The 63,168-nt window shown below is 33.6% G+C and overlaps 4 protein-coding genes across 5 annotated transcripts; 2 read left to right on the top strand and 2 right to left on the bottom strand.

Annotated features, from left to right (window-relative positions):
- Positions 1-3,872: 3,872 nt before the first annotated feature.
- On the top strand, positions 3,873-30,814 carry Smp_129130 (putative dna helicase recq5; the record flags this gene model as incomplete). Its single annotated transcript, XM_018799283.1, has 14 exons — positions 3,873-3,993; positions 4,026-4,732; positions 4,776-4,993; positions 7,942-8,095; positions 8,134-8,216; positions 9,288-9,415; positions 12,118-12,293; positions 17,550-17,693; positions 19,919-20,140; positions 23,091-23,369; positions 25,498-26,106; positions 27,457-27,558; positions 29,074-29,143; positions 30,133-30,814. 14 exons carry the CDS (start codon positions 3,873-3,875, stop codon positions 30,258-30,260), a joined length of 3,141 nt encoding a protein of 1,046 aa, XP_018651087.1. The 3' UTR covers positions 30,261-30,814.
- On the bottom strand, positions 28,744-40,279 carry Smp_129140.1 (hypothetical protein; the record flags this gene model as incomplete). 2 transcript variants are annotated; one of them, XM_018799281.1, is made up of 5 exons in its annotated part: positions 28,744-29,283; positions 34,152-34,373; positions 37,134-37,271; positions 38,714-38,873; positions 40,092-40,279. In XM_018799281.1, the coding sequence occupies 5 exons, from the start codon at positions 40,277-40,279 to the stop codon at positions 29,191-29,193; spliced, it is 801 nt and encodes a 266-aa protein (XP_018651086.1). The 2 variants fall into 2 exon arrangements, with proteins under 2 accessions (XP_018651086.1, XP_018651085.1); XM_018799282.1 differs by lacking the exon at positions 28,744-29,283 and having other exon boundaries at positions 33,549-34,373.
- A 4,543-nt stretch (positions 40,280-44,822) lies between these two features.
- Positions 44,823-47,449, top strand: Smp_129150 (hypothetical protein; the record flags this gene model as incomplete). The annotated part of the gene is made up of 2 exons (XM_018799280.1): positions 44,823-44,945; positions 47,327-47,449. 2 exons carry the CDS (start codon positions 44,823-44,825, stop codon positions 47,447-47,449), a joined length of 246 nt encoding a protein of 81 aa, XP_018651084.1.
- A 5,015-nt stretch (positions 47,450-52,464) lies between these two features.
- Positions 52,465-52,680, bottom strand: Smp_202080 (uncharacterized protein; the record flags this gene model as incomplete). The annotated part of the gene is made up of 1 exon (XM_018799279.1): positions 52,465-52,680. The coding sequence occupies one exon, from the start codon at positions 52,678-52,680 to the stop codon at positions 52,465-52,467; it is 216 nt and encodes a 71-aa protein (XP_018651083.1).
- Between the last annotated feature and the right edge of the window lie 10,488 nt (positions 52,681-63,168).

Raw genomic sequence — 63,168 nt, 5'->3', positions numbered from 1 at the left:
CTGTGGACGGTGAGATTATAGTATTTGGACGACGTTTGAGCGACACTTAGGTGACCTTGAAAATATCCACCTACTTACTGGTGATAAATGAAGGTTATAAAGCAGTGTGGAAAAAACGTAATATGAACGACAGTTGATGGTAGTTGTTATTATTTAGATTTGTGTTTTTCAGCACGAACTGACATCAACTAAAATGCAAAAACGCTATTTAGACAAATAAGTGAATAAATTTCGCGCCAAAATCTAAGACTTGTAAATGTAAGTAAATCCCCAAAATCGATATCCTTGTAAGTGTTGGACATTGGATGCTGTCACATTAGTTTTAACGGACTCATTTAGCTGAAGGCGGTCGGTCATGCAGCCGCACCAGTTCACATTTTGGAACGGCGTGTGGAACATTTCTTGCGATCACTAGCCTGATTAGATCAGTCACTCCCGATAAATTGATGACCCATCAAATATATCTTCCAACCTCCTTGCTTCTGACTTTTGATTTCATTGGGTGAGCGCGATTCAATTATAGGAAGTGTTACTGGCAGAGGGTTGTCTAACTACAATACCTGTAGTATCTTCAACCTGTTATCCTGAATCTGATGGGCTCGCCCATAAATTATAGTTTTACCCTTCAAACATCTAGAAATGTGCAGTCGGTGTCGACTCTCTAGATTTTCTAAGGATCACTATTGATGATCGATGTATTCGCCTCCTGTGAAACAAAGTGACAGCTATTCTGAGACGCCCAGATCAAATAGTAATCTTGAAATAACTCACTTTCAACTGTGTAATAGTTTTTGTCGACGGACTGTAAATGGCGTTGAGTCGCGATGGACTATGATCACTACTACATGAAGACTACGTGCCAGGTACCGACGTGGATCCCTCGGTAGGCCAAAAACCGGAAGGCTGTCAATGGTTGCAGTAAGATATATTTATTGGCGATCTCGTGATATCGAAAGAATACCCTAGACGTGACAAAGTTTACAGGCAGAACTGTTGAGCTTACGCGATTTCGTGCAAAGCCACAGGCAACGGAAAGAAAAGTGTTAAACAGAGAAGTACAGTAAAACAATCACTGGTACAACTGGTTGTAATAATAACTGTTTCCATTATACCAATCGCGTTCTCGTCATAAATGTAAGTCACTACAGGATATGCCGAAATGGTCGTCTCTCATGAAACACTTTGCAGACTTATTACCTCTCTAAGCTCGTCTTCAAACAAACACTCTCCTCGATAATCTGGAGAACAGGACAACATTGCACAGTAAATTTGAAATGCACATCACATTTCTGGGTCAAACAATGTTGTTGAGAATGCTTTGTATCGTATAATTTCTTTGAACGTTTTCGAAAGATTCCACCTTATAAATCTGGCGAAACATGAAAATCGAAAAACTGTGACGCCTAAACAGAATGATTTTGTTGGTCTAGTATAAAAAAGACACTCTGGTGTAAGCTACCAGAAATCTGAGGTAATTTGACACAACAATTGTCCCCTAGACTCTCTCAAAACTCTTGATGATTGTTCCTACATTGTTCGCCTGAATTTGGTTGGACTTTTACCAGATTCAAATGGACACTTTCAGCTTTTAACGATTACAAGAAGCAGTACCTAACAAAAACATTATTGCCGAAATAGTGGCCCGCGCGTACGTGGAATGATGAGCAACAAACTTCGACTGACTTTCAACTATCATTACAGACCGTAGACTCCAGTTCGAATCTGGACTTTTTCGTTGTCTGTCTACACTACCAGAGTCCCGCGAATCCGAACGAATACCTACCCCCCACAAGCAAACTGGTTGGTAGAACGCTTTCACTGACAGCTAAAAGCTTCGCTATCAGCTACAAACGTTTCACAATGGACCGAAGCACTTCCACTTGTCTTACTAGGTATTCGTAATGCAGTGAAAACTGACATTGGATAAACTGCAGCTCAACTCGTTTATGGTACGACACTCTGACTTCCACGAGAATTCGTGGATCCTTCATCTTCTGCGAAGAATATGGATCTTTACTTCTACACAAGCAATATTACTCCTTGCTTTCGAGGAAACCTGTTTCCACTCAACCGCGTTCTAGAAAACGTAAGGTTGTTGGGACATTTAAACGATTAATACCCGTAGAAAACTGCACAAAAATTTGTTGCAACTGGTGACTATCGGCGTTTGAATGCAAAAGCCATTCTTGATCGTTACCCGTTGCCTCACATTCATGATTTCACAGCTACCTTGAAAGGTACAACTGTCTTTTCGAAAATCGACTTGGTTAAAGCGTATAACCGAATCCCTATGGCTGATGATGATATTCCAAAAAACGGCTATCATCACTTCCTTCGGACTCTACGAAATTTCGCGAATGCATTTTGGCCTATGAAATGCTGCCCAAACCTTCCAAAAATTCATCGATGACGTTTTCCGAGGTTTCAACTTCGTACATGCGTATGTTGATGACTGCTTGTTAGCAATTACGGACAGAGAATCCCATCTGGACATTGTGTTCGAACGACTGCACAAGCATGGCATTACTGTAAACACTCAAAAAAAGCGAAATCGGAACCAAGTCCTTAGATTTCCTAGGACACACTATTGATGCTCAAGGCATCCGACCTCTTAGAAGCTAAGTGGTGGCCATTCTGGATTACTCAAAACCGACCACGATCAAGCGATTGCGCACATTTAAAGGTCTTGTAAGTTTCTAAAGACGGTTCATACCAAAATGCGCATCCATCATGAAACTGCTAACCGATCAACTCTGTGAAAATGCGAAATCAATTGATATAGACGACACCGCGCGAAAAGCATTCTTCACAATTAAGGAACTTATTGCAAAGGCAACCATGCTGGCACATCAGGAAAACCAAGTGCTCATTAGTATAGCTGTAGATATTTGAATGCTGACCATAATAGTTTTAATGGACTCATTTAGCCGAAGGCGCTCGGTCATGCATCCGCACTAGATCACATTTTGGTACGGCGTGCGGAACATCTCTTGAGATTAATAGCCAGATTAGATTTAACACTTCTCAATATATTGATAACCCATCAAATATATCTTCCAACCTCCTTGCTTCTTACTTCCTACTTCAACTGGGTGAGCGCGATTCAATCATAGGTGTTATCGGTAAAGTGTTTTCAAACTACAATACTGGTAGTATCTTCAAACTAAATGACCACAAATAGACGTATTATATTTGGAATTCGTAATTAGCGTGTAATCAAGTACAAAGAAACTACCAGCATAAAAACCACAAACATTCTTGATGAGTGCTTTCAGTCACGCATCTGCACTAGATCACATTTGGGTACGTCGTGCAACGCATCCATTGCAACTACTATGTAGTTTAGATAAAGCGCTTTTCGATGTATCAGTAGCTTAATTTCTGACTTCTGGCTTGAAAAAGTTGGCATTCTTCGATTATAAAAAGTGTTACGTGAATAAATGTTCGTAAACTTCAAATACCCGTGGCGTTTTCGGGATGATAAGCTGACTCGTCGTGCAAAACGATATCTACCTAGTATTTAAATTTCGAATAAGCTCAAAAGCTGAAAAACTAGGAAAACGTTCATTACAAATTCAGATTCACAAGTTATTTTAACAAGAGTAATAGCAGAAGCACATGAAGAACCCAAATAACTGATCTTTAGATTTACATCTCACATCTAGCTATGAAATAAGATGATTGCTAATTTGACCATGCGATATTAGAATTTTGAAGAGTTGCTGATTCCTAATATAACACAACATAAACTGTAGATAGTAATGCAGAATAAATATTCTATTATTTTTGATAGTAAAATAGTTTAAGGGAGGACCGCCCATTCCGAAGTAGGCGTTACTCCAGCTGTTACAATTATGTTGTGAGATTGCCTCATGGTTCATGAAATGACCAGACCCAGCCAAGATGGTGTATATACTGCATTAAATGACATTTTTAAACTTGAAACTTTCAAGTCCAAGTTGCAAGAACAAGCAACGCTGTCTGTGTTCAAGGGTAAGCTGCTCAGCATAACTTGATATTTTTAGGAAAAAGCGATGTATTTATTTCAATGCCAACAGGTTCCGGAAAGTCGCTTTGCTTTCAGCTTCCATCCGTAGTGCATCCGGGCATCGCTCTCGTTGTTTCACCCCTTCTTGCCCTTATAAGTGATCAATTAACACACTTGAAAAAACTTCACATTCGGGCAGAAACCATTAACTCGAGGACAGCGGACACACAAAGACGCAAGTTATTTCATCAGCTTATGAGCACGCCACTCGGTTCAAAATCATATCCCAAACTACTTTACATAACTCCTGAGCAGCTACAAACCCCTTTTTCTTCTACCCTCATCTGTCAGTTATACGAAAAATCATGTTTAAGTTATTTTGTTGTTGACGAAGCACATTGTGTTTCGGAATGGGGACATGATTTTAGGCCTGCTTATCTTGCTTTGGGAAAGATTCGTCGTAAACTTTTTCCAACAGTACCATGCATAGCACTTACTGCTACTGCTACACCTCGCGTACGTGAGGATATCATCAAATGTTTAGGACTTGGTGAACTTTCAAATCACTCTTCTATAAGTTCACTTGGCTTTATCGGTAACTTGGAGGAATTCAAATGTAGTGTTTTCCGGCCAAATCTCTACTACGACGTCGTGTTTGGTGACTTACTAGATGACATATATGCAGACGTCTTGCAATTTGCCGCCGAAAGTATCGGTTGGGACAAGTCTCAGAAATGTGACTGGGTAAGCCTTCTGTTTAGCATTGCGTAGTAATCTATCCGAATAGACAAAACTTGGATGTGGTATCGTTTACTGTCGAACGCGTACTGATTGTGAGGGACTGGCAGAAAAGCTAACTTCCCTTGGATTATCTTCACGAGCCTACCACGCAGGGTTATCTAAATCCGAACGAGAAGACGTTCAAATGGGATGGTCCTCTGGTTTGTATCCAATAGTAGTTGCTACCATAAGTTTTGGAATGGGTGTCGATAAACCAAATGTGAGGTCAGTTGTAATCGTGATATTCATATTCCGTAGACCTTTGTTTAAAACTGCTCTACTGTTTTTTTCAACAGCTTCCGTTGGTGTAAAAATCCTGGGTTAGAGTGATGTATTAATAGACATTACGGGGAACCTATTCAAGTAAAGTCGTCTTGGCAAGGTTTAACATTTTCAGTTCGTAAGTGTAACCAGTGCGAATTCTAGTGTACACAACCTTTGACAGTAATTTGAGCGAATTCGGTTAGAATTGGCAACAAAACACAACTTATCAGCTGAAAAAATTACGTACCAACCAAAATAGCACAGAGAAAGGAAATCAATAACAAGGAAGATGAATAAAAATCATTAATCGAAAAGCAGTAAAGAACTGAAGAAAAATTATACTTCCTTGCGCTATGTTAATATTTCGAAAATCAGACTTTAATGAAATGAATGAGACCATTTCTATACTATTCTCCCTTGAATCAGCAACTACAATAAAAACACCAGTTTAGTGATTGCAGCTTATAGATGATGGCCTTAGTAGATCAGTCAAAAATACACTAAAGTTAGGGTTCATGAGCAGTCAACGCGGAACAATTTGTGATAGAAATTTATCTTTATTGACATTGATTTCCTTTATCGTATGTTATATTTAAAGACTCCACATACCCAACAGAAGAATTAAGGAATCAAATAGTATCAGTGGACAAATGATTTGCAGCAACAGATCCAAGAAACACAAAAGGAAATTTTCTTTGCTGTGATTTTGAACGCCACGTTGTAGCCCTCAAATGCCTTGGTACCACCGAGAATGGGAAGAGCCCGCTCTCTCTCCCAAAGTGCTCTCTTATGACCACGCTTTTGCAGCCACTACCGGCAAAGTCCTCACTGCCTCCTGGCGGGATTGTTTACGAACTTAAGAGGACGAAAAGCAAATATCCTGCGCTTAGACGGGGTTAATAGACACATAAGATCCACCTAGGGGAGTTGGAAAACCCTGATCCCAAACCAATGGTGCACATTGGCCCCAACATTCTGAGGGAACAAATGGAATATGAACCTATTTTTGGTGACCAGTTACCATGGGATTGTATTCCCTAACATCGCTCCACTGTCTCGTAGATTAGACCTCCGAGTCAAAGGCTAGAGGAGTAGCCCCCAAGGAAACCACTTATTTCAGTTTGAGGACCTGGACAGTGTCCCAATCCGTACAAAAATGGAATGATAACTCTCTTGTGTGGCGCATATATATTTTGATGTGTCTTTGTATCAACGTTTAAATAAAAATAGTAATTAGTCTTTAACCAGTCCCTACGGCTGTTTCTCAAATATTACTCGTAAAGTTTCCATATGTGATAGCCATTAAATTCCTGAATCGGCGTCATATGGTTGTCTTGATACTAATATTGTTTTTCAACTTATTTAAAAACCAGACAAAAAGATGTAGACAACAATCGAATATTGTGACAGTACGATTCACATTTTTATCATCATTGTTTCAAGATTTTTCACTAGGTGGCCCCACTAAAATTGAGATTTTAGAAGCGCAACCGTTAATCACAATTTTGGAAGCTTAAATTATGCCATACTTGGCACGTTTCAGTGTAAACCAAATAAGGAATTCGTGCCCACGCCGAGCTTTGACTGGCGACCCAGTCAACAGAGATAATAGAACTCTTTAAGTACGTAAAGTGGTCTAAACTAGTTTTTAATGTGACTTATTCGCCAAACATGGTTTCACGTATTTGTATTCAAATTACAACTTAAGAGGAAAGAGTAGTAATTCGGCTCAGTGGATTATACCAAAGTCAATGAAGTGGGGTTCGGGCGTCCTCCCTATCGTTTAAGACATTAGCCCTTTAACTAATAAGCTATGACCTTACTGCTAACCTCACGTCAACACTTTTTTTACTTCACTTCATATCGTTAGGTATGGCAACAATGCTAACTAATAATATCTCATTTCACATGCGAAAAATAACATGCTAATTCAGATATTACATCAATATTCAAAGCGCTCAGAAGGCTCTTCAAGTTGCCAACGACTTCATTTAACGCAGTACAACCGGTATATACTACAAATGGACTATGTCTCTCAGGAAGAGGCTAATATCTGTGGAATTAATTGATGTGATTTTGTCATAAGTCTAGATAAAAACAAAGGATGTTTATAGTCCTAATGCATACCACTCGGTGTTATGACTAACTTAGATATTGAGTGTTGAGTGACGATCGGAAATGCATTTGTTGTTCCTTTGACTTAGTTATTATTTCCTTAGCAGTCTTAGCATTCCTGATGTTTTATCCTTAGACAACAGTAACATTTTTATAGCTTTGTGGCTTTTTGTTACTGTGATAGCGTCATTTGTTAATGACCCAAATAATCGGGGCAGATATTAGCTCGTAATTAATTTGTTTCCATGCCACTTCTAAATTTTCTAAAAAGCGAAATGCACATACAGGATATACCAAAGTATTCATTGAAACTGAAAATGGCGTTTCTTCGGAAAAGTATTCCCAGTAAAGTTAATGCTTGATAAAGATAAAAACGGTAAGTAACGCCCTTTGTATATCTTCAAGCTTCGCTTATGTTGAAGGTAATACTAACAAAAGGGTCCGAAAAGGTGTGCTACGTAAAGGGGGAATGGTTTAGTTGCTTTCGGCAATTTGATTACCAATCAAATGAAGAAGTTTATACTCTGAGAAAAGTACTACCATTCCAGCCAATTAACTTTAAAGTATGGCAAGGCAACTGTTTTTTGTCGACATTAAATGTATCTGTCAGGAGTTTCACGCCTGAAGTTCTCTATAAAAGCTGTAAATAGTTTGGCATGTTTCAATCTGTAAATAGTTGTCCATGTCACGTATCGTGCTCAGCTATCTGCTTATTTTGATACATTTAATCATCAGTTGAATGTGTTATAAATAATTAACAGCTCGCTATATTCTGATATTTTTTTAAATCAAAGATTTGTTCTTCACTGGACTCTACCTAAAAGTTTGGCGGCGTACTATCAAGAATCAGGTAGAGCTGGAAGAGATGGATTACAAGCTTCTTGTCGAATTTATTACTTTAAGAAAGAACGTGATACTGTAGTTTTTCTAACAAACCAAGAGCCAAATGTAAGTAATTTGTTTATTTAATCATACATTATTTTCAGAGTGGTTCTCAAAAGTCACTTAATAACACTCAATGTCGAAAAATTGATATTAATGCTATGGTAAAATATGTTGAGACAGCAAAGTGAGTCCAGCTAATTTCCATATGTTGTTATGTTAACTGTTACACTTTGGTTCTCCTTCTGTTTATTTATGCATTTTGTGATCGTGAGTTAATGTTTATTCAAGTCGCTATCAAGAGTAGGTGACTTCATAGTCAGTTAATTTCTTCTAAAGTCATAGTTTCCACATTTTATTCACAACAAGATGACGTTTGTACTACTATTTAGTCCAATTCAGTAGCCATTGTTTTACTAAAACAAATCACCCAACCATCTTTCAGATCGTTTTACATTATAATGAAATATTCCATTGTTCCAAGGGATCTACTAATGTGACTGTCATCTTTTTTTGTCAGATGGTCGGATGCAATTGAGCAAAAACACACCGAACAGACGTTTTATACCTGTTAAGAACAGTGGTAAGGTTTATCTGGAACCTTAGTGCACCAGATATTCTTTTTTATGTTTGATTTCGCCTCATCGAGCACTAGAGTTTAAGACAGCAATACCAAAGTATTGGTGCCGCATCTTGTGTCTCTTAAGACTGAAATAAGTCCTAATCTGTCACTGGTTAGTATTCGACATAGATCTACCTTCTGGATTTTGATCAGCTAGCTGTTATAATGCCACAACTTTATATATATATATATATATATATATATATATATATAGTGGAAGGTATTGAAGCAGCTGAACTGGTGGTTCGTGCATAACATCGATCCTCAGACCTTGCAGACTAATGGATTTCAAAAGACAAAAGCGTTGACCAGCAATGCAGTTAAACAAAAACTGTTTTGAGCTAAGACAGCACGAATTCTAGTTGTTTATCAGGCAGCAGGTAATTCAGCAGAGTGACTTCAATTAAATTACAATTATAAACAAAATTTATGTGAAAATTCTCTTCATCAGTGCACTGACGATTCTCCTAATGAGATTGTATTGTGTTTAAAACATTAAAACGTCATAGTGCTGATACTGTCTCCCGTAACTGGATCTTTGTTCAACCTAGTTGTGTCCGAAGTACTGGCTACAATCTCATCCTTTCCCAATTCAATTCATCAATATTTATCTTTTTCCCCATTTACACATCAAAGCTGTAGGCACCAACAGATGGGAATTTATTTCAAAGATGAACAAGCTCCATGTGGGAATCATTGTGATGTTTGTGTCAATGCATCACGAGTGTCTACGAATCTAGCATTATTCCGTGCTCTTGAATTTAGTAAGTATTTATTGTTAATTTGTATTGAATATGGTTGGTTTATTTAAACTGTTTTCAAAATTTTAAAACTGAGTGTATACATACAACTTTATTCATTAGGAGTTGTCAAGCGTGGTAATGCCCCAGAACCTGATAAGTGTCGATAAATAAGGTAGGCTTTGCACTACATTTTTAATGACTGTCTCCTCAAAACTGTGTCGCGATTCCACCAGGTAACTGCAGACATCTACCAAATTATCATCAGTTGAATTTTCATTTAATATTAGAGCACGAAACATAGTCGTTTCGCAGAACCAATCCATAAATCTTTCATAAGACTGGACATAGAGTTCTCTAACCCTGCATTGATTCTGTGAGTTTTTAATCCAGTCAACACTATCTCAATTGAGTATCTGACGGATAAAAAAATTGCGATATTTCACACAAACTTCACAATGGTTGCTTTAATTTTGTTACTCATGTGTTGTGGAGTGTGATTATTTGTCATCCTGATTGGATGCTTTTTGCTAATCAAGAGATTCTAATAATCTGAAACCAGAGTAAGTTTTTTTCATAGCTGTTTGTCTTACTGAACTAAATACATCAATTTGTATTCATATGCGATAATTTTCTAATATTTCATTCTATATACATTATCAAACATCATAAAGAATTCCGGTATTTCTATTGTAATATGATGCTGATATCCAAATTGTTTTCATTACGTCTATTAACTAAGCGGGGAATTCAGAGCAATTCATTCTACACTCTGAAATCATGCGTTACAATCATTCTATCTTTTTTCCCACTTTGATTTGTTAGCTACTAAAATTGGTTACCAAAATAATAATAATAATGATGATGACAGTACTGGAAATTGCAATTATATTAATAAGTTTGGTGATGATAACGAAGGTGGTGATTCGGAAAATTTTTCAACTGAACAACGTGAAGAATACGATAAATTAGAAAGACGAAAGTTAATCACGAGTGAATTTAATAAACGTCGACGCAACACAGACAAACCTATACAGGTTAGTAAAAATTTAATGAATTATTTTTTATAATAAAGTGCTTGTGTTCGTTCTGCTTTTCCGGTGATTAGTTAAAACATTTTGCATTGGCATTGACTGAATTCAATATTTTATCTAAATAAGACAAGAAGAACAAGATTTATAGAATAACATGAATTCAATATATTCCGAAGCTATTTTTTATGACTTAATCTTTAATATATAAACATTAATCGTCCTTATTATTATGATAAATATGTTGTTTCCACTTTTTGTTTTTGACGCCTTTACGAATTGATTACGGTGTGTAAACGTTTCTTAGAATAATGTCATTTATGTAAATTCATGCCGTTTGCAGTTGATGTGAAACTTCGAAATATTACAAATGCCTATTATTTTACACATCTTGTTCTTCTTGCTTTTTATAAATTTATCAAAGGATTAGGATGTATGAAATATTACATTATTAACATAAAAATTAAAGATACTCTTCTCATAAACGAACAGATAAGATCATTTCAACAACGTGACATTTTATTGAGTGTTTTTATCAACTAATCTGTTGGATAAGAATATTGGGATGGAATTAAAGAGATGGTATTTTGACTAGGATCTAATCATTTTTATTGTGAAAGACTATAATTATGATCTATCATAGGAATTTGAGGTTTACGTGAACCCTATATTCTGAGATATAAACAGTGATAAAGAGCAACCAAGTATCAAGATTTCCTAGAGAACGACACCCTCAGCCTATTCCATTCAATCATAAACAATGTAGGACATAGCAAACATGTGTATCACCCCCAGTTACTACACTATTTCAACACAGCGAAATAAGATTGATAAAATGAATAACTAAGGAATCAAAAATAACAGTAGTATCAATTATAATCTTATAGAATAACGATAAAGAATATAATTTGAAAACTAAGCATTAAATAAGGACGAGTCATGTTACTCAATATCTGCAACCACTAATCGTAATTGTCGAACGACCCTAACCAGTGGTCTGTACTAAGCAATTCAATTCAAACTAACGGTCAGTGATTTCATGAACTAATGCCTTATCTTGTTTTGGCCGTCCATTAGCCTTCTTTCACCTTACCCTTGCTTCAGCTATCAATACACATTTTTGTTGGTAATGGTTAGGGACGCGTAATAGACACCTAAGACATCTTGACCAATGAAGATTCACAGCCCCACCAACTGATTTACCATGTTTCCTTAGTGACCTATCCCTAACATTCTTCATATGGTCGTCCCACGATACGTGAAGAGTGCTCCAAAGGCACCTGTAAACAAATATTTACAGTTCACCAATATCTTATACTTTTATGGACCATGTTTCACAGCCAGACAGTAGTTTATTCTGGGCTGCTGCTCAGTGTACTCGTTTCTTTTTTGGCAGACGGACAAATCCCAAACATCTTAGTTGGTAAGTGTTCTCAGTTATATCAACCTATTGAGAAAGATAAACAATGACCTCAAAATCAATGGATTGTAGACACTTCATATGATGCGCTTATGTTTCTTAGTGATGTTTGGCTTTCTGATTTATTTGTATGATCAAATCAATGGTGATCAGTGACCGAAACAGTTTCATTTGTTCTACTATAGTTTACATTATATTCTTGGCTACAATTTCTTCTTTCATTTCACATAACCTCGTTCTTGTTTATCTTTAGTCATCATGGGTTTCGGCTCCAGATACAACTGAAGTTTTAAGTCCAGACAATCGTAATGTTACCGGAATCACTGGATGGTGTCGTGACCAAACTCTTCAGTTACTTATCAGTGCAATGAAAAAAATATTCCCAGAACATGAAGCATTACTAAATAAGTTATGTGCAGATGCGGAATATGTGTTGTTTAAAGAGTCAAAAGTAAGCTGTTCTATACACAATTACATTCATATACTTTAAGTTAATTACACCATAGTTGATATGGAGTAATGTAACATGATTATTATTTAATCGAATATGTTTATTCTGAAACATTTTAATTTCGTTTTAATTGTTATCTTCAGTGAAGTTTTAAAATACTATCGTATGTTAATATCTATTACAAATATATTTTCAACAATTTGCTTCTGCTTAGTTGGTTGAAAATTTTTTCAATAATCTTGTTAATATGTGCATATATATATATATATATATATATATATATATATATATAACTCAGTTGTATAAGCTAAGACCTTGAAAAAGTGCATCATGAATTCGACTCAACTGCGTGTCTCGTCCGTCATTTCTCAAAACCACTTTAACATCCATGACATTTTGGAAATATTTCTTGTGGGATGAGTAGTGGTGGTGTGACTCTGTTATCTGAAGAAGGACTTTTCGGTCTTGAGTATGTGGATGATACTGTCTTACTGTACGATGATGTACAAGCAATAGAAATTGCACTTATTAGTTTTTGTCTTTACTTTTCATCTTCCAAGTGCAAATTACTTTCACAGGACTGGTATGACCCTATGCCGGCCCCCACCCTTAGTGGTGAGCGGTAAGTAGTTTGGCAGCTTGTGTATCTGAGCAGCTGTATGGGTGTTGGAGGTGCTGTGATTTGTAGAGCCAATCTACGTATAGTGAAAGCCAGAGCGGCTTACGTCTTTATAGGCAATCTCTAGTGCCGTCATAATGTTATTTCGTCTGTAAAAGGTGAGGTTTACAACGCGCCGTTGAGAGCAGTTTTGTTGTACTTCTGTAAAACCATATCTGTCTAAATTGAGGATGTCTATTGACTATGTTCGATCATCGTTATCTCTAAAGGGTTTCTGACATTCAATGGCGTCACCATATTAGTAATACTGAGACACACCAGTTTGTGTTCGGTCAAAGTATCCATAACTCGTTTGGTATTGTTATCTTAAAACACTGGGTTCGATGTCTTGGACAAGTGTTACTAATGTCATCCCCAGTGACTTACACGTGCTGCATTATTTACCGTCTTCAGGACTGTTTGAAAGAAAGCGGAGAGGTGGTTAGTTTATAACATGGAGCCATGGAACAAAATAAAGCTGTATAGAACCAACGTTTTTTGCTCTGTCATAACTCTCTGGTTGGAATTCGAGAAATGGTTCCATGTTCTGGCTTGAGACGTTACCAGACCTGACTCAAAGCATAAATCAATGGCGATTTTGTTGTAGTTCTCTTTTACTTTATTAAACTCCCTTAATTAAAAAAAATTATCTCTGGTCGTATTTCTAACTGAACTGTTCTCCTTTTATATATTATTCTCGTTTACTCGTTTCTTCACTTATTTGTTTTTAATTATATTAAGTTTCCTTCGTCTGTCTCTTCATAGCTTCATTTCTTATTCGTATGACGCATTTTTATCTTCGTGCTCAGTTATGCCAGTATTTGTGTATTAAATAAAGAAATAAAAATCATCAAGCAACCTATATTTTATCGTAATTGTTAGTAAAATAACTGATCATTCTTCGGGAATAAAACCTGTATTTTTCGTTACCATTAATAAACACATTTCGTTCAAGTTGGCTTATACTCTGATCTGATGATCTATATAACCTGGTTAGCTTTCGTCAATCGGATTTACCCAAATTCTATTAATCGAGAAGTATTGTGTGATCACTGCCATATATTATGGTCACTTTGTTGTATTTAAATTTCAATTAGAGTGATTTATGTTGTAGAGGATTCTGAATCCCCGGAAATCACTTGGTTCACGTCTGTTTTTTGTAATTTTATTATGGAAATTGAAGTTTTCATTTTCGCGCCAAAAGTGCACGTTTTTACCTTCAGTTTGTACTTCCCACCTAGAAGGATCCCAAATGTCATTGGTTCGTTCCCTCTTTTAGTACGCTATTTTGCGACATTTTCCAAGAACATTTTCGTACTGTATTTATACTGATGAGTTGTGTGCTTGTTCGTTCTTGCTCCTGGGTCCCCTCTAGTTAGCAGGGCTGGGGCGCGGTGGGACAGCTTGGGTCATCCTGTTGTTGTGTTGCTGACTTTCTTTTCGTTCGCCGGACCTAGGTGTAGTGAGCGAGAACACAAGTGGGGACAATCGAATGTATTTGAACACAAAATTACAGAACATCTCAGTAAAATCTGAGAACCATACAGTAAATACTTAATTTGCAAAATGTCAACCAATCGTCTCAGACTTCACTGTTCCTTCACTTCCATACCAATTGCTTTTTGTTTCGTTCCTTCCTTCTTTATCATCTCCAACTTCCGATGCCAGATATTCTATTCCTGACTAGTGTTATATACTACTTATGTCGATATAAGTAGCACACACCACACTAGCACGTGTAAATTTCGAATGTAATAATTTAATTCAATTCCAAATTACTCAGTGGCAATAAATACCGAATAGACATATGTATTTTCTTATACTACAAAAAGCTTAACATTCATCTAGACTCAATAAATCTATTTTTATGCTTACCAGTTTTAGGCAAACAGTTTATTGTTATAGCTTCCAGTTATTTATCACAGTTTCCAGCTCACTAAAGTAGCATATCTCTTTAATCAAACTAATACTGTGCTAAATTTGATCATCCTTATAAATCAAATTATTTCTTAAATTATAAGTAGTAAGACATTTTGTACGTCTATTTTTAAAAGTAGATTTCACTTTAGGATTTTAAATAAAATAAAAATGCTCATTAAATCATGAAATTAAAAATGTGTTTCAACTCAGTGATAACAGGTAGGTGTTCTGGTTCAATACAGATCGCTTAAAACAATATTCAATGCAATATTCCAACTAAGTATAGTTAGTAAAGGCATCAACAATATATGAATAAGCTTCTATATTTAGATACATCCATCTGTACATTTCTTTTTTGAAAGTTGACTAAATGAGAACTTATTGTTAAACTTCTGTGAGGAGTGCTTACTATTTAAAATTATACATCCTCTATGCTCTAACTCATCACCAAAGCGGGTTATTCCATTTCGATTGATTAACTTTTTTATGTCGATTGTAAACAGTTACGTATTTCTGTATTTGACTAGAGATAATAATTTTTTTACTACTAGTATTATCTACAGCTACACGATCAATCATTGTTTTTTTATAATAATGGTAATAATAATGATATCGTGAGCTAATTAACAACACTTGGACAGTCAATGTCTATCTCGTAGTCGACCAATAATATCCTTTATTTGTTCAACGTGCATTATTTTGCTTGTATTTTGTTGTTGTTATTGGTAACAGTTCCGTCAAACGATATTGGTTTTGTGGGTGGTCTTATATTGTTCACACTAATTAGTTAATCAACATATATGTATGGAGTAACGTTAAGTATAGCTCTCAGAAAAAATATCGAACTCGCTTACTACAATTATTGTACACTGTATTCATACCATTATTTTAGTTGTTACTGTCATTAGTAATGGTAAGAATATCGATAATATTGATTTCATGTCATATTCGAATTAATAGGGATGAAAACAGTATAAGGAGTTCATTGTCCGAGTTCGCCTTAGATTTTGGGTAATTCTTAGGTTTCCATTATGATCCTACACTCTTTTTTCTAAAACTTGAAAATACCATTAGACTTTAATTGTCTAATTTATCATTGACCATATCCTAACCAGTCAAATTGAACACTATGAATTACTTTTTGTGGTAAACCTCATCCAGCTTCATAGTTAACAAACCCAAATTAGAAAGAGTAATTATTCGGTATTTAAATCAAAGTTATGTAATTGATGATGGTTTTGTACAGATTCAATTATAATAATTTCTTTCGAATTCAATAATCATATACTCATAGTATGTAAATTATTACCACAATAATAACAATAAGTACTATTCTAAGCAAAGATGGATAGTGGCTAGAAGTGGAATCCAGTATTGCAGTCCTAAACATCAATGGGAAGACTCAATCAAGCATACCATGTGAATTTAATATGTATTATTAGTGTTATCAATACTAATCAAGTATACATGTGTAGTGTAATATACATATTTTAAATCCTTTCATTATTATACAATCCCAGTGTCTTGATAATCAGTATAAGCTAGTTTCGTGTTTAATTTACAATTGACTGAACACCATTGGAAATAATAATAAAAATAATAATTTTAATATTGGGCTCATATCTAGGTGTTGAATGATTATGTAGTCGTAAATTTTCGACATTATTTTAATCAAACTGATTCCCCTGTGGTTATCACAAAAAGATTTTCGTCTTTTATGGAGACTGGGACGTTTGAGACAGGATTAATCTCGGATCCCAGACCCTTTTTCATAGACGAGTCAATTTAAATTATAGTTTCAGACCACCACCATTCAAGACCCCTGGTGTCAGCCCGTCAGGGCCTTATGCTCCCCTTTTCTCTAGGTTAGTTATAGCCCTTTCAAGTTTTCTGAGAGTCCCTGAGGTTACATCGACTTCAAACTATTTGTAAATAATGGGCAACTGGAGGGTAACCGTTGCGACTGCTATGCCTTCGTTTCTAGCTTTTTGAAGGACAGAAAGTTTTTGGGAAGCTTATCTTGTGGTGTGTTGCTTAGTGGTTGAGACGTTTTATTTTCAACCTTTTATTTGCTGGTTTGAATCATTCTTCAGTATCACTATCCCGCGTACATAAAGTGTGCTTTGAAGCAGAGTACACGGTTCTATATATAATGAGTTGCATCAAAAATTTTATCACTGCATCCGAGTTACAGATAGTGGAAATTAAGAAAAACAATACAAAAGGATAATTTTAGAGTTAATCTTTTACAACTCATTTGCGTTGTGGAAAGAAAGCATCTCTGAAGATATGGATTGTCCACAGGAAACACCTTACTGTTACTCGTTGATTAACTTGTTTTTCGCACAGACGAACAAACCATATGAAGGATAATATTAAGTAGGAAAGCTAATATTTCCCAGTTTAATACTTTATACTAAATCACTATCTTTTTGATTGACCTTTTATAACAATGAAATATTACTAAAACAATGACAGTCAAATACGTGTTACTGTCACTTACTTTCTGTTGTGAAAAGTTATATTCAGTTTATTTAACAAATGACTACTTATTTATCATTAGGATTTGTGAGAAAAACAGGTTAGTTTGTTTGTGGTAACCAGTAATACATTCTTTTACAATAAAGTGTAAATACAAAATTTTTCATGTTATAGTTATATTCTTACACTTTATTCAGGTTGCCGCTATGTATCGTACACGTATGGCAAGGTTGATCACGTTTGTTCGTCGACCAAATATTAATAAAGAATCTGTATGGAATGCTGTTAAAAGTAAAGCTGATATTCTTTTGAGAAGAGCAAATGAAAATATGAAATCTACTGTAGGTTGTAATTTCGCTTTTTTCTGAATTAATTATCATAGTTTATTTATTTTGTTTGTTAGACAATTGTCAATAGTTTAGTGTTAACGTGATTCAAATCACTGAAAGTGAACACGTTTTCATCTTGTTGTTGATAATTATTGATAAGTGCTAAAATCTAGTTCAAATTCTTAATAGGTTGTTCATCTTCACCTTTTTATTCAACTATTTTGATCAGATTATCTTCTGTAAACCATAATATCATTTTAACTAAATCGTCTGTTTCATCATGAATTGTTTTATGTGAGTGTATTTTATTAGGTGCTATGTGAAAGCTGGATAGTAAGTTGAGTGAACAAGTTTTATTGAATATTAGACATTTTCTAAACATGCACCAAGAGTTTCTCCTCATTGTTTCTATATATTTTATATTAAATCAAATCACAGTTTAACACTGTTATACCATATTTGATTCAGCCATTTCTTGATTCATCTGTTAAGATATCGTATAAACTGTTGTAATGTTAACTATTGGCTCATTACCAAATATTCCTGCTGAAAAAGTTTTAAAATGTCGAAACACAGGTAGACATATCGGCAGAGCTGGGTAATAATCGATTGCATTATTTAAAGGATTTCAAGATAACATCTCAATATATAGCGCCTGTAGCATTTTACTGAGTCAGCCTATAAGCTATGACTGTTCCAATAAGCCTTTCTAGTTTTTGTAAAGGATATGCAATCCAAAGGCTCTTAATTAAATACCATATATATATGCTAATGGAAACCAGGAATTATAGATAGGATAGTTCTTATCTTCTGTTCTTAGATTCCTGTCATATTCTCAGGACGTGGCACCTAATTCACTTCTATACCAATAATGGTAACAAAAACGTGTACAGTAGTGATAATTCTCTTCCTTTCAGAATGGAAAAGTTATATATCTGGATTCACTTAATGCTTGTGCAAAACTCTGCTTCCGTTTCATCCCTATCCAGTCATTAATATCCTTTTGATTGTGGCCTTCGGTTTAAACATTCTTCAACCAACTTTTATGGCTGTAGAGACCTATTAATATTCAAGCGCTTAAATCAGTATAACTCAATTGATTTATTGTGACAGACCCGTGCAGACAACTTAATTTTTTTGTACATAATAATAATCATTTTAGTCAAAAATTTCAGTTTAGCTTATCAAGTGGTTGAATGGTTATTAGCGTTAGCCCATTCGTGACGTCGAATTTGCTTTTTCACATTACTTCCCTTCGGTGAAAGAGCCTGTTCGAAACTACAGTGTCATCAGAGCTAGAATAGTGAACTTAGTGTATATTAACAGAAGAAATGACGATTTTCTGGTGAGACTTAAACCGTATCGGTTATCCCATCATCATATCGAAAGGCCAGTTACAAAGTTTCTATTATGACTGCGAAATCACACTGATATTGTAAACATGTAAGTTATTTCTCAAAATCCGAGAGGAGTGCTTAGAATCTCTTTACGAAGTGTAAAAAGTATGTATGACTGTGTAGTGTTTAAACTTCAAATAAATTGCCAATTTACCAATTTTAAAATCACAATAGTGATAAAATTAAACTGCTTGTAGCATGATTAATCTTTATTTGTTGAAATAGTTGAAATATATGTTTGTGCATGTCCAATAACCAACTATTACAGTTTAATTATCTGACTGCTTTTTAAGAAAATAAATACAACTAGGTTGAAATCGAGTTATTTCACAAGTTTTAATTATGAATTCGTCTATTATTAAAATGATTAGACAGTAAGTCTTTCAGTGTATATTTTATTTCTGGAATATATCGTCATTAAAATGTACATGTCAACTTTCTGGTTGTATTATTACCTGTTAGTTGTCAATGAAGTGGAAAGTTTTGTCTCATCTCTCTATTCTTTAACAATACACGCTGTTGACTTATTTTAAGAAAAGGTTGAACTTGTATTTCTTAAGCTATAGAGTGTGTGGTAGTTCAAACTTTCAAACTTCTAATATACTAGTTATGTAGTCGAATACATTATCAGCTTTTATCCATGTTGTCATTTCAAGCTCCCAATTAGTGGTGCTACTTTGAGAGCCATAGCTACTTTAAATTGTTCTTCAGATTAATCGATTATGTAGTATTTCCTAACAACTATATGTTCTATTAAATAAGTGTATTTAATATCATGATGTAATTCGCTATTGCTTATGTATGTTTTATTTGCATTGTTATCTGTTGTAAACCATAAAGGACAATTCTATTCAAGACAATAGAAAATCAGCACTGGCGGAAAAAGCTATTATCTCACCAAAACCTTTTCACAAAATAAAACGATCATCTTCACCCGAAACAAATAAGTGCAATGTTAAATATTCAACACCTGCCGTTGGTAAAAAATTGAAATTGGAGTCTGAATTTGCAAATTTTAAATCTCAATGTAAAAGTGAAACGATTTCACCAATAAAAAAATCAGTACGTTTTGTTGTCTTTTACATAGTGACATTTTTTCAGTCTTATGGTGCGTATTGACATGTTTAAAGTTTATCTAAAATCTATCTATTTGTTGTTCCTTCACGAATTTTAAGCAAATAAAAAGACGGTCAAGCTTTTTCTAAAATCATCTCTGAGATGCAGGTGTATCCAGCTGGTGAGTCCCAAATAGGACGAAACGCGCGTCCCGGATTCCACTGTTAGCCACTATCCATCTTTGCTTATAAAGCTTGTGACTTTAGGCAATATCGAGACAGTCCGCACAAGATGCATATATGCCATCAAGAGACTGATCAATTGCAGTCCTAAATAACAATGGGAAGATACAAGTAAACAACACCATGTGAATTCAAGTTTCTTCTAGTTTACAATTTTCCTATGGTTTACATATTCTACAATATTCAGTTTCTTTTTCAAAAGTTTACCGATCATAATTTTCCTTTAGGTTGTTCAATTTATGTTTATTCATCGGTGAATTTTTCAACATAATTATTTCTGTTATTATTATTATATTTTCAACACATGAGAATGTTTTCTTTTCAAAATAACACTGAAACGACCATACTTAATTGCTTGTCCTTAACAAAAAACACCAAAGGTAATATGAACAACAGGTAACTGACATGTAGAGGAGAGTTATTAATAAGAATCACGTAACATTTTTATACAGTTCTTTTGCTATTTCATATATCTCCTAACGTCCTACGTTTTGACTAATTGTGCACTTAGACTGGTAAGATTAATCTTGAGTTGAGACCGAGATAATTTTAATTCATACTGGTCCACCGATATGTATGCCTTTTCATACCCCCAATCCTGAGTCCAATAAGCAAACACACCAAACAAGTGTCTATTACTATATTTCAAGCACCCTATATATTCATCTCAAACAGTCATTAGTGTGTACACATCAATTATCAAGGCAATATGCACCCCAGCTATGAAATAATACTTTACACACAACCATAACATAAGTGAAGAGAACTGGGTGAAAGGCGAATAATTAATTCACAGTTAGTTAAGAAACAATAAATTGCATAACAACAGTTAAGAAGTCCAACGGAAGCTCACAATACAGAGAGCATATAAATACAATAATCCAATTATATAACAACTTTACAATAAAAGTATAAACGATAATAGTCCATGGGATAGTCCCTAAAGTTGCACCATTCCCAGTGTTCGCCCCGTCAAATAAATCTCCGTCTTTTGTCTTCATATTCTTACTTTCGTCATGTGGTTCACGATTTTTAATAGCGAGTACGAAGTCGGTTACTAAGTATTCTACAGACACAACAAAATGTTAATAAGCTTCTAGAGTGAACTATCTTTAAAATAATCCCGCCTTAGATTTCAAATATTTTTATATGCATTTTACTTTTTTAATAATGTAAAACAATCAGGTAAGATTCATCTCCGAGCTCAGAAAAGAAAATTCCATCAAAATCATCCACCTGAGCTACAAATCTTCTCCACCGTCTCAATATTCATCCTCATTATATTTTTTTACTTTTTAACCAGTAGTTAATGTACTCAGTCAAGTCCTCTTAGTTTATTAGCAACATCAATCATAATGACGCATACAAACACCTTGTTGAGTCAGTGGAGCAGCATAGTTTTCCATGAATTTACATTTGTTTCTAGTTGGTGTTTACTGGTTTGACAAATTCATGTTGCCGATTCATTATAATCATTCAGTATTAGATAAAATGCATTGTAACATCCAGCTAATAAGCTTCGGTCATGACTTAAAAACTATGCAACAGTTGGATTGTGAAGTTACAGACTCCTTTTAAAATCACTAGATATTTACTCCGCGAAAGGTAAGATATAAGACAGATCAATTTAAAAATATTATGATCAAGATACCTATATCATTTCAGAATTGTTGGTGTTATTATCGCAATAATACTGGTGGCATTTGATTCCACTTATAATTTGAGTAGAAGGTAAGATCTCCATTTGTTGAATGAATATCTATCCTTATCGTAAGTACAACAATAATATAAGTTTGTACTCTAGGTTTTATCATCATTTTCATTGGAATTAATCGTAATGATATGACATACAAAAGGGAATTTATTCAGCTGAAGTTTTGCAGCATTCATCGATAAAAAAAAGATCTTGAAAACTATTGAGCGAATATAACGAGTGGCTTAACTATACGACTGTTTTCTCGGAAATTCTGTGTTCTTACTAATAAAAAACTAGTTGCGTTTAATTGTTACAATAATATCTCAAGAAATAACACCAATGTTAATATTATATACTGATTAAACTATATTACTTGCATTCAGTAAAAATCAGTAGCAATGAATTTTCAACTAAAAACATTCCTTAAGGTAAGCATTTTGCTGAGTTTGTAGTCAATTTTTCACCACGTGCTGATATCATATGGAGTAGTAATAGAGACTATGTGTATTGATTTCAGCTATCAAAGTAGCCAAGTTAACTTTAGACCACTGAGTTGTAGTGCACCAAAAATTGGCCAAAGTTGGAAATGTCAAATTGTTGGATTCTTACAAACGTAATCATTTCGTAACTTGGTAGTCCACAAATTCATATTTTCGTCTCGAATCTTATTGTCTACGTATAATCTTTCTTACGATCACTAGTATTGTTACTACTCTGCTATCTAGCTGTGCTGATATGGTATAGTAAATCAAACAAATCTACATACGTCCCAGGTTCTACGTTGGGGATGACTGACTGACCGGTGTTCTTCATTTTGATTCCTTATCGGGTCTTAGGTATTTCTTACTGCGAATTCCCACATTCAGTCCTTGGCATGTTTCCAACACTCTGGTTTTAACCGTTATTTCTCGATGTAAACTAACTTCAAACGTGTTTTTTCCTCAATATGTTGTTTAGTGTTTACACATATTTGTGAGCATAACAGGGATTGTTCATTAAATTGTGTATTTTTATTAAGGGTTCTGCGATAGACAAACACGGTGTTTGTGAAAGTGAAGATAGTGATTTCATGGATTTCAGTGACGACGGAGAGGAGACAAAACATCCTACAAACTTGAAGAATAAATCTATGAACAAAGACCAAACTTTAAACTATTTCTGGACAAAACAACTACAATCTGATAGCAGAACTGAAGGAAACGGTAAGCTAAACAAAAATGCAAATAACCAATGGGATTCGACAGAAGTTGACCCCGATATCAAAGGATGTGATCGAATCCTAGTGCAAAATAAAGATGTACGTTTTTGTTAACCACGATACACACTGTAGATATAATTCTTTGACGAGCACTACATTTTATGTGCTCTGAATGTAATTTTCATGCTTTTTCGGATAAATCCCCTGCTTTAAAGAATACTTCACGCACTAGGTTTTAGAATCCCCCATTTAGCAAATCGTTTGAATCTCCAAAGGTAGGTGACTGTCAGCTGTTTATTATCAAACACATCCCATCCCCTGAGTTTTCAGGAATTGATCTCCTACCAGGAGGTCCACTTATCGACTTAGAATACGCAGATGACATAGTCCTATTTGATGAAGATGCTAATCAAATGCAGAATCTTCTGTTAGCACTGAGTAATAATGCCAGTATATTTGGGATGCGTTTCTTCTCCTCTAAATGTTAATTGTTACTCCAGGACTTGCCTGGGTCAACACCTGAACTGAGGATAGGGAGTGAAGTAGTGGAACGCGTCGACAACTTTACTTATCTTGGATGTCTGATCAGCCCTAATGGGTTGGTGTCTGACGAAACCTCAGCACAGATTAAAAAAGCTCTTTTGGTTTTTGCCAACTTACGTCACCTATGGCAAAGACGAGACATCCGTCTATCAATTAAGGGAGAAGTATACTGTGCAGCAGTTCGCTCTGCTCTACTTTACGGCTACGAAACGTGGCCATTAAGAGTAGAAGATACTCGTAAGTTACTAGTATTTGACCACGGATGCCCTAGAAATATTGCTCGCATCTAATGGGATCACCGGGTAAGTAATAGTGAGGTTAGACACAGGGTATTAGGTAATGATGATAAATCATTTGATGAGGTTGTAAATCTACATCGACTAAGGTGGTTGGGCCACTTGCTACATATGCCTGAACACCGATTACCACGACGCACAATACTGACTAATGTTGGAGACGGTTGGAAGAAAGTTAGGGACTGCCAAACCAAAATGTGGCATCAGTCTTTGAATTCACTAACATCTGGTGTGGGCCATGTTGGTAGATGCAGACTACTTGGTTGGGGTCCGCGAGTGTCGTAACCAATGGTTGAAGACTCTAGGTGACATGGCTCAGAATCGATCACAATGGTGCAGGTATATACACTCTTTATCTTCCCTTAAACCTCGAGATTAAAATTGCTTCATATCTGTCTTTCTTCCTGTACTATATCCTTATCTACAACCTTTCTTTTATATATTACCACCACTAAATTAACTACTTCTATGAATTCGGTGTTCATCTTGTTGTGCTAACGATGTAATGGCAACTTGGACCGATGCATATGTGTGCCTGGTCCTACTTTGTAGCTGACTGACTGACATCCCATTCCATAGCTGCAAAACATACATCATTCGTTTTAAGTAATTATGTTCCGTTATATCGATATAATTTCTATTTAGATAGTGAAATTTTAGTACTAGTAATCCTTTTAGCAGAAGAAATTCAGAAAGGCAGATGTATTTTCGATTCGGGTTTATTCCAGCCGTAAACACAACTACAATATTTCGGAATTGATTCTTGTTATTGAAGGAAATGTTTATGTATTCATGTATAAAAATATTTTATTAAAGTCCAGAGTAATCTACATATCTGATTTTTTAACTACCACCTAATTGTCCCAGTTAATCATAGTTGTGCTACGCAAACACTTCGAACCAGTTAGAACAAAGAAAGTTGTTATCATAATTACCTAAGTATTTCTAAAACATCCGCCTTAATTTATCGTGTTCATGAGAAGTTACCATGAGAATATGCAGTTAATATAATGAGATTGAAAGAGTTTATTATTAACTCCAGCTTTGGTTAGTGTTTCAATAAACATTCAATATTTTTTGTTGATTCCTTTCCTGATTCACTAATAAATTATATTTAGTAAGTTTTATCAAAGTCAACGCTAAATGTGTTATCATCACTAACTTCAGAACTTTGGCTCTATTATAGAAAGTAGTACATACGTCAGTGTCATTAATACTGATGACTGCATATTAAATTCGCGTATTTTATTTGACGTATCCCACAGTTTCAAGTTTCGTTATTGCTAGTTTGTTGTTCACAAACGTTCGTAATGGGATTATTATATTCGTACTAATAAAAATCCTTAATTCATTTTTTCTTCGACCCATTCAAAAAAAAACTTTTCAAGCGTTCTCCAGACCTTAGTGATGATGATGACGACAATGGAAGAGAAATAAAGCGACATCCACAACTAGATCCAGGAATGAAAGGGAACCAAGAATTATCAAATAACGAGGTTACCAGTGACCATGTACGAATTGTAAGATCTGATGAGGTGAAACATGAGATCAATAACAATGATAATATTGACTATACAAACAAGTCGGAATCATATAACACCATACCAGAAACAGGATCTAAACCAGAACTTCTTATTGAACCTGAAAAACGTCTAGTTTACTTTTGGGAACAAGGTAATAAAACTGGCAGTCGGTCAATTCCTAGGAATACTACTGTCATTACCACTAATATCACTAGTAATACTACTTATTCTACATCCATCGTATGTACTACTAATCCGAATGGCATTACTACTACTAATACTGTTGCCACAAATATCAGTACTATGAATACTCATATTCATGAACGCGACGTGGTCAATCCATTGCCGATTCATATTCAAGAAGAAATGACTAAAATCCCTGTTGAAAAACAAATCCATCATAGACCGGTTAATCCTCGTTCAATCGTGTCAATTCCGACAAAAACACGGCATACTGAGCCAAAAAAAGAAATTGTGAGTTTTATCATTCTTTTTTACCATAAATTCTCTGTTTAAGTGACAATTTGCTTTAAGATATCTTTTCGTCATTGTATGACTTCAGTTCTATGATGATAAATGATTGTCTGTGTTCTCTTTTTGTTGTATGTTATAATCGATCAATGGCCCATGTATAAAACAATGCTTTTTAAGGATTCTATCATTACTCAGAAATTTATTTCTTGAATAAAGTATAGTCTATTGCTAAACATATATAATACTTATCGCTTACATTTCCTACACTAGAAAATTTATCATTTTATGCTCCCTAACAATAAACATAAGGAACTATTCGCACGTTTATCAAGAAATGTGAATATACCGTCGAAGTCGATCTTGTGCAAATTCGCATCCCTAAAATGTAGTTCTTGACGATGGATGATGTTCAAAGATTGTCCATACTCCATTGTAGATGTTGCAATCACAAAGCAATCAATGTTAAAGTAAGAAAATATTAATTTGATACAAAACAAGATAAATAGGTCACATTTAACCGTGTGATGAAATCTCATTTTATTGTGTTGAGATTAATCTCTTCCTTTAGTTATTCACTATTAAACAGATTACAAATACTTGTTTGAAATGAGTCTGATGTCGTTCAGACCAATGAATAGTACTAATCTATCTATTTATCAGCTAGTGATTATATATTTAGGCTCAGATATTTCCGTATGAAATAGATATGATATCTAATATCAATATTAGATGTATGTATTATCTTGCTGTAAATAGCTACGGCTATTTTCCTCTATTTATACTTTATACTTCACTCCTTACCTCCTTTTGCTTTGTACTAGTTGTATAATTCCATTTAGTCGAATGTCTTTCTGACGATAACTTTCTAGTGTGTATCAGATCAGGTATTTCTTTATCTATGTGTCTACAGTCATTAACGTGATATAATGGCAAAAATAAAAAACAATTTGGTAGCACTCGCTAATAGATACGAGATGATACGATCAGTAGATAGTACACTAGTTCACTTGGACTTAGGCAATCAATATTCGATCAAAGCTTAAAAACCACATATAGACCAGACAAGTAATCAACATAGAGTGAATCCAGAATAAAATGAAATTACAATACAATATGGTCTAACATATTTACTGTCTTCGTTCACTGATCAGTAACAACTCATTCTCGCTTGACGCGTTTAATCCCGCGCTCAAAAATATGTCACAGTTTAATTGATCTTGACAAACAACTGCTCATCATTCTGTAAACTAAATTACTCTAGTATCTCTGGCCTGTAGAAAGAAAACTAATTGCTTTAAAAGAAGATTCTGTTCGATTTTACACTATTATTGTTTCCTTTTCTCTATGTAGAATTCTGCATCTACTGAAATGAATTCATCTACTGCTGAATTAGCCAAACAAGTGGTAGCTTCTCTGTCACGTCATTTTGCCAAAGGTTTATTCAAAAACAAAGTAAATTGTCTTGTTTTTTTAACGATGATTTGAGAAAAATATTTTTAAATACATGTTTAGGCCTAAGTACGATCCTCTCCATGCACATTTATTGATTTACATAACGAGGGATTGAATTCACGACTGATTTTCTCCTTGAAGGTCGGTGAGATAACTTACAATATGCGGAATCTACAGTTTTCTTAAGCGTGTATGCACCAAAAAAGAGAGCTTTCTAAATAATCTAAGTGGCAATGTGAAAATTGTTTATACCATAAATACTCATCTTTCTAATCAGGAATTTTACATTACATTGCAAATTTTTCTAGTTGGTGATTATAAATTATCACAAGCCTTGTATTGGTTATTGCCTACTGATCTCGTGTAAACGTATAATACAATATGACCGTATTCGTTAAAAGTTAGTATCATAATTAACTCAACAATAGTCACTTTTGTATTCGTCAAAGAGTGAAATCCTGCGTCGCTAATTAAACTAACATTTTATGTCATACACATATACATATTTATCTAAGTGCATTTGGTTAGTTTTTCTTGGAAAAAAGATAATTGTTCGTCACTGTGTAGATAAATAAGTTTATTTACTGTTAGTTTGTTTAAACGTACTTCAACTTGACGACACATTTGAAAGTGTCGACTACGTTGTGCTTCTTAAACAATAAAATTGTGACTGAATTAAGTGTTCAAAAGATTCTGTCTGTAACAATAATTAGTCATTCTAAATTCTGGCATCATTTTATTCTTGTAAGTCAGATATCGTTCCAGTTATAATATGTGGTCTGTCTGATGCTAGTAATGACGTAAAGCTAATTGTTGTACATAGTTTACGATACTTTTATCAATGAAGTCGAGCTATCATTGCCATAACAGATATTTTATACACTAATCCACAAAACTTCAGATATAGACTTATACTTGCCTTGACTTCCACGCTAAAGTTGTAATTATGTCTTAATTTTCATTATATGTGAAACTGACATATACCTTGGAACCTAAATGTACCCCTATATTTGTTTGGTAGATACGAAAATGAAATACAAATTTCGGAAAAAAGAAAGTAATATATGCATAATAGTCAATTATCAGATTGTTTTTCACTATTCTGAATTCCAAAGCGAATTCTTACCTAATGAAACTACACTTTCGCGGTATATAGATACGTAAAAAATGTAAAGACTAACTTTTCTAAGAATACATTTACTGTCTCTAGAAACTAGAAACATATGAATGAGCACTTCTGGTTAAATAGTAATTATATAACGTTAAGAAATATATGATAATCACCTTATTAAAAGCACTGTGGACCTCAGCAACTGATAGGAAAAGGGGGCAACAACAAGCAATGTTTCATGTTTTAAGAATTACGATATCGTTTAGTGCAACATCGGAAACAATGTATAAGTTGATAATAATAACCTAATATTTGTCACTACGTCGACAGAGGTTATTTTCAGTTATAAATTCAACACGACAGTAGGGATTTATTTGACGTATTTTTATTTCTGTACTCCGTAGGATGCATTCAAATCGGTCGCCAAGAAATTGACTCGGAAGCTGCTCACACACCATGAAGTCGACATATTCAGTAAGATTCTTTTATTATTTGAATATGTTCAGTATGTAGACAAAATATTACTGTATACTCTCGTATAGAGTTGTCACCAGGATACAATTGAATAAGCTGACCGTTGAAAAATGCAAACTGTCTTCCTTCAGAAATTTTAACTGAAGATCAAAGAAAGTTCAAACATTTTTAAATTACAGTAGTTACTGTTGCAATACGTTAGAACTTGTCAAAACAAATTATACTTAGTAATTATTCCCTTATGCGAAGGACTCTTTGTGTCCAACTGACTACTAGTTGAATTAATTTGTTCACAGTAATAAACGTGCCCCGGATATTATGTTAACCATGCTAAAGAATAATACATAAACTAACTGTCAGTGTCAAGAGCATATAAACGTAACAAATTCATTTTTCGTATAAGTTGGCAAACGGATCCACCGTAAGGTTTAATCTAGTGGAGATGATGGCTCAGTAAGTTATCTTGAAACGTCGATTTTAGTGGATCCCATACGGAGTACTATCTATTAAAGTATATATTAGGTAGAAAGAGAAAAAAAGTGATTGATTTATGATATTGCATTGTATAATTATGATTGTATGGAGTTGGAATTCGCTGCCATTGCGATCTTATAAATCAAGTAACTCAGTAACCATATATATCAACAAACATGGCTCATAACGAAAATCAGTAGCAAACTGGGTGTAGTTTTCTTCTAGGTTTCCTTATCAGTAGTAAAATGTACTTTCTTAATGATCGGAATCGCTCTTGGTATTCAAAATATGCCATCATAAAATCAATTATCTTACTAATTTCCAAATGATTATCCTTTCACTGTAATATCATTTCGTTTAGCGTTTTTATTAATAGCTTTATCGATCCCCTCCAATGACTAACAAATAGATTGATGCTCTTTTCATTTTAAACTTATGACATATTTGCTTAAAAAGTAATACCTAGTGATTTTTCCCTTTATCATTCACTTTTCTCTACAAAAATAAATTTTCAGCTAAATCAAGGTTAGATCAATTGATCGATCAATTGCTGGTACATTTCGTAGAGACAAAAACACAAATTCAAGTTTCAGATGATATTGATTGGAGTAGATTAGCTGGGATATTTTTAAGGCTCCCGTGAAGATAAGATTAAAAAGTGATTTGAAAGAAAACCCTTCATTTTTTCTTCTATGTGCAGTAACACCTTATAGGTTTACACAAACATATTATGATAAGCACCAATCACTTTTAGACTAACCACAAATCATTTGGTTCGTTTAAAATTTCACCCAAGCTCACCAATTGTAATCTCTTCAGTTGAGTGATTATCTATTTTCTCCTTGTGTACACTAACAATTACGCTTTGTATCCCTCTCTGACTCTTTGTTACATCTTTCATCTTGTGTAAGTAATGATTTTTGTCCACTTTCTGTCTTACGAGAATTATTGATTTCGCCCATCTTTGTAGTTCTTTTCTCTTATAAATGAATGACCGATCGACCCATGTAGAATCATATTTTTTTAATCCAGAGTAACCACAGAAAGCTTATATGAAAGCTTCTGTACCGGATAACATTTGTGAAACACAAGAAACAAAGATCTGAATATATATATTTTTGGGAATGTTGTTTTATCACTTTTTCCCTTATCCACAAAAAAGTTCTTTCTGCAATAAAAAAATGTTTTGGATAAATGTTTCTACTTATTACAAAGATTTTTATCCATGGATTATGTGAATCTGATCGATTCTTTTAAATAAGGCAACTGATAATACAGTTTCTCGTTATACTTGCATATAAGCGTTACTCAATAGAATACTTTAGTTTTTCCCATCGGATAAGTATGGGATGTACTGGAGAGTTAGTCACTTAAATATGAATATAACTCAACAATTAAAGGTTTACAACTGACTGATCATTGAATAGTGGCAGATTACATGTGTCTAAGGTTTATGTTCTCATTGAATTCTATCGATCAAGGTGCACTGTGACCACCAGTATTGATAGTTCGACACCGTAGCCCGAACAGCTCACTGATGCTGGGTGTCACAGGCTCAAAATACTGACGAATCATCAATACACTCAACATTGCAGGTAGCCTTGCTGACAGGTTGCAACTATCACAAAACGTAGGTCCAGAGTTTCCTGTCGACTACCCAACATTAAATAGAGGTTATGCACTCAACATTGAGTCAGTCATATTGTGTGAAGGCTTGAGATACTGCTATCCAGCTACTCAAACTCAAGGAGGTAGACCAGGATTCTTATCTGAAAGTTAATGGATGAAACCTGATTGCTTCAACTATTAAGCGACCTCTTCAAAGACTCAACTGCTGAAGTTAGATAATATTAACAAGCTGCACTTAATTAGTCGAAAAATCTGTCTAACTTACCCAGAGAAATTTAAATAAAAATAACAATACCTATGGACTTTATATTATTTGTGGTAGTAGTTCATTTCGTTGCCTTCAAAGGGACGAGGTTGATCACGGTAGGGGAAACATTTAATGCATCTTATTTAACAAAGAGTATCACTCGAACTAGTTTGTTTACAGAAAAATCTGATTAATCAGGACAATATTAAGTGGTAGTTACAGATATGAGTGATATTATGGACAAAAATTAAATTTCATTTGGTTGTTTTGTGTGAAGTCTACCAATTAGGCGACCCATGATTTATAATTCTATCGGAATAACTGATTTTTCTGCTAGGATCACCTTTGCAGATCATACGTGGAATTACGACCAATTTCACACCATCTACACATAAATTAACAATGAACACATATCCAGATAAGTTCTAAGTAGGCCTTCCAACCAGAATCGCACCAATCTTTTCTCGAGCATAATTGATGGTGTTTTATATTTGAAACTTGTCCAGCATAACCATCCTCGACATTACTTTTAGCAGTGCCTATTATCAATCATTAAACAATAAATTATTGCAGTATATCCGCTAGACATTCCAAACTATAGTTATTCAGATTATACCATATTATTTTCAACATTTGACATAATATGAAGGATTTTTTTTTGCTCCTACTTGTGGTAAACTAATTATAAACACCAGCCTGAGACTCAGGTGCGTCACAGAACAACCTACACAGATCGAATTCTTAGCTATATCAACAAACATCTAGCAAATCAACTAAGTATTAACTATTTAGGAGAGTGGAGATAAACTGTAGATATGAAGATATCTGGCAATTTTTACAGAAGAATGGCTATCTGCGCAACTTTATCAAAGAACCAAATGTGGAAGGTAACAAACATGATCCTATCACATATAAATGACAGAGACTGCAACCAGATTATTGAGATTATTAAAAAAGGCGTCATTCACAACTCAGCCAAATCAATTCTATGCTAAACGAAATAACGGGGGAAGACAAGCCGAACAGCTACAAGATATACTATCCCAACTTTGAAAAACACTACATCAGCAAGAGCGACCGCTCTTTTGATAGTTGTCTACATAAACACTCATTGGTTATCAAACAACACGAGAGTTTGTAGAAGCTTGACACTCAAGTTACCAGTTACTAAACTTGATAAGTCAACCAATTAGAAAACTCACAAACAACTATAAGATCAGGGGCGGACAATCAACATAAATGTGCAGACAATGATAGGACATCTCAATAACAATCAGTTAACTCCAAGGTCTACGGGACAAGATGCTAGTCACTCAGAGAATTCCTTACAGCTCACTTTTAACTGAAGTTTGTAATGACAATAAAAGCGTCACGATTTAATCGTCCACATCAAAGAGCACAATTTCAAGAAAACTATCCTCTTCAGCAACGAATCTCGACCAACTTGGCATCAGGAATCGATTGAATACCCTCTGTCAACCATTTTATTTGCTACTAAGTTAAAAAGCCTAATCAGAATAAAATGTAAAGTAAGAATGCTCCTTAATTATTTCCTCAGAATTCAACAAAATGCAACTCGTAGGCAAAGAAAGATAAGTTCAATCAAAAACCAAACGACTTTCACAACAAAGTGTGCCCCAAAAGATTTCGGTTCTACCTGGCGACCCAAATGAAAATATCCATCGTCTTCTATATATCTACTTTGCTATTTTGACAATATGCATGGTGACTGGCATGACATACAGAGCGTTCGCCATTAGCAGCGTCGACTTGATGGGACAGTTTTTTACTGTTAAGTAATCCATATTATTAGAAAAATTGAAGTACTGATTACTATTGTGATACATACATAATTTTACCTCAGAATGATAAGTAAAAAAATCACTGCTTATTTTTTTAAGCTTGGTGTATTTAATGTACAAAAATAATGACAATAGCATATAATAACACTATATTGCTAGAAACATGTATACAAAAGTAATGCAATTACGTATTTACAAAAATATTTTATATTCTTCTGGCCAGATGTGGTGAAAAATGGAATAGGGTAAAACATCACTTCAAACGATTTTTTAAGTAAAATAAGATCTGATTAGCTGCTTCTCGACATGTTCCACTTATCCATGCGATCTTTATCACCAATGGTCCATGGTTCTCTTCAGCAAGAATCACATCGTTATCATCTTCATCATCACTAGTGCCTATATCACTTTTAACTTTCACAATTGTCTGTCCACATTCAGTGCTATCATTATGCATTACTTCATCACTGTTGTTGATTCCATGCGGAAATAAAGATGATTTTGCATGTACATCTTTATTAAATGAATCTGTGTTTAAATACTCAACAAATACATTGGCTTGAATCACATGTGAGCAAGTGTCGATAGCAGTAGATGGTAATTCATTATTTGAACACGTATTAATTTTGTTAACTGAAGCATTCTCACATTCATCTCCATCACACCAAGCGTCTTCACCTTCTTCACAGATTTCATTATAACGTGTTTCTCGCGCTCGTTTTGGTGGATTTACTAATTCCACCACAGAACTACTCTGTTTTGTCTCTGAAGTTGATTGTGTGAATGATTCTGATGAATTATTCACTTCATCTGGATCATCATCATGTATACGCTTCGAAAGATTTCTAGAACTTACCGTATTTGTGTTAAAACCGCATTCCATGAGATCTTTTTCATTGGATACAGAATCATTATTAGTTGGATTCCCATTGTTTATCGTATCCGATTGTTGAGACATTAGAATACGTTGAACTTCTCGTCGTTTACGCCTAGTATGTGTCCATGTATTTACTGTTGCTGTAATATTTAAATGCAGACCACCTAGTTCAGCACGATTTTTTTGGTCTAATACTTTCATCTAAAAAACCAAAGAAACATAAGATAATATAGGGATTTATAAATAGTTCATCGCGGTGAGCAATTGTCAGTGTTTAATAAAAAATTCGCTGAAATAATATAGATGAGTAACTAAGAGAGACCATAGGTTGATTGTGTTGACCAACACTAAAAAGTATGAAAGTCTCAGGTAATCTTTTACAAACGTCTAACAGCACTACGGTACATTGTGCTACTAAGTTTAATAAACACATTTGATATCTTGGATGATAGGATTTGATTAGCATTAGATACCACAGAAAAATGATGACCATTGGGATGACTGAGTCTGTTACAATATAATTCAATTCAAACCGACGGTTTAATAAACTACTGTGTACCTGGCTTTTGGATATTTAATGATCATTAATGAGAAACACATCAGTCAGTCAAACGCAACATAAGACCTGGTATAGCAACCATCCTACAATCAATTTCGATTCTAGTCAATCTTGGTTAAGCCCTTTTTATAACTTACTTAACAGACATTGTCATTCGGATAGTAACAATTTCCATATTCTTTGCACTGCTATACCACTAGAGCACATGACACTCTATCCAAAATCTTGACTGCTTAAATATCATTCGATGACTCATACTCCTTTCCCATATGTGTATTTACGCAAATACTATTATCAGCCTTTGTTATGCTTTGCTGTGCCCTTATTTAATTCGACTATAAATTACCTATGTAATTGCTTGCTATTCGCCTCGTTCGTTTCCTTCGCTTGTTCGCCTGTTCACTCGCTCGCTCGTTGATATTCGCTCAGGTGTTGTCAGCTTTCCGACCTGAGTTATTCGACAATAAACTGTAGTCGCTGTTATCCTTTGTCTTCTGATTTTACGCACCGTTAAGATTAGAATTATAACGGTTATCGAAGTAAACGATTAACGAATCGCGGCACTACACTGGTACTTACATACATCAGTTCGAGTTGCTACAACCCATTCTCAGAGCGAGTTGAAATTCTCGGAGCGAGTCCCAAAATAAGAGGTAGTAGCAATATCAGTGATAATGTGAATGATTAGGTATCGAAGATACGATTCAAGGAAATATAAATTGACAAAATAAAAAATTATGAGGAATTCGAAAGTTTAGAATCTGGTGTAACACAAAGAATGGATAAGCCTGCACCCTTACAAACGATTTTGAGCCATGTCATTCAAAATCTTTAGCCACTGGTTACGGTAATCACGCAGGCCCCAACCACGTAGTCTACACCTATTAACATAACTCAACCCAATCCATAATGACTTCATGCACCGATAGCATGTTTTAGTTTTGCCACCCCTAGCTTTTCTCCAGAGTACTCCTACACCAGACAACATCGCCCGTCGATAATTGGACATTAATAACATGTCCCAACCACCTCAGTTGATAAAGATTCAATAACTACCGCATTAATCGACTTGCCATCCTTACTTATCACCAACACAGGCATTGTTTACTCCATGGTCCAAAAATACACGAGAAATACTTCGTAGATACCTATGATTCAATACCATTAAACTAAGAATATACCCTATTTCTTAATGCCCATGATTCACACCCAAAAAGTAGAATGAAGCGAACTGTTGCGCAGCAAACTCGCCCTTTGGTTGGAAGACGGATATATCGCAAAAGCCAATACAGCTTTATGGATCCGTGTCGACACTTCGTCAGACACCAGATCATCAGTACTGATTAGATTCCCAAGATAAGTGAGGCAATCGATGCGTTCAATTACTTCACTTTCTATCATCATTGTTGAACAATCAATTGAACAGAAATCGTCACTATACATCAGCTCCCTAGACTATGAGAAATCGTTTGACAGTGTAGATAGGAGGAAGACCTTACGCAAACCTATCTGACACTATGGTGTACCTGAGAAAACCGTCAATATCATAAGGAATTCATATGACGGGCTACACTGCAAAGTCCTGCATGAAGGACAGCTGACAGATACAACACAAGTGAAAACCGGTGTCAGACAAGGCTGCTTGCCCTTGCTTTCTCTTTCTTCTGGTGGATGACTCGATTATGAAGACCTCCACGTCTGACGGGAAGCACGGAATAAAATGGACAGCTTGGATGCAACTAGACGATTTGTACTACGCAGATGATCTAGTTCTTATACTCCATTCACAACAGCAAATACAGGTGAAGATAACCAGTGTAGCAGCAGGCCTCAACATACAAACGGGAAAAACAAGATCCTCAAATACAGCACTGAGAGCACCAACCATATCACACTTCATGAAGAAGCACAGGAAGAGGTGGAAACTTTCACGTACCTGGACAGCATCATCGATAAACAAGGAGGACCCGATGCAGACTTAAAGGCAAGGATCAGCAAAGCAAGGGCTACATTTCTACAGCTGAAGAACATATGGAACCCAAAACAACCACCAAACAATATCAAAGTCAGAATCTTCAATATGAACGTCAAAAACGTTCTGTTGTACGGAGCTGAGACTTAGAAAACTACTACAACCATCATCAAAAAGGAAAAAGTATTTATGGCCTACACAAGATACTCGATATCCGTTGACCGGATACCATCAGCAACAGCCTACTATGGGAGAACAAACCAGCTTTCAGCTGAAGAGGAAATTAGGAAAAGACGTTGGGGGTGAACAGGATATACCGAGAACAGAGTTCCATGGAGAATCCTGGTGGGTGACCTATGCTTCTCCAAGACGGGTAACAGATGTGAATAAGTTATCATATCAAATTATTAAGAAATTTTTTGAAACTTACACCTAATTGTTTAAATTCATATCTCAACCAATCCAAAAGAGCATCAACTGTATTTTCAGGAAGACAAGATACTGAATCCGGCAGTTGCAGTGTTAATGGAGGACGTTCTAATTTACGAAGTCGGCGGAAATCAGATTCCTTAAAGCAAGATTATAGAATGTATTTTAAAAATTTAAATGTTTCACAATGATTTTAAAAGGTATAACTATCTAACAATGAGAAATTATTTTCGAGAAAATGGCAACCGAATAATTTTTATTAATGAATGTAATGTGATAACGGTTACTGTACAACGATCAAAGTGAATAAACTTAAACACGGAAAGTATAGGTTTATTCGAGTTGCATTACGAGAAACATTGATCAGAGGTTAAAACTAACACACAGTAGAACATTTCCCGAAGTGTTATTAGTTTTTTCCTATACAATGTGCTCAATGACATGAACAAACAGCATTCACAAATTACCTCCAATTGTGTATGTCAGCTTTCACATACGTGCAAAATCAGGTACATCAGAAAGACAAGAGGGTGAGCATCTCTACAACTTATCGAACATTTTACAAAGAGCTCATATTTCAGAGGTCCCAATAGTATCTTTAGTCTGACTGTGTAACACCAGCTAAATATCTAACACAAAGCCGCATCCCAAAAAGTAAATAAACAGTATAGTTACACTCTAAAGAGATTCTCATTGATCATACAGACTAGTAGGGTTAAGTCAAATATTTGTATTAAAAAATAAATTGTTAACTTTGTTGATAACAAAAGTGAAAAGAGTGAATAACTTCATTCAACCCTCTGTAAATACGATCACTATTCAGTAAGTTTACTAGAAACAACTTTAGTCTCATGTTCCTGTAATTTCTTGTCATACACCTAAATAAAAGTATCACTAGTATTTCAGGACTATTCACTCAAATTACCGATGTAAACTCTCTTGGGACTACTTTTATTTTAAACTGCATTACAACCAAAAGTTTGTTAATACTGATTTAAACTTAGGATTAACTGGGCTTACCGGCTAAATATATATAGCTGGGGGAAATACAACAAAGTAATTAATGAACTGATTTTTACGAACATTCTGTATACTTTGTTTAAATTGATTAAAATTACCAAAATAATTAAATGTCTTATTCAAGTATCCATTCAAATGAAGTCAGTCTAGTGTGTAACAATTAGTTTTGCCTTAACTATATATGACAGTAAGCATTAGGTTTTGTAATCAAAAAAACGTGAAAAATAAGAACAAATTCACCATACAATTTATTTGTGTCGAAATCGCCCAATAAATATTGTTTAGTTTGAGCATAAAGAGTTAGATAATGGATGATAAGTCAATTTATGAAATTGGAGAACATCAACTAAAAATATCCATTTAAATGTTAACTACATTGGGTCAGAATGTAAACAACCTAATTATGGTAAGCATAATAACATATTATCAAAGTATGATTTAGTGAACAGTTTAACAAACAGTCTAAGTCATCTGATAGCTGTTTCACAGACGGAAAATTATTTATGAAAAGCAACAAGACGAGATAGTTATTGATTTGTAAAAAAAGAAATGAAGGCTTACAGGAAATTGAAAATTAGGAAGAAATGTCCACGCAACACCCCATCGCATTATACGACCTTGACACATTTCATACACAGATATTTGAGTTATCTTAAACTTGTGTAATATTCGACGAACTGCAGAAACACTTGACTTTTTACCCAACATAACGGTGAACACACTAGATTTCAAACGAACAACGAATATAAATAAAAAAATTAGAGCAGAAATCTACGAGCAAAAGAAAAAGATTAGTGGATAAAGAGATGAAGTAAGACGTGTGGATCCAGTATTTAAAATAACCCATGGTGTCATTGAATAAAAATAAAGAGAATTCAGAGATTTTTTCAGCGAAACCATTTACTTAAGGTGTACATTCGTATATATATATATATATATATATATATATATATATGCGAATGTACACCTCAAGTAAATGATTTCGTCAAAAAGAAACTTTTCTTCGCTGAACCTAGTATTTCTCTAGTTCAGTAAACAATTAAATTCAAAATAACATAACACTTCATTTCGCAAAACATAATGCAATATAACTCAGTGATGAAGTGCATATTCACATATCTGAATACAGACTGATTGGTGATACCACTTAATAACTGATCGAAACTCGACAACTTACACCACTGAGTAGTAACTTACACTAGGCTCACACTTAATTATTTAACTTACAAGTTACAACTCATAAATACTTTGTTGTACGAATTAATTTACAACCATCACGGAAAGCCGATACCAGAGATGAGAATAGATTACCATATTTCCAGTTTGGATGTTTACCTTGAAAATAATAAAAAGTGTTGCAACAGTAATCATACACCTTTTATTCGTAACGTAACTTATTTGAACGCTAATGATTTTCTCGTGTTTAAGTATAAACGATCAAATTAAAAAAAACTTTGACTCAGAGATGGATGGCTAAAGAAGTCAAAAAATATTTAACTTTTTCATTAGTGTGCAAGCTTTATGAAGATCCTGTTCATCATGAGCCAACAACATCTGGGAAAAAATATCCACACATCAGACTAATGTACCTCGTGAAGGTTTTGTGAACAGTAGATTAAATGTTGTGGGGTTAATAGATAGTTTTAGAATAACACACTGCTTAATGAGATTCTGCAGATACACAAAAGATAGGTGACAAATATATTATCAATCCCGAAACGATAGTTAACCAGATGAACCGTATTTTAATTTAAACACGTCTACACAATACTACTCAAATAATGGAACATTTTGATTTCCTTAGTGGTTAGTAAAAATAAAAGCTCATGATACCGTTGAATGTTAAGATGAAATACTCTGTGGATGAAATCAAATATAAATTTCATTACATCTAATTACATGGTAAATAAAATTATTTTCTGACTGAAAGTATACATACCCCACTCGAGTTGAATAACGAATACTATCACGAATTAAACGCATACAAAAGTATACTTCACCACCGACTGTTTGACTTTCATGCCTAGCAGCAGATGATACAGTTTTAGGTGGTGGCCTTTTAAGAGATCGACAGGTAGTAGATCCAACTGCATCTGATGTGTCACTGAAAAATGGAGGATTCGCCATTACAGCATCCAAATAAGTTGTGTTTTGTGTACCACCAAAAACAACATCCAATGACGAGGTATTCTCAGTTATATGAAATACTAGAAGAAAATCGGAGTGGTTTAAATGAACAATAACTGAGAACTAACATTAGAATACCAAAAAAAAAACAAAAAAATGTAAACTTTTTAAAGGAAAACTAACAAAGACGTAAAATTTACAAGTAATTTACTTCACATTACTAACGAACGGAATGTTTACCGAATGGTTTTCCTTGATTGGAGAACTCTCAAGAACTAGTCACTAAAAAAATAACGGGTTATTGCATCATCCATCAAACCCCTACTAACATTCAAGGACTTAATTCTACAAACTATGTGATTGATAGCTGAACGGCAAGATTTTCGTAGACTCATATTATCTGACTTTATTGTATGAACTTCTGATTTTTAATGGCTGTCAAATTTTCTACTTCATGAAGGTTTACAAAAAGAGGCTAATGGTAACGCACATAACCAAGAGATATTTCACTTACATTTGATGCTTACTGTCAGATGTTTTTTCTCACATTTCTTTGGCAAACGAAAGTTCTGTATCACTTCGGTACCGAAAATTGCATGAATTTTTCTGGAGCCCAACAAAGGATAATTACAAGATGCACCGACGCCGATATCTAAAATGCTTGCAGGTTCGGAAAATCTTTGAAGATCTAGTGTCTAGATAATTAACAAACGACCGATTACTTACTCTTCAGTAGATCCTCTAACCATAAGATATAGTTCAAACGCAGGGGAACTGTTGGTATCAAACGATCGCCTGGGAAATCTACGTCTAAACCAAAGTCATTCATCAACAAAGCTTTGGACAAAGCAGATAAGTGAGATGGTATTCTAAAGTCAAGGACAACCCGGCCACATTCATCTTTTATGGCCACTGCATCGAAAAAGTCGAACTTTGCAGCCAATTCTTTGAAATTAGGTTTTTTCTGTTTGTAAATATTTCGTTGGTGCATATATTTATTTAAAGCCATGAGGTGACTAAACACAATTTTATCTAGAGCAAGATAAACAGTAAACAATTACCGGATATCAAAAAGTAATGCTTGAGATACTACCAATCTTAATAAATTGGGTAACTGATATTGCTAAAACCCTTGGAAATATAGAAACGAAAGGTACACATAGAATAAGTGCAAATTTTTGATATGTGGCCAGCTGAATAATACCATATTCAAATCATTTAGAGTTTTCACCACTTAAAACCACTTCGAGCAAGAGCCACAGTGACTGCTAGTTAAGCAAGGCATTTTTACTGCACGTCCGTTATTTGGTTATTTTAAATAATAAGCTGAAAAGGAAACATATTCAAGTTGCCACACCTCATTAGCACAGCGAGATGAAACCATCAAAGTAAATCTCAGAGTAGATATAGTAACAGTACTAGCGGTTATTGAAAACATTAGACAGATGAGAATAAAAAGGTCGAAAATTTAATGAAGACAGACAACGCTAGACAGTAGAGACTTGCGTGTAGAGAGGTTTAGAAATACAGTTCATGAAATTAATGTTGAATAAGCATGTAAACAATTTATACCTAGATTACGTGTCTGCGGAGATAGGTAAAACACTTTGGAAGACAAGTTGATTGGCTTTTAATCACTCATTCTAGCGGAAAGTTTATAAGAAGGATTATTATAAACCTTTCAACTTCTAGAAGAATTGAGTACGCTGTAACTAGAGATGATTTAAAGGGATAAACGCTAGTGCATTAATTGCAAGATTGTTTAGGGAATATGGTTGAAGAATGACGCCTGAACGGACTTTTCTTTAGTTTCTAAGCTCTGAGTATTTCTAATTTCATCAAAACTGTTTATATTCTTGTTGCCACTTATTCCCTTTCTCTATGTGTGGAAACTCAAGTAAATACATTTCCGCCAGATCATGTTGTTTGCGCGTTTGCTTCGTAACACACAAAGGACTGGTTTACGTTTAATTAAGCACGCAGATGTTTTTACGTGTCTAAAGAGTAGACAATAACTTGGTACCAAAGCTTTCCAACTTCCCGAATAAGCAGTAATCATGATTACAAAGGCAATTAGATCTACTCCGTACTAACATAGAATGACGAGATATTTCATGTAAGCGTTTAGTATCGTCAATCGCAACATGAAAGGTGTGTTCATCTGACAATAATACGAAGAAATACTCCCGGAGAGACTATAATTTATGGAAAACCTTTGAATGAATCTTAAGTAACCTTGAGAAATGTTAGCCAGTCAGTAAACAGTAAGCATAGAGTAAAAATATATTGTACAAAACCAAATAATCATAACGGATACACTTCTTTTATATGGTCCAAAAACTTGTCAAGGTTAGAAAAAGGTTCAAAGGTTCCAAAATCGTAATGCATAAGGTAGAGGAATTCATCCATATGGCTCCATAATAATCGGTCTCTGGAGCCATGGTAAGGTCAAAAAACCCTCTTAGCCTCGACCACATAGATTCAATGTTGCTTGTGTGTACTCCGGTTGTGTAGGTTTATCATTTTTATTATGGATATGTCCCTACAATACTCTAACCACTGAGCAGCCGAGGCTTCAGTAACATCTGCAATTATTGCAGCCAATGTTACTGGTTCTTTTATTATACAGTTCTCGGCAATGATTGAAATATGCCTTAGTCTCAATCTGGATCAAGCGACAAAGTACCTATTCTAGCAAACGTCTTCCTTCAACATATATTACAATGAAGGACAACATGACAATAGTCTGCACAAGGTCTACAACTCATTTCATTTCCGCAATTACAAATACAATTGACTTCTTAGTAGTCTTATTTCTTCTAGCCTCTTAATTGTCAAGTCTTCTCTAAAATCCTCCGTGAATCGATCGTACATGTGCATCAGGTACTGGAATTGGCGCCATGACCTTGAAACCTCTCGAACGCTTCTGACTGGCTCAGCCATAAATTATAGTCTCGCCAAAATATGCCATGTAATTTGTTAGTCAAAGTTATGAGCATATGTTAAGAACTGAATTTGAAGAGGTCAAACCTGATTCTAACTCAACAATAAACCGACCTGAAGAGCATGTTACCATATAACCGAAAACCTGCGCCGCTTTTATGTAAAATAAATTTGAACGGTTTTGAAAATCATTTTAAAAAAATTGAGGTATAGTTGGCACCAAATATTAACCTTATTAGTTTTAATGCATTTTCAATAGTTCAAGAAAATATGATCCAGCAAAAATGATATTTCCACAGTTCATAGCTTACGTCGGGAGTCATCATCGAAGATATATACTTCGAGAGATGGATAAGCCGAAAAAACTATAATGCTGTCTTGATAAAACTTTCCGAAAGAAAGAAGGTCTTGGAACTTGTTCAACAATCAGATATCAGCAACATGACTCTCGATAACAGGTTCAAATATTAGTCTTCAGTAATAATGATATTAGGTTAGTGAACTTGTGTTGATTCTGACAGATTGCCATCCAGTGAAGGTCCAGCTTCTTCTTTAAAATGTTCAATAATAGGGCTGTTGCCACTTGTTGGGGTAGGGCGTTTCAGTCTCTGACCACTCGATGAGAAAAACGAGACCCCGCCCTTAGTTTATTAAATCGCAGTATGCGAAGCTTCGGAGATTATTAGTGCTGGAGGAAGCAAAAAGATAAGACATATCAACGCCCAAATAATAATTAAAGATACGAAATGCCAGTATAAGGTCACTTCGCGTCCTACGATACGACAAGAGTCAAAGGTTTATACGTTTTAAACGCTCGTCGTAAGGAGTTTAGAAAGAACTTTCAATATTATTGTCCGCACACGTTCGGTGAAGTGACCATAGCGCACGATAACCTCTGGAAGCAGCCGCATTGCAGTGCGCAGTTGTGTTGCAAGTCGTGACTTATTATTGCTACTAGGTCTTTATGTCCTTGAACGCGTGGAGGAAATTTACCATCAATAGTATAATTGTAGCTATTGCCGTGCTCGATGTGCGTGAGCACGCTCTTCCTGGAATTAAATTCCAAGCCTCAACCATTAGCCGGTCTAACTAATTCGTCAAAGTCAGCTTAGAGATGAAAACGATCAACCTCTCTTCTTATTGTTCTCCAGATTTTGGCATCATCCGCAAACAATAGTGTCAAAGACTTAGGTAATAGCGCTGATTTTTTAACAGAGAGAAGAAAAAGTAGAGGGCCTAAGATGGTGCTTCTGGATACACCACTTCTGACCGGCTACCATTCAGAAAGCGTTCCATTGACCATCATTCTCTGTCTGCGGTCACATAAGAAGTTTCTTGTCCATTCCTGTATAGCACCTGCTGTTCCAAAGCTCGAGAGCTTCTGCGTAAAACCTATGTGTGAAACCTTGTCAAAAACATTTATTTTGTTTAAACTGGTCAATTATTTTTCAAGGTCTTCTATTTTGCAAAGCAATATTATGAATTGTCTTGGAGTTTCTCACTAACTGCATAATAATTGAATACATTTTTCCAATTACACATGCCCATACAACTTGATAACAAGTCTTCATCCAACGTCGAACGATTGGATAGATCCTTTATGAGAAACGGTGTTTATCATATCGGTGAACATCCTGAAGGGATTTCTCCTTTAGAAGCTGTAAATTTGTATCGCGATAGCCTTTCGTTACATGAGAGGAAAGAAATTTTACGCTACGAGAAAGTACGTTTTTTCTTGATATGAAAATCGGGTTTTTTAGTTCTAGTAATCTAACTACTATATTATAGTATTAAATTCATTGAGAAATTTTTACTCAAAAATTTGCAGTTTGTAAACCATTCATGAATTGTTTACAAGTGTTAACGATACTTTAGTACAAAATACGAACTCAGATGAATACATATTTTGTTTCATCTTTCGCCTTTGCCTCTTTTCATTTTGCAATTTCAAATCTAACTATATCAAAAAGCGGATTCATGCAGAAAATCTTTTATAGTCTGAAAAGGGAAAGCCCTTTTCCAGTCGTCAACATTTCAACTTCTCTAATCTAAGTAAGTATCTAGAAACGCCACCGATGTGCACGAGTATCTTTCAACTAGATGAAGTCTTTACTTTTCAAGATACATTTTATCAGTCTGTTGATGTTACTGTTTCCTGATGAAAACTGGTTTGTTCCGTCAACTTTGTGCACCGCATCGTAAACTGGCCTATGAAATCGACTTGCGAATTCATATTTAAGTTATTCGTTTATTTAGAAAAAGATTTTGTTTTGAACAATTTTTTAAAATTAAGCCTACAAACGTAAAACCGTTATCACAAATTGTCCTTGATTAAGTAAAAAATAAGATGCGCATTGCACAGATGGATTTAATACTGAAATAGTTTCAACAGGGATATCTGAGATCCTAGAAAATTTAACGACATACATTTCTGAAATTTTTCATTCATTAGTTACCTCTCGAGATATCTACTCATCAAAAATATTTCGGTCATGAATGTACTTTAAAACTTATTAACTGTGTTCAAAACTCTGAATAGCGTTTAGTGGTTCTCATTCTTACATTTTTACCATGACTAAAATAATGAAGCTTCGAGGGGATGATGAGCGCTTAAATAAAAATTCAACTACTTAGCTCAGTCAATTTCTTTACGATTTCTGGTGTTTTGTAACACTTATTTTCAAGTGTTCAGCGCGAAAAAACAAACATTAGATTGAAGAAGCTTTACCTCTTCACAAAAGCTATCTGCGTCTCCCTTATTGAGGCATCTAAACGCATTCCACTTTTAGACTCGGCACGATGCTTGTGTCCAGTCATCATATTCTAAATGGATCATATAGTTTATCACAAATGAAAAATGTTTTATTTTTTCGCAGTGTCCACCTCTTAACACAAAGTTATGTAGCCCGGTTTAACTTAATGGTGTAATGTCATTTTCTGTCTAATCTTGAAAAATGATCTTCTTTCATTAACATCTGTACTTCATCAAACGATTGTGCACAAATATACTTCATTTGAAAAAACGAAGGCGGTTCATTACTAGGCATCGTTTTACAAAAAAACAAACAAACTAATTAATGTAATCATATCTCATGAATTGACATAGCCTTCAAAATTCGACTTATCTTTGAGGAATATTTCTGTACTGTTCAAACTTTTCATTTCAAAGGGTCAATTTGGGCTGTTTCCAAATGTAGTGAATTTATACTAAAATACTATTAAAACATAACTCCCATTACGCTCATTAAGTTATAAAGTGTTGTCTGATAGTTTTCATGTGAATAGCATGAAAAATTGACATAATTCTTCATATTTTGAACTATCAACAACACACATTACATACCCAGTAATTGACAACGCTCCACTGGATATATTTCTGTGTTAGTTATCTCCTTCATTCCCAGAGTGTTTCGCTGAAGCAGATCAATATGTTTCGAAGTTTAGGTTTGAGCGTGTTTTCAAAGATGGCAAAAAGTCTCCTAAACTGTTCTGATCAACAAACTCTTATTTGATTTTGAGAAAATTATTCTTGAATCAGGGTTTTGATGGGAAATTCATTCCAAATCGCCCAAGGCAATCATTGGACAACTGAACTATTAGCTAGTGCTTTATAAGTTTATTTACATACCACAATTCATGCAGTCTAAACAGCTGGTTCATGATGTCGACTTTCAAGTTTTAAGTGTTACACAAAACTTTAAAAATTAATTATTGTTCATTCACGATTATAAATTATATTTATGACTTTACTCCTGATATTGAAAAATAAAAGTTCAGATACGACTTAAAACTGAAAATGAATGAATTCATAAATTAATCAACTAAACTATCTTAACATGAAATTAGTTTTTACTTCGGAATATTGTATTTTAGCGTAGTGTAACATGAGTAACATGATGACAAAAAGTCAACTAATACAAATAACATTAATAAGGGTAATGCTAGGACAAAGATTGCTTAACTGTATAAATATTCACATGCATTGTGCAATTCACATACCATGTTCCTCTGCTATCTTTGTATCTTTTCTAACTAACTGAATTGAATTATGCTATTGAAGCTCTAACTCACTTCGCTGGTACATCTAATATATGAAGTTATCAGTTAACTATAGAGAAGCGTTTCGGAGTTAGGAATGACCCAATGACATGGAATGCAATTTGTCTAGCTCTAAAGTTCTTAAATGAACTCTGTCGCAACTCACGTCTGTTAGATTTATTGGAGTAACAGCTATTTACTGATATAATAATATAATATTTAAACGATAAACGTTAAGTTTAAGTGGTTAATAGTAGAAGTTAAAGAGTGGCAAATAGACGCTGCAAGGCATTTGTAGACAAAACTTACAGTACTAAAATGAATGGGAACTCGAACATAATTTGATTATTTAATAAAATAAAGTTTCAGAAGATCATAAGAATTAAGTCTATCAAATGACATTAAGATATTTCGTTCAACATACATCGACTTCTAGAAAAACTGTGTTGGAATGCAAATAAAGCAAACAAGATAGTTAAACTTTAAGTAAACAAATTAAATCTATATCATGTGAGGTTTTACTTTATCTGATTATATTTTAATTGTCATGTTGACAATATTTATTGTTTGAAAAACCATAAATGAAATTGTAACAAACAAACAATCTGAAATGATTACGAAATTCAGCAACTGTTAAGTTAAAGGTGAAAAACTACGTTTTAATAGAAAACACATAATGTAAATTGATGGTAACTAGCATACTGAGTAACATGACTTCAGTTGAGTATAGATAAAATTCTCAGATGATTAGAATTTGAAGCAAGGAATGTTTTTAAGACTTCATGTTCAAACTAAGTGGCTATTAACGGAATGATTAATAAAACTTAAGTTTTTCTTTAGATGATCAATAAAAAAAGAAATGTAATGATGATAGAAACACGAATCTGCGCAGTCTCATAGCAAGCAAAATCTTTTGTATTATTACATAGCCATTACATAGTAAACACTGTTAAACAGAATGAATCATAAGTTCTCACAATATTACTATTAAAATGTGACCATTTCACTGAAAAAAAGCAATTAAAGTGAAGTTATTACTGAGTAAATTGTTTCCACTAATGAAATAAAAGTTTTATGATTATATCACCTTTTGTGAAGTCTTTAACATCAGTTACAAATTTTCTTTCTAATAATGATGGGTGATTATATATTTATTAATGTAATTCTGTAGTATGTATATATATAATTAAAGCAATGAGTATTTAAAGAAATAGGTAATGCGTTCAAATGGTGGTGTAAACATCATCATTGAGATGCAAGAACATACAACTGATGAGTATCAAATGAGATAAAACGTACGTCTTCATTTCTCTGCTAGCCAATAACTAATCAAGTTTACTAAGAATTTAAGTAAAATATTTAAAACAAATAATTAATTTTATTTCAATAGTTGAAATCATGAGTCAATTGAAGCTAGACCACCATGGAAAACCTGGAAGCACTGGACGGCCGTTTCTTCCTAATATGGGACTCCTTAGCAGTGCGCATCCACGATCCCGCCTCGCAAGATTCGAACCCAGGACGTATCAGTCTCGCGCGCGAGGACTTAACCACTAGACCACTGAGCTGGCCTCCGACGGTGTTAATGTCTAACTTCAACCGATACACAAAATTGAGCCTCAATCGACTCATGATCTCAACTACTAAAATCTCCACGAAACCCCTTCTGGTATTAATTAATGTTATGTTTATTTTGATTGGAAATTATTTGTTTGGATAATTTCTGTTTATGTGTTATGTAATAAAAAATTCACTGAGATATATGGTCAATAAAAATTATCTTTCTTTCATGAATTCAGACACTAAGAAATAGAGTTAAAATCGTTTAGTTTATTATCATTATTATTTGATATTTAATGATAATTCCCTATAGAATTGCAAAGTATCCATTTGATCCTATTCAAATAAGTCTTACATGAAGATTAGTGTATTTCAAAGAATATTATTTCTTAGAACGAAACTTCAATTACATCTAAATATTAAATCAATAAAAAAGTGATGATACATTTAAAATTTTACATAATAAACTGTATAAATGCCATGAAATGAACTTTACAATAAATTAATACATCTTCAGTATATGCTTTATAATCTTTCCTCTTTTTGATGTACTTAGCGTTTTTATACATTCATTTCAGTCAAGATTTTTTATGATATTGGTTGTATTTATAATGGAGTGATGTATTGGAATTTCTATGGAATAAAATGTATGGAAAATTTATATAATCGTCTACATATATTTACTGTTAATAAGATATATATATATATATATATATAGTATGGGGATTTGCAGAGATTGTAGTATTTTCACAATTAAATTCACGAGTTGATCTAAGCTAAACCATCACTGGAAACCTAGAAGCACTGGACGGTCATTTCGTCCTAGTATGGGACTCCTCAGCAGTGCACATATGTATAATGTATTTGTTTTTCTATTATACTGCATGTGCGTGTGACTATAAGTAATTAAAGGAGGTTAACTTGAAAAGAAAAAAGTTGAATATTTCGTATTCACGTAGTCTGATTTATGCAGCTTTCAATATCATTACCTATGACTAAAAAATTTCATGACCACAAAATATTTGAACTTTTCGAGAATACTAGTTTAAATACATTAAGTAGGAATAATATATTTGTAAAATCTCAGCGAATGAATTTGAAGTAAATCTAATGTTTCGCCTGGCAATCTGGTCCAAGCTTTTTCAAGGAATTATACTCAAACATCAAAATTATCGAATATAAATAGGTACATGGTTCTTCGTTTCATTGTACACTGAATAGGTCATCCAATCAACGTTAATAATGCCTAGACTAGTTATATGTATTAGTGTGTAAGAGATTTGTGATGTGAAATGATAAGTATTAATATAACTTATTGTATATAAACGAAAGTGGTGAGAGGAGAAATTTCATTCACAATATATTGGATGACCTATTCAGTGTACAATGAAACGAAGAACCATGTACCTATTTATATTCGATAATTTTGATGTTTGAGTATAATTCCTCGAAAAAGCTTGGACCAGATTGCCAGGTGAAACATTGGATTTACTTCAAATTCATTCGCTGAGATTTTACAAATATATTATTATTATTTGATGTCTTACATCAACTCGGCGCTCAAATAGTATGAAACTATTCGCTCTAATTTAGACAAAAATTCTTATATACTAGTTTAAATAATTGATATTATCGTAAACATAAAAGGTATGTAGTATAAAATCACTCCGACAACATAGATACATTTGCGTGAATTCCTCAAAACTGACTTTTTATTTCTAAAAAAAATGCCTGTTACCTGACAATTTTCTAAAATATTCTACTCTGATTTATTTCAACTACTTTCTTAATAAAGCATACGTCAAGTTTTGTATCGTTTTTACAACTAAACTTGTAAAATATTTCATGTGAAAAACAGATAATTAGTCCATTACTCTCTAATAGCCCCCCCCCCCTATGTGATTAAATATGAAACCAATCCATTTGTGGGTTTTTTTTAAATGGTTTCAAAGTACGTTTGTTTAAAATTAAATTAATTCTTTATTATGTTTTATTTACTAAAAGTATCGATTTTTTTAAAAATAGAATATGAAAGCCTAGACAATGAATTATTCATCCTGTATTTTATTTATTCATACATGTGTGTACAATTAAAACAACATAATAGTGAATAAATTGAATAGTTCAAAAACTATAATTATGTTAATCAAATTTTTCGTGAAAAGATTGTTAACTACTACAGTGAATTTGTTTAAATGTATTAACTAATTTAACAATCTGTATAATTTGAAATATTTAAGATAAATCATGAAAAACTACAAGTAGTAAGAAAATCTTTTATTTTCATAAAACACTATTGATGAATACACTTACTTACTCCTGTTACTCCCAATGGAGCATAGGCCGCCGACCAGCATTCTCCAACCTACTCTGTCCTGGACCTTCCTTTCTAGTTCTATCCAATTTTTGTTCATTCTTCTCATGTCTGTCTCCATTTCTCAGCGTAATGTGTTCTTTGGTCTTCCTCTTTTCCTCTGGCCTCCAGGATTCCAAATGAGGGCTTATCTTGTGATGCAGTTTGGTGATTTCCTCAATGTGTGTCCTATCCACTTCCAGTGCTTCTTCCTTATTTCTTCCTCTACTGGAATCTGGTAATGAATACACTTACGCCTCATTTATCATGTGAAAGTCTTCCTTTTTAACAGTCACACCAAAGCTTATCATTTAAATGATGTAGAAATTGATAAATAACAGATTTAATCATCAATACTTTAATTTTTGTAGCTTAGATTTTAAGTTGATCTTCCTAACTAATGTCAATCAAATAATTATTTCAGTATGTTATTATAATTATTATGATTCCTTACAACAATTGATGATAAACAGCAAAATGGTATTCAATAATCATGTTAGATAAATGAGGACACTGAAATAGCTTGTTTATAGACCATTCAATCAAATAACCGATAATCATTTTATTGTTATTTATGTGGTATAGAACATTATACATATATATGTACATAAGTACACATGAATGCGAGTACAGATAAATGCATGCATATAGTTATATATGTATATGTGAGCATATTTGATGTACATTTTATCTGCACATGGACTATGTTATGCTTATTATCATAAGTTTATACCTAAAAACAAGAAAACTATTGTGTCACTTTGACAAGTTATTTTTAAATTATGTCCTATTAGTCTATTGCTGGATGGTTCATTAATAGCCACTTCAGGTTCAGTACTGGGATCTAGATAACAAAACACTGCTACTCTTTTTTGTGGTCGAATAATTCATTTGTGATTACCCAAATATTAGACTGATAATATCTTTGATCGTATGCGGTAAACGAAGTTTATATAAAAAACTGATTTAGTAATGAACATAAATATTTTATACCAATCGACATAGGAACTGTTAAGTAGTTCCTTGAAATCCTCTAGTTTTAAGACCATTCTCTAGCATAAATCATTTCATAAATTGACTTCAGTCAAACAGTTAGTGAAAACCAAAAAAGTATTTCCTGATAATATGGGAAATTTTATCGGAGAATATAACTCTTCGCCTGGTTGAACTCAGAACCTTCAAGCCTAGAAACCAGCGCATTACATTTAAACTGTCAAGTTATTGTTCACTAATGCATATTTCTAGCTTCGATGGATTTATTATATTGTGTAATGCATCTTTATTCAGAATATCATAGAACATGATGTAAGTGGTTTGAACAAAACAATTTATAGAATTTATTTAAAGAAAAGACAAGATGAACAGAATCCTCCCATCTTAAATTCAAATGTGTTGAACCAGAAATCAAAAAATACATATATGCACAAAATCTCTTAAAGTAGGACCATTCAGTATAAACAGAAATGAATAAGTTGAAGGCATCGCAGAAGACAAGTGTGATTAACATTTTTCACAAAAATAAAACTTTTGTGATCACTTTTAATTAAAAACGCGGAATTCCATGGAGAAAAAATCAGTTCTCGGTCAACAATTCACCTCAATTATACCTCTTAAAATGAATTTAAGACGTTTTAAGCTACATTGCTGAAATATTACTGTTAAAGATTGTGAATAGTGGACGATAACCATAGGATAATCATTCGAATACCATTGTGACCACATATTGCGAATATTCCAAGTCATATATTGGACATCAACGACATTAGCATGCATCAACTCATAAGTGGTTATTTAGCTTATCCTGTTTTTGCACTACCTATGGAATTATCGTCCACATAATTCCACGTATTCAAATTTTATTTTACCTTCCACTCTCAAACGAATCTCACATCACTTTAAATACATTTTATATAGAGTTTTTGTTTAAACAGTTATCGAATGTTATTTTTAAATATTAAAATAAATGTTCCATTATCAAGAGATAACTACTAGAAATATAGCGAATAAACAATGGCCTTTAAGGTCGTATTAGATAGTCAGTGTACATGCTTACTAATTGATCGATTCTCACGTAATTGATGTTTAATTAATTGACATATTTACAAAATAAACCAAGATTTCAATTAGGTTATTGAGAGTATATCATCAACGATATTTTAATTTCATATTAAATATGAATAATTGTTCGACATAAAATAAATGGTGGGGAAGATTTGTAGCTCAGGTGAGTGATTTCGATGGAGTTTTGTTCTCTGAGCTGGATGGTTTGGTTGTGGAGCTTTCATCTTTGTTCTGAACGACATCATTAACATAAACTTCAGGTAGACGTTGTGTTGATGATGTCGTCCAGAAGAAAGATGAAAGCTCCACAACCAAACCATCCAGCTCAGAGAACAAAACTCCATTAAAAACATAAAAAACGTTGAAACAGTTTTTTATTCAATAACTCGTCAATCTACAAAGATTATTGAATCAATGTAAATTGATGATTATCACTGTTATGATTGCGTATGTAAACTTTCATTTTTCATTATCAAATTATTCTAATTATTAAAATAAATATATTTATTAATATACCAGTTATTTTTAATGTTTACTCTGTATCTCGAATAGAGCACATTTTTCGATAGTCATGTGATGAGTTTAAGGGACGTTTTAGTTGTACAGAATACTATATTCATCATGAACTGGTTGTGCTTTCAGACTAAAATGAAAATGAAAGTAATAAGTCTACGTTCAGAATTACTATAAAACTGCACAACAACACAGTATTTTAGTGAATTCAGTATTTAAATGAAAATATCCACTTTTCAATAATTAGCATACCAACCATAAGTTACTGGATTACAATGTTCAATAGAATACAAATTAAACTTGTACACAGATAATCTGTCATAAACTTAGTTATAAGGAAACAAAAGAGAACCTATCTAATGTAGTCAGTTACAGGATATGCTGATAGATTTTAATTCAATTTGTTTTCATATTAGATTTTTAGTTTTAAAACCATGTCTATTTCCTTGCTTGATTATATAGTCAATATGTCGATTAAACAATAATTATTTTAAGTACTCATATCTTTCCAATCGGAATGGTAGCTTAATGATTATATCACTTGTCTTGCAACCCAAAAGTTGTAGTTTAAAACCTTGGACTATCGGTACTTGAAAGAACTATAACTCAGAGCTGAGTGCATAAAGCCATAATTGATAAATAAGAATTATGATTATTATTGTTTGATCATTCAAATTAAACCACAATTTTAAAATTTAATGAACATTTTCATCACTAGTTCTCTTACTTTAAAACAATCCCATCAAACTTGATGCGTAACAGAAAACTTATTTATTCGACATATATCAATCAAGTTTTTAAATACATCTTAAGTCTAATATTTTGATTTTAAGATAATGTATATAACAGACTAGCCTTAACAAAACAAGTGTCGTTAATCAGAGAGTATTGGCCAGATGTTTTATTCTAGCATAGAACTCTTCAATAGTGTATACTGACTCTCTCATTTGAAGATGATGTAAAACATTCTACAATTCTTTTTATCTCTATGAACTTTTTATGATAGTAATTTCTAAATACTCATTAAAAGTAACAATGGCGGATTGGGCTTTCATATGTGAACTAACTTGTTACAATATTGTCAAATTTATATTTGTCGTACCTCGGGAGATTTTATAATGAAACTGAAAATCAGTATTAGACTTCAGTGGAACCTGTTTAGTTAGGGCACTCTTAAAATATATAAGAATGTTATGCTCTCCATGTGTGGCCTCGTAGCCTAATGGATTAAAGCTTACATTTACTGAGTTCCAGGATCGAACCCTACTCATCTACTTCCGTTAAAATAGATGAATAATGTTACTAGACTGTATATTTTTAACCCTTCTAGAAATGACCTTATTAGTAATAAATTCCAATGAATTCAGATCATAATTACCAGTTATTCATATTATATCTGCTTGTAAAATTTCACAATCATTATAGATTTTATATCAATTAAACACAAGAAAATAGTTCTTATTGTTCAAATTTCTTGAGAGAAAATAGGAACGAGTGAAATTTACTAGTTTCATCTAACTGCTTGTAAAAAGCTGAACAGTTGATGTAAAAGTCTTTTGCAATAATAACCATCTTCTACTTCCTTTCACTATTTATTCACCTATAAGTGAAGTTTTGTTGAACAGAGTAAATTATGTACGTGTACGGGGTGTGTTTGTGTGCGTACAAGTGTACGCACTTGTACACGAATATGAATATGTATGCACATATAATGGCAAAGAAATTTTTTTTTCTTATTCTTATAATTAAGGTGTGTGGTATGTGTGTACATGCATGGTTGTACCAACAATAACAGTAGTAGTGGTAATATCAATATTAGTAGTCATTTTAGTGTACTAATAAATTACGATAACACACTAAAATGAAACAAATATATGCGCAAAACATAAATGTCATAATATGTCCAAAAATTAGTAGATCAACATTTAATCCCATCTATAATAGTAGCTATATGCTTACAGAAAGCATAATCTACATGGCGTTTATATATATATATATATATATATATATATATATATATATATATATATATATATATCACTCAGTAAAGATCGTGTTTCAACTGTAATGATAGAGAGAAAATGAATGTTTACTGTGAATCTCAATTTCATCAACTGTTAGTGAAATCCCATAAGTCAGTAAGTAAACTATCACGGATTCCATTAACAATTGGTAGTAGGATTTTCTGACGTTATCCAGATGGTGTAAAATAGCACAAATCGGGAAGAACACTATACAATAAGTTATTTTGAATGTATTACGAATTAATTAGAGTTGTTTGTTACAGCTCACTTCCTTATTTTCGCATTGACTTGAATACTTTGTTGACTCAGTAAATTGGTCTTAGGAAGGAGTAAGTATATAACATAACTATTTTGTTATATTTATTACTTGAAACAGTTTAATTTGTTAATATCATAAATTGTGTGCGGTCATCTAGTTATTTATTCATTAATGTCAATGAATTTAAATTTACATAACTCAGTATATTAAGATATATTTTCTGCTTTGTCTTTGGCGCATATTGAATCTTCATCTGTAGCTTTTTTTGCTTTCTTTTTTGCATCCAACTATATCAACGTTTTGTTCAGTCACAACAACTGGTGTCCACTCTGAAATAGACAGCATATTGTTTAGAATCCTAACGGTTATTCATGATAATCGTGCAGTAGTTTACTGACTTTTTAAGAGGTTAACACATTGTATTTAAACTCTTGAACAGTAAATATTACAGCAAATCAAAAAAATTCGTAATGTAGAAAAGAAGCAATTACACCATTACTCATTAGGCATCAACAGTGATGGTATTTTGTTCTCAGTAAAAATTTTCTTCCAGGTGACCAGTATAAAGAAGGCATACTTTGACCAGAACTCAAACTGTTTTGATAAAAACATTTGTATTTTTTTTTAACAAACAACTCATTTATTTTACCAATGGAATTCTATTGTAACACATTTACACCCATAGATACATATGTCTCTTGCTCAACCTTAACTTAATTCATGAATGTCATACTCTGCTTGTGACTTTTCCACTCATGTTCAATTATTTTATACGAACCAACACACTGTTTGAGATTTTATTTTAATGGGAAAGATATGTATTGTCATAACAAAATACTTTTCAGTACTGATAAAAATCTATTTATTCCTTTTCATATTCTTAACCTACTTTGATTAAATTTCATATGTGACAATGAGTTATGTTTATGGATGAAAGTGTTTTTTTACTGAATGCTCTTAATTGATTCGAACTCAACAACTGTTAGTTTGAATATTAAATTGTTACTGAGTAAGCCATTGAACTATATATGTCACCTCTTGTATAACAATATCGCGTTGTTTATCACCCGAAACCGAATCTATCAGTCCCTCGATCTCTATATACATAGACTCTCTGTATGAACGTCTTTGTATTCCCATGAGTTTTATTATAATTTGATCCCCTTCACAGTGACTGTCTAAAGAACTCACCTCTGTTTAATTAAACAAACGTGAATCAACAATATATTTCATCCAGAAAGAAATACGACTAATGTTGAAAGATAATACAAGTAATGATTACTAGTGGTAAATATTCCAGTCTTGTATTTAATCTTGTGGAAATGTTGGATTCATCAAATGTGAATCGTTGACTTCAATCAAGATATAAAACCGTACATTTTGTATACTTTTTACAGTCATGATCCAACTTTTTAAGCTTAAAAGTTCACCAGCTTTAACTATGAAGGTAATCATAAGGATTCAATTCTAAATTAATTTCTTTTCAATAATCTAACCATTAAATTAATTGCAGGAAACTTTTACCTTCAGTGAGAATAATAAATTAATAACTATCATTATTCATTTAATGGAGTCACTCTCTTTAAATTAAAATAGTCTAAAGTATCTCGTTCTTTATGTTTTAAGGTTATTTTTACATACTAAACTTTGTCCTAAAACTGCCCCTGAATAAAATAGATCAAAAGCATTATATAGTATTACACTTTAATGTTAGTTATCACTGGCAATGAAGGGTTTATACATTAATGGATAGATTAATAATGTTCGATAATGGGTTTAAACTATTGTAAAGACAGATTTATGAAAACTGTTCACCTTAGGAAGGCAATTTATATTATGGGCTGATTTCAACTATGTAGCAAACTAAGTAGAATAAAAAATATGAACTATTAGCTGTTAATTCAACAGTCCAAAAATAACCCGTTCCTCACTGAGCCTGAAAATGTTGGATTGCATCATTAGGACAGTCAACAGTGTGTATTAATGAAAAGTCTCTTATGAAGATGAAACAGTCATTCAATACTGTATTGGTCTCACGACCTACCTGGTTGAAGATAGTCTATGATGCAAACTATTTACAGATGAACTACTGTTGTTTATTTCAACCACCAGAATAATTTCTGTTCCATCATTTGGAATTTTTCATATTTAGGAAAGATTATATCATTCATTGTCACAATTGTGGACTGAAATACTAATAGTCAAATGGATGAATGGACTATCTGACTGTTTGCAATAATGTTTAAAGCGATTATTAGTGAATTAGAATTCGATGAGTCATATAAAGACATCTATTTCTACCTTAATTATTTTCAGTGATGCCAAACTTTTAATAGTTTTTTTTTCGATATTACTTTACGAGGGAAAATGTCTACATTATTGAACAAAATTGTTAAAATAGACGGAAACAACCAACAATAGTTGATGCTCATCATCAGAGCTAATGTGCTTTTCATAAATGGTTTATCTTCTGATAAAATGTTTCATTGAATATGTGTGTTCAAGTGTACAATATGTCAAATTAAATATCATCATCATTACTACTACCATAATCCCCAAAATCGTTATTTGATAAGTCACTGGATGATTGTAAGTTTTTTTTCTTTTCGGTATCATGACTGTTGGTTTATTCATTCGATCACAAAAAATATAAAATATGAGAATCTTGGTCAAAAAGTGCATCAAAATATCTTAATCACTAAAAGATGAGTAAACAATTCTTTCTGTTGTCTTCATAGTTCATTACTAGTAATGTTGTCATCTGTTTAGTCCTGATCAAATATTCAATCTAGAATATGTGCGTTACTTCAGATGATCACTCCAGAGGCTTTGATTCGATTATCCGATCCATAAAGCAGTGGATCAGTATCAGGAGACACAATCTCGTGGTAGTCTGTGACCACAGTAAATATGTACACCATTCGTGACCGCACAATTACAAAGTCTAGATGCACAACTGAATTAGGATTAAGGCTTCCCAACTCTCTAACGTCCAATCGTCGCACCGAAAAACATGGGTAAAGCCCCGGTTTTCTAATTTTGCCATCTCAATTTTGTTAAATCACGTAAAGTATGCAAAGACAGTGAATAATGCTAATGTGGACTATCATTTGTCATCTAATATTTTAAGCAGTTTGTTTGCTAACTAGTAAATCATATATTCAAATAAGATATTTTCTATCGAATGTAGCTTATGATATGGGTCTGTATGTGGTTATTTAGAACGAAGTACATAATTATCTGCGTATTGTTTTCAATACTTAAGTGTCTAGTATATAAAAGGTTAAGACAAAATCACTATAAGATTGTAATTTGTAGTAAAGACGGGAAAGTCACGTAGATACTATGTTACGTTGGAGTAACTTATACTAATAATAATAAAATATGTATACTAAGAAAGATAAGTGTATAATTAAGAATGTTTTATATGACAGAGGTAGAGTAGAGATAAACAAAAACGGGTTGGGATGAATAACTTATAATATGCGGCTTTAGAGTGTGATCAACATATTGTGGATCAAGACAAATAAAGAAACAAAGGTCTAATTTTATCAGTTTAATCTGGATGACATCTGCCATGGAGGTGTAATCCGATTCTTTGATGTAACACTGCTGTGAACTTGATGTAAAACTGAAAAGGCTTCTTATATGGTTTAACTCGTTTATCAATAGATAGAATATAGAGTTGGGTTCGTGGATGCGCACTTCTGAGGAGTCCCATAATAGGACGAAACGGCCGTCCAGTGCTTCCAGGTTTTCCATGGTGGTCTAGCTTCAATTGACTCATGATCTCAACTCTATAGATAGAATATACAATAATTTTATTAATCAAACTACTCCGAGACGTTATTACTAATTTTTACAAATTGTAAAAACAACTAGTTATAAATCAACAATCTCCTCTCACTACTAATTCAATTAATGCCTTTTTTAACGACCTGGACTGCTAATCTGAAATTTATTTTATATATTTGAGACCGTGACTACAATCTCCACAAACCTCTATGGAAAACCTGGAAGCACTGGACGGACGAAAAGTGCGTTATTGTTTATTTGCTAAAATTGAAGCCGGAGAAATCGATTAAACACTTCTTTTTCCGGTCTTATTGTCATTATACTTTACTTGTTATATGTAAAACGAGTAACCCATTAGTCCATTTGTTTTAATTGAATAATTTCTTGAACAATTTATGGAGAGAAAAAAAACAAAGAGGTGAAGTAAGATGAAACACCCATATAAGTTGTATTCATTAGTCATATTTTTGTCTACTTTCACTGATATTGTTAGTGTTGTTATGCTAGCCTTTATGCTTCTATGTCATGACAAGAAAAATAGTCCATAGATTTATTATACATATACATAAGTACACTAACTAACCTAAGCTTTAATTGTAAGGTCAAGGGTTGAAACTAATACACAAAACACTGTGGTATATTTAATGTATTAGAAAAAATATAGAAAATCAATAAATCATATAAACTATAAATGAATTACAAAAATTTTGTACTGATTAATACATTATTTTTCATGATAATGCTTTTACCATTCGCTAAGGAAATGCAATCAGAACATGGTTTTCATGTTGAAATCTAAAAAAAACCATCGCAAAGCTTCTTACAGATTAGTAAGTGAATAAGATTGATAAGGATTATTTTCATTGTGAAAGAATCGACTAATGATTTGTGACGTTCAGCTATCAAGCAATGAGTTATATAGTTCAATCCGCCTCCGCTTTATTCGATATTAAAAATCTAGGTGAACATTTCTAAATATTGGAAAATATAACAGGCTCAAATGTATATACTAAGATGTTAGATTATCAAAAGTAATATATTTGCAGGGTATATTGCCACCAACTTACTTCGTCAAAGGGATCAAAAAATCTGAATGAACACTATAAGATTAAGAGTCATTATGAGTCATAAATTAGGCGCTTTTCAGCGTTGCATAATTCTAAGCGAATAATGAAAGGATGATATTAGGATAATTTTCACGGTTTACAATACAGACTGATCGTAGTTAAGTAATCATTGAATCACCGGGTTTGAATTCAGGGTTATTGGTCTCGGGGGGGAGGGTGTTTAACCCCTGAATCATTAGACTGAGATCAAGTGGTACACTTTCTGAATTTCAATCAATTTTCAATGTTTGATTATCCTTAGTGGGGTCTTCAATGCTTGCTGTTGAGGAATTCCATATTAGATCAAAATAGCAACCCAGTACCTCCTGGTTTACAATAATTATCTAACTCAGATCAGTCCGTAATGCTAATAAGGGAAGAAAGCTATAGGCGGCCGGACCAAAACGTGGCACAAATCCATGAAGTCACTGACATTTGGACTGAGCCATGTTGGTAGGTGTAGACTACCTGATTGGGATGCGCGAGATGATAGCAATCGATAGTTAGAGACCTTGAATGACATGGCTCGAAATCGCTTGCAATGGCGTAGGTGCATCCACTCTTTGTGTTCTCCCAAATTCCAATCTTCTGAATTCTTCACGTGTCTATCTTTTTTCTCTCTCCAAATTTATTTGACTGGATTATACTCCTTGAATAACATCTTCAAACCCTAATCTTTCGGATTACCGCTTATACTCTTACTACTTCTACCACTATGGGATTTGAACTGACAACTGCATTTCTGTGCTAATGTGGTATGGCAACTCGAACTGATATACGTACGTACGAAGTTCTACTTTGTGACTGACTGACCACAAACCCTCTATACTTATAAAAGAATAATTATCGAACTGCAAAACACTATTATAAGTGAAAATTGTTTAAACTACAAATATATTATGTTTATACAATTGTTGACTCATTGATCATAATACAAAAGAATAAATAATTAAAAGTTCATATTTGACAAGTACGGGGAGGAATTAATTTTACCATTTATTATTAGTAAAAACCAAATCATTGACACATATGTGTATAAGTGTACTTCATGCGAAATAAGAAATAAAATAATCAATTATCACAATGATTTATCTGATAATTTACTGTAAGAAAATTATTGAAACTTTTTAAAAAAAAATTTTATTATGTCTGTCATTACTACTATCTTAGTACTCTCAATTCAATTTAAAAAAAGTAAGTCAATCAATATTCAGTTACCCTTAATGTGATAATAGAATTCTCACTTTCACATTTTCTCTTGCTGATTCTGTTCGTTTATATATGTATATAACTCCGCCTGTAGCTCTTCTAGAGTTACTGCCGGTCCCAAGCCCACAAAAAGGAGGAGGGTTGGGCATGGGGTTAGCGACCCCATCCTGTAGAAAAGCTAACTCGCTAAAAAAACGCTAACCAGAAAAAATAATTCAAACCATTTAAACTCTGCCCTGGGAATTGAAGGAATAATTATGACGTCTCATGATGAAAGCCGAAATTCTTCGGAAGTCACGAGACCGATGCACCTTCTAACAACCAGAGCAACACTCTTTATAGGTACATGGAACGTCCGGACAATGTAGGAGACAGGAAGGACCAGCCAAATAGCAATGGAAATGAGGAGATACAACTTGGCAGTACCCGGAATCAGCGAAACCCATTGGACACAAACTGGACAACAAAGGCTAGGTACAGGAGAGATGCTGCTATACTCCGGTCACGAAGGGGAAAATGCTCCACACACTCAGGGAGTTGCTCTAATGCTGTCCAAAAAAGCACGAAATGCACTTGGGGGATGGGAATCTGATAGGATAGTGAATGACCACTACTGTTGAGTTACACACTAAGACGAAATAATTGTCTAATGCTTCCTGATTTTAAACAATTGCTTAACTAAGATTAGTCTATAATGTAAACCATACAATTATTATTATTATTACTGATATAATAGGAGTAGAGATAATATCATCTCTAATAGAAAACTAAATATAAGATATACATTAAAGAGAAGCAAAAAATGACGACAGTGAAATCTTGTTTAAAATAACAAAAAAAGATAATACTCACTTAATAATAATTGAAAATTAACCGGATCTTCTGTACTACTCAACGTATCACATAAAATATTAACCATCATATTTTTTATATCATTCATTGAACATGGATTATTCTCATTGGACATCAATGGAATCAAAGCTTAAAGAAATAGCAATTAATAACAATAGTAAAAATGAATACAGGTA

Source organism: Schistosoma mansoni, chromosome 3, assembly GCF_000237925.1.
Source record: "Schistosoma mansoni strain Puerto Rico chromosome 3, complete genome".
In the NCBI taxonomy this organism is placed as follows: Eukaryota; Metazoa; Platyhelminthes; class Trematoda; order Strigeidida; family Schistosomatidae; genus Schistosoma; species Schistosoma mansoni.
This window is presented reverse-complemented; position numbering and strand designations above follow the sequence as displayed.